The 72,089-nt window shown below is 43.5% G+C and overlaps 1 protein-coding gene across 1 annotated transcript; it reads left to right on the top strand.

Moving 5' to 3' along the window:
* The first annotated feature begins 53,411 nt into the window (after window positions 1–53,411).
* Window positions 53,412–64,088, top strand: CXCL14 (C-X-C motif chemokine ligand 14). The gene is made up of 4 exons (XM_075009542.1): window positions 53,412–53,639; window positions 54,529–54,634; window positions 59,088–59,198; window positions 63,381–64,088. Exons 1-4 carry the CDS (start codon window positions 53,576–53,578, stop codon window positions 63,394–63,396), a joined length of 297 nt encoding a protein of 98 aa, XP_074865643.1. The 5' UTR covers window positions 53,412–53,575; the 3' UTR covers window positions 63,397–64,088.
* The last annotated feature ends 8,001 nt before the right edge of the window (window positions 64,089–72,089 follow it).

Genomic DNA, 72,089 nt, shown 5'->3' with positions numbered 1-72,089 from the left:
AAATAATTACTTCCCTTGATCTGCTGGCAGAGCTCCTATTAAAGTGGCCAAAACGCCATTAGCCTTGGCAAGTTGGTCACACTGTTGTCTCATATCCATCCACTAATCTCCAAGTCCTTTCCACAGAAATGTAACTTAGCCAGTTGGTCTCCAGCCTATAACAGTGCTTGGGATTCTTCCATCTTAAGTGTAGGATGCTGTACTTGTTCTTCTTGACCTCATCAGACTTCTTTCGCCAATTTGTCCAGATCACTCTGGATCCTATCCCTACCCTCCAGCCTATGTAGGTTCCCCCCCAGCTTAGTGTCATCCACCAACTTGCTGAGAGAGCAATCCCACTCATCATACAGTTCATTAATGAAGATGTTGAACGAAACCAGACCCAGGACCAAGCTCTGGGGTACTCCACTTAATTCCAGTTGCCAACTAGACATCAAACCATTCTGTGAGTTGAGCCAAGTGCTCTAGCCAGTTTTCTATACACTTTATGTTCACTTCATCTACACCATACATCTTGAACCTGCTGGCAAGAATACTCTGGGAGACCATATCAAAAGCTTTGATAAGTCAAGGTATATCATATCCACTGCTTTCCCCATATCCACAGAACTAGTTATCTCGTCATAGAAGGCAATTAAGTTGGTCAGGCATGACTTAACTCTTGTTGACTCCATGTTGACTGTTCTGATCACCTTCTTCTCTTCCAAGAGCTTCAAAATGAATTTGTTGAGGATCTGTGCCATGATATTTCCAGGGACTGAAGTGAGTTTGACTCGCCTGTAGTTCCCTGGCTTCTCCTTCTTGTCCTTTTTTAAAGATGAGCACTACATCAAGATGTCAGGCTGTAGCACTTGACAATTACTGGGTCACCACAGGATCTTGTCCAACTCCAACCTTTGCATTTACTGGAAATACCAATCACTGGACCTAACCAGGTTACTCACAGAATCACGGGCACTTTCTCATGCTCCTCTACTAACATCATATATGCCATCATGTGTCAACAATACCCAGATGCTTTGTATATTGGACAGAATTCTAACTCCCTTAGACAAAGGGTCAACGGGCACAAAACAGACATTAACACGCTCCAGATCCACAAATCAGTTAGTCAACATTTTAATGGAATGGGCCATTCTGTCAATGACCTCAAGGTGTGTGTGTTACTGAAAAGAAATTATCGCTCCTTTGTAGAAAGGGAAACGGACGAATTGACATTTATATTCAAATTCGGAACATTAACACATGGTTCAAATCGGGATGTGAACTTTCTGAGTCACTATAGGGGCTCGTCTGCATACTTAACTCAATCTAATTCTTGATCTTCCCCCCCACCCCTCCACTCTCTGATTTGCTCACCTTGATTATCTTTTTCTGATTTGTCCTCCTTGCTTACTGTTTTTGGTTCTCTGTACCTTAAATATTGAGTCTGTTCCGGTCTGGCTATGGTCTGAAGAAATGGGTCTGTCCCACGAAAGCTCACCTAATAAACTATTTTGCTAGTCTTTAAAGTGCTACTTGACTGCTTTTTGTTTTGACTTTGTATTTACTGTTTGTCACATTCTGACTGCACTGTGTCTAAAATGAGATTAAGGCCTTTATGACATGAACCTTATCCTTTTAACATGCCTAGGACAACTTTGGGGTCTGTAAAAATATTCCATATAATAAATAGTTATTAAATACTTTTTGAGAATATCGACAGAGAATGCCAAAGAAACGCAGACTCAGCAAGCACCTTGGCTGATTTCCTTTACTCATCTGCACTGTCCTCTTTTGAGTTCTACTGACTGCCTGTGTGATATCCAATTGGTCTCAAATTGACCAAAGCTGAAAGAGTGTTGTTTTCATTGACTTTGGATCAAGCCCTAAGGATGTAGCAGTCCTTTTGGCCATACTCCCATTTGTTCACATGGGAAACAAGAGATCTCCTTTCCCTACTCGCTTTCTTAAGCAAGGAGCTCTGGAGCTGCAGAGGCCACTGCAGGTGAATAGTGATTCTCAGGCTCTTAAGCCACCCTATGGTCTCTCACAGATGGTCTCCTCCATTGCATAATCACACAAAGGGTTTCCACCTCTACACCCCATGATTCAACTTCAGTAAACGAATTTAACATCAATTCTTTGTAATGGGGTAAACATGTAGGTGGCAGGGGTTTTAGTTCTTAGAATAAAGGTATATTCATGTGCATGGGCTTTGTTAGTTGTTCTTCCTTCTTATCTGGAAGTTGACAGGATGTACAAAAACTTCACAAAGTCTTCCTTTTGAAGTACACAAGGAGCAATAAGACAGAGGCAGAAATGAGCAGCTTATGAGTCAAAAAAGTAAGTATGTATCTTGGCAGAATGGGTTTTAAATCAACTCCACTGCTGTTTAAGTGCTTCCAGTACCACACATTTCCCCTTTTATCGCTAGGATGTTTTCCACAGATAGACTGCATTTTGCATCCCAGATGTACTTTCCCATCTGATATATATGGGAACATGGCAAAGAGAGTGGATTTGTATAATAGTATGTACTGATCATGTCTTCCTGATAACTTCAATAGCTGGCATTTCTAATGTGGGGAGTAAAGTAATGGAAGAGTCTTAATAAAACTATTCACACTCTCAGCTATTTGTATCAAGTTTGCAGAAGGCACAAGACTTGATCATTTTACACATAACAGTTTGCTGTTTTTTTCCAACAAGTAAGTAAAAAAACTGCAAAACAATTCTCTTTCTTGTAAAATGCAAAAGAATAGAATTTCCCTGCAAAAATAGCAAGGCAGAATTTTTAATCATTTCCTCCTTTTCCTTTTTGATAGAGGTAGTTGGCCATCTTTGCCTCAGAAACCAAAGACAGACAGACAATAGCAGCCAAGACACCTCCACTTACTCTGCTGATCTCTAGTGACCCCATCTAAGGGTGAGGAAGGATGTTAGACATTGTGGACACCTAATCCATGGTCTTTTTTTTTGGTGGGATTCTTAACGGTAGAGGTAGAAAGAATGGCCCATCATGGCTTCCGTGGCAGTTGCAGACACCTCTTCAACGTGATAAACTGAGATCACCAACTTAATTCATAGGAGACACTAAACCACCATTCACTAATGACACTGTTTTTCCCAATGGGCAGAATCTGGACCAGCAAGCCTTCCCAGGAAAGAATGACTCCAAATGCAGTCCTAGGAATTTGTTCCCTACCACTGCTGCCATTCTGCCCTACCCAGATAGATGCTGTAATTCAAAAACTGGAAGGGAGGGTGAGGAGAATGAGGGATGGAGAGTGAGGACAGTCAGTTTCAGAAGATTACTGATCACGCTCAGTCATGTGAGTATGCTCAGTACAATCCAAACAGCAAATCACATGAACCCACATACCCCACCAGGCATGGCCTCATAGATGTCAGTGGGACTGTGCCACAGTTCTCAGAAGCACCTCCTCTTGAGTGTCACTTGCCTCAACTAACCAAAGGTTTTGTAACCTGACATGAAAAGGCACATAAATTTCAATTCCGACAGGCAGAGGCCAAAGGAATCAAAAAGCGCCAAGCAATGGACTAGATTTAAGGTAAGTATTTTAAACACTGGGGTCTCAGATTAAGCAGCAGAAGATGAAACCTGAAATGTTTCAAGTACAGTATTAGCAGACTTAAAGGTTAAATCCTTTATCAAATTATCTACTATCCTTCTCCTATTAACCTAATTTTATATATATATTATTAGGCTTTTGTAATCTTCAATCTTCCATTTCAAATAAGAAGTTATGGTCATGCAGATAAAAATCATGAGAGGGATCTTTCGTGCATTGCCTAATAACCTTGGGAATTTGAGTTACTAGTTAATTCTTTTCTACTTTTATTTCAGCGGCACATGGAATTCTGTAGAGAGAAACCACTTCTAATCTTATTTTTTTTTAAGTCACAGTAACATAATAAGACTTGGCATTATTCATTCTTTGTTAGAACCTCTACAGACTAACTCTGTGGTTTGTAATAATGATACCAGCATTAATTTTCAGTTCTGGTGCGATGTGGATTGACATTTTAACTCTTGCTTCCTGCTGACAGAGACCAGGGACTGTATTGCTGGTTAGCAAAACAATGAATTTACTACATCCTACATTTACTACAATTTCACTACTGCAGTTCTATCTATAAATATTGCGTGTGCAGACACCACTGTGAGGTGGTGTAGCAAAGAGTTAAAAAGCAGACTGGCTGATTCTTGAATATCTTTTAAGGATGTTTTCTTCGTCATTGACTTTCACTCTCGTATCATACATTCTCAAGCTATACGAAGACAACCACACCAAAAATTCTTTTGGTTAGGGCTTGTTTTAAAACTTCCTACATAGTAATCTCCCTAATTCAACTGCTGCAGGCATACAGATGTTTTTCAGAAGGGGACTAAGGACTGCAAATAGGAATTTTTCCTTTATGCCTAAATGCAAGCCCTCGAGAGTTAAGTTCATTATTTGGAAGAGTCAAGGAGCCTCACTTGTGCTTCAGGGTTGACCTTAGTTTTATTATTTCCCCCATGTGCTATTCATTACTATATTGATACACAACTGTTGTCATAAATCTGTGCTCTCTTATTAAATAATTCTATTAGTTAAAGTATTGCATACATTGCCCATGGGATGGAGGTCCTGTCTACACTGGGCTTTTAGCAGTTTTAGCCGGAACTGTCTTTCAGCTGTATTCAAGCTAACATGGTTTCCGATACATTTTGGCCAGTCAAGGAGGTTGGAGCCAAGCTGTGATGAAATTATAACACTGCTGAGAAATGCTGTTTTAACTCCTGCATTGCAGAGTTGCACTGATAGCTGTGCTAGCACATCCCAGAGTAAGATGGGGCATCCACTTGACTCCCTCCTCACTGGGTAGCAAAGATATACTATTAATTTCATGAATGGACCAGAACCTATATTTAATAAACTTGCAGTGTAAGGTTTTAACTGTCTGTTAGTGAGCCAGCATATGGTCTACTAGTTATAAGCTGAGAATAAGAACCCTGATTTCTGCTCCTTTCTTACCACTGAATTGTTGTGAGGTCTTGAGACAATTTGTTTACCTGCAAGATAACGATCATTTCCTTCCTGAGATGTGGTCAGCCTTCACTCAAGTGTTTGGTAAAGCTCTTTGCATTAAAGGATCATATAAATGCAAACTTATTAGCTACAGAACCTACTCGTTTCATTTCTTATATTTGCATCCCCAATATGGTTAAAAATTATGCTGATTTAATACCCTTGCCAAAAAAAACTTGATAGGGCTCAAATGAACAGTATTCTGAATAGCTAGCTCATCCACATAGTATCTGTGAATCATCAACTCCACAGGACAGTGAACAGAAGGTGAGTAATACACACAAAAAAAAAGTATGTGGGGCAGCAATAATATGCTACTTCATAGCAAACATGGTTAGTTTAAATCACAAAATCCTAGCTCCCTGAATATGCTTCTGCAGCTAAGCTAAGCTCTAGGCTCTTTTTGAACAGTGCCTAGCCCAATGACAGTCCCATTCTTGGCTCTCTCTCAGGCATGACTATCATAAATATGATTAATAACCCTAACTAAATTCCCAGCCTGCAGCTAAGCTTTAAAGATAAATCAAGATTCTAAGGCAAAGTGAACATTTAGCTATGCCATACACCCCAGCTGAACTGAGCTCCTAAGCTACATTTAACAGCCATACAAAATGAACTCCCCCATCTTTTTAAAAAAAAAAAAAAAAAAAAGGAGAGGGGGGTTGTTACTAAACTGAATTAGAAAAAGAGTCTCATCCCATACAGACCAGCTTTATAACCCTTAGCCCACCCTCTAGCCAATCACACCTCTCCAGATGACCCCAAAATGGATCTTCACAGCCAACAGCAAACACCTGTGGCCTCTTTCAAAACTCCATCACCACATTTCCCTAAGGTAGAAACACCTGAAGCTCTGTTCTGTCTAACGCTCCTCACTCTACTCATCACCTGTCCTGTTTGCTCTGAACAGGCATTAAATCCCTAAGTGCTCAGGTGTGCTGAGTCTGCATGCAACACTTAACAGTTTGGGAACGAAGCAAGTACTGAATCCAGAAGCTCCTCAGGCCGTAGGAAAAGCCCCTTTTCACATGGTGATTTAACTGGCCAATGCACAACACAACCCCAAATCATGGACTGTCTAGCATTATCTTGGATCAGACCTGCCTTTTCAGAGGCACTGGGCACCCAGATTGATGTTAATGGAGATACAGGTGCTCAGCAATGCTAAAATGCAGGCCTTCAATGATGAGTGTGAGTTTGTAAATGCTTTCTTCCTTCTCTTCAGTCCTCTGTTTTCCTTTACTGTCATCCACACTGTGGTTTACAGACCAAGTGGTGTCTTGTGGGGAAGAGAAATAATCAACTGACCTTGTATTGATTCTGTCCCCTGTAAATTAGCCGTAACAGAATTTGAGCAAAGGGAAAATGTTTGCTGACTTCTTCAAAGCACAATCACAATTCCTGAGTAACTCAGTAACTCCCAGCCTAATCTGTGCTACATGGGATCTAATCTTTGCTCTACAGTGGCATCAAGATGTTAATGAAAGAATTATATCAACAACTCTAGAGCGGTCTGCTTTATTTACGCTTAAATCCTGTGATAGACACAATTATGGTAGATTAACCTTGGCCTCACTCCAGTATTCAAACAATATAACAAGCTAAGTTTTGTTCTAAATATAACAGATCTATTACTGTTCCTGGGTTTATATTTATTACAGCTGGGGTGATAAAGTGTAATTAATTGACAGAACATAATTACTGTAAAGTATGCCAACTCGGTTTCTCAAGATAATGTTATCATTTAGGAGGAGAGTAACTTTAAACATGAAAAGCAAGCAGTCCTGAAGCGCCTTAAAAACTAACAATTTCATTTGAAAGCTCATTACCTAATAAATAAAATTGCTAGTCTATAAGGTGCTACAGGACTGCTCGCTTTTTTGTGAAGCTACAGCCCAACACGACTATCCCCAAGACTTTAAATATGAAAGTTAACTTCTTTATCTAAAGAGGTTTGATCTCTTCTGACAGCAGCTTCTCTCCACAGATCACACTAGTGTAGATATAGCCTCTGTGAGCATCGCAATGGTGCAACCCAACCAATGTACAATAAGGTGGACGCTGTGCAGGGCTCAGCAGAAGCACCTCTCAAGTCTCACTTAGGTCTGCAGGGAGGTTCTGCGCCTCTGTAACTCTTTGGGATCCTTTTGCCAAATTAGTTGAACCAGTACAACCCCTCGGGTAGCTAGAGTTCCACTGGCCCAAAAATGCCATATGCTGGTGTAGCCCAGGCCCCCTTGGCATAGATTGAACACACCCCAAAACTACGGAAGCTCATTCTGAGTTCTAGAAACTTACCCTAGTCACTTCCACTACTCAACCACTATGTGGCCAAGCCACTCCCAGGGGGACAAAGTGCCCCACTAACCTGGCATAATAATAGCTCAGTCCCCTCCCCATGCAGAAATATGTTAAACCAGCATAAGCAGAGGTGTGCATCCAACTACATCCACACTAGCGGAAAAAGCAATAAAGAGTCCCTTGGCACCTTAAAGACTGACACAATAATTTGAGCATAAGCTTTCATGGGCAGGGGCCCGCTTTGTCAGATGCATGAAGTGGAAGCTTCAGTTTGTCAGGGATACATATGCATGCAAACATGGTGGGAGTGTTGTATTACTATGTGGCAGAGCAGTGCTAAGGAGGCCAAGTCAATCAGGGTAGATGTAGCCCACTCCCAACTGTTGATGAGGGGTCTGCATGGAGAATGGGTATGGGTCACTCACAACAAAAAAATAATTTCCTCCTGTTGGTACTCACAACTTGTCTCAACTGTTGGGGATAGGCCACATCTCCCCGAGCTGAATTGGTCTCCTTAGCACTGGTCCTCTGCTTAGTCATGTAACACTCCCATCATTGCATGTGTTTATATTCCTGCTGAACTGAAGTTTCCACTTCATGCATCCGACGAAGTGGGCTCCAGTCTACAAAAGCTTATGTCCAGACAAACTTAGTCTTTAAGTTTAGTCTTTAAGTTAGTCTTTAAGGCACCACAGGACTCCTGGTTGGTTTTGCTGAAACAACCTACCACAGGTACTCCTCTGACACATGTCACACTAGGGGAGTTGCCAGTGTAGACACGAAGGATATGACAGTACTGTGTTTGCAGGGGCCCAGTCCATACTAGTTTTGCCAATATAGCTATGTCAGCTAGGAGTCTGAAAAATCACACACCCAATGTATGTTGGTAGACATAGCTATGCAAGTAGACCTCTGCTGAAACACACCTGTACTGACAGATGAGTTCTGTCAACATCGTGAATATCTGGGGAGCTGGTATAGTTAAACTGACAGAAGAACTCCTTCAATCAGCTTATGTTCCCTCTATGCTAGGGGACTCTGCTGAATAGTTATGCCAATATAACTGTGCTGGCTGAGGCGCTGTAATGTAGACATGGTTTCTGTCTCTCAAAGCAGGACCCAAATGAGACTTAATAGATGCATCAGTCTCAAGCAGTTTCATCCCCAGTTAACACAGCTCACAGAGTCATCATCCTATACGCTGGTCTTTAGACCCTTCCCAGACACCGAAACAGAGAGACTGCCAAGGGCCTTTTATTTTCGAAAGAGGAATCATAAAGGAAAATAGAGCCATCCAGAACAAATGGAGAGTGACAGCCCAGTGATCTAAACTCTTACAGAGCTCAGGAAATGTATAACTGTTGTCCAGGACTCTGAGCAAAGCTGAAGTGAAAACCTCTCTTTGGACGCCAAAGACGCATTGCATCAGAGCAAAAAAAAAGTATGTCAGAAGTTAAGCATCCATTTACAGTGTTGCCACGTATTAGTAACAAGGTTATAAATCATCCCTAATGATCACCTAGCCAGGAGAGCATACGTAGCGAGAGGAAAGCTAACCTGGCAAACTCACTTGGTAGCTATTCTCGAAACACTTCAAAACTGTGTGTACAAACAGTTCTTTCACACGTCTTAACAGATGTTAGTCATTTTCTCTTCATCTGTGTTTAATATTCCACTGCATATTTCTTCTCTGCTCACAAAGTGCATCCGTCATTCCAAAAACCTGGCTTTGCTTGTTCATATTAATAGGATACCTTTGGATCTTTTATAAATGGGAGATGTGCATCTGTAAGCATTCCAAGTATCTGATTTCCCATCGTGTTAATATTAAATGACTTATTTTCACCATGATGCACTCTGTACATTGGTGCAATTCTACCGCTTTACCAGAGATTCTTTTTATTCGTTTCTCTACTAAAATAAAAGGTGCCTAATCCTTTCTGCATCTTGCAAATGCTTTTAAATATTTCAGAATATGAGCAAAGACTTGGCATGGTGGGTTAGCTATAGCAAACAGGGCACAGATGTTCAGTGGAAAGAGGAAGGGCGTTTGATGGCTGAACAATTTTGGAGGTTCAAACCTGAACTGTGAGAAGAATAAAAAGGCATCTGCTGCTGGGAATCTAGATTAAAAGGGAAGTCACCATGGCTGTCAGTTAAATCCATCATTTTCACAGACATAGCCTACCCATAAGTTTCATTGGCTTTGGCTTAATATGTGTCCTTCTCGCTAGGGTTATATTGGCATAGCTAGGAGCCGTGATTCCCATTCTGGGTTGCATACACACACTAGCCCTGCTTGAGCTAGCATGCTAAAAATAGCTGTGTGGTCACAGCATCCGAGGTAGTGGTCAAGTTAGAAGCCCAGGTCCACTCACCAGTTACATATGGAGGTGGCTGGCCCAAACAACTACTGGTGTCACTTGGGCTATTGGCCAGGGCTACCTGGAGTAGGGCTGAGGCATTTCCAGCTGATATGTAGACATCCTGGGACAGCCTGATCCAAATCCCACTGGTGTCTAAGTAAAGATTTCCAGTGACTTCAGTGGGCTTTGGAGCAGGCTCCTAACCAAAGCAACTGACCTTCAACAGAATTATTGCATACATCATTTTGACTCATAAGCATCCACTTATGTATCTCTGAAAGCAAATAATTTAAATCAGAGAAGATGGGTTTTCTGAAATAGTGCATTGCTTCACTTTTTTAAGGAAGAGCCAGCAACCCCACCTCTTTCTACTATAGTTCTTCAGTTTGCTGCCTAGGATAGACAGAAGTTTGACATCAACCATATTCCTGCTAGGTCAAGTTACTGGAAAGCTCTGTAGACTGTAAGAGACCTACCAAAGCAATTTCTGACTGATGTCATAGCTTGTCCCCCAACCACTCAAGCAACAGAGGGAGAAATCAGGCAGCCAAGGGAAAGACTTCTAACAAAGCCCACTGTCTATGAAATACACCCAGGACAATATCACAGAAGAGTCAATCCATCAATATCAATCTAAATGGATTTTTAATTTGTTAGAGATTTATTTCATTATTTGAATGCGCATTCTTAGAACAATATTATGGTATGTAAAACACAGTCTGGGAGAACCGTTCAAGCATTAATGTTTTCTGTTCCAAGCTTAGCTTTATGTGTAGAGAACATAAAGTCATGAAAGTCAACACGTTTCAGTGTAGCCTCTTTGGAAATGCTATAACTTAAGTAAATTAAGCATGCAGATAACATTTGTATTGTTGTTCCCTGATCACTTTTAGCAACCTCTGACCTTCAGTTTTGTAGTTTAGATATTTTTTTAAAATCCCTTTAATTTTAAACAAAATGTCTGTGCCCACTGTGCACTTTAATCATAAAGTAAACCAAGGGTGAGCAAACTTTTTAGGTCAGGCCCCACTTTTTGTCTCTGCAATTGGCAGCCCTCGCCCAGCCTGTCTAATGCAATTCAAAGTGATGGAAATTTCAGTTATGTTCATATTAAAAAAAATTGGCATTTTTAAGAACATAAGTCTGTAGAATTAAAAATCTGTATTAATTGGTATACAAATGTGGCTACACAGACATAAAAACAGTAACAGATTTCAGATTTCAACACTTTTAATGAGATGGATGAGCCTGAGACCCATTGTGCTGCAACCCCTTACAAAATTTCAGGCCCTCCCACAAAGGATTCTGCCCCCTCCCCAATTTGTGCACCCATGAATTAAATTGATGTCTTGGCAGATCATTACAGAAGAGTATCCTGAATTTAAGACTCATATCTTTCTCCCACTGGAGGGAACTGAAGCTTTACCATATTTTCCCCATATTAGGAACAGAAGTGGACTCCAAGAGAGAAAATGTATTAACTTTTCATTGACTAAATAATATTCTCAGATGCAATAATGTTTTAGGTATTTTCTGCCTTTATTTTTAGGACACCAAGAAGCAGATGTAGTATTCTAGACCCAGGGATAAGTCCCTGCAAAATATTGATTTTAAAATATCAGCTACAATTGGTCAAATGTTAGAAACTAGATATTGGTTTAAAACTGGAATTTAATAAATATTCATTCACCTCTCACTTGAAAACTGACAAATAGCCTTTTCTTCTTTGCACATATAAAAATGAATGCATGCTGAGCATGGACCTGGTCTTTCAAGTTTCAAGTCAAAAGGAATCTTAAGAAATATAAATTTATAATGGAAAACATAACTAGACTTCTAAAAGGATGTTGCTAAAGGAAACAATGTAACAAGCTGCATGCACAAAACATTTTAATTTAACTGATTCAGAACAATGAAGTCTGAGACCAGACCCGAATTGCATAAATCCCAACACTTGGAGTTCTTTTTACCATGGCCTGAGGCACCTGATGGCAGAAAGAACTGTTCCTCAACACTTCTGAAAGTCAGGGTTACATATTTAAACAACTAGTAACAAAGAGGAAGCCGTGCTAGTCTATACACTATCAAAACAAAAAGCAGTCAAGTAGCACTTTAAAGACTAGCAAAATGGTTTATTAGGTGAGCTTTCGTGGGACAGACCCACTGCTTCAGACCATAGCCAGACCAGAACAGACTCAATATTTAAGGCACAGAGAACCAAAAACAGTAAGCAAGGAGGACAAATCAGAAAAAGATAATCAAGGTGAGCAAATCAGAGAGTGGAGGGATGGGGGGGAAGGTCAAGAATTAGACTGAGTCAAGTATGCAGACGAGCCCCTATAGTGACTCAGAAAGTTCCCATCACGATTTAAACCATGTGTTAATGTGCCAAATTTGAATATAAAAGCCAGCTCAGATGTTTCTCTTTCCAAAACGGTGCAATAATTCCTTTTCAGTAACACACATACCTTTAGGTCATTGACAGAATGCCCCATTCCATTAAAATGTTGACTAACTGGTTTTTGGATCTGTAGTGTTTTGATGTCTGTTTTGTGCCCATTGACCCTTTGTCTAAGGGAGTTGGAAGTCTGTCCAATATACAAAACATCTGGGCATTGTTGGCACATGATGGCATATATGATGTTAGTAGAGGAGCATGAGAAAGTGCCCGTGATTCTGTGAGTAACCTGGTTAGGTCCAGTGATGGTATTTCCAGAGAAGATATGTGGACAAAGCTGGCAGCGGGCTTTGTGGCAGGGAAGGGGTCCAGGACTGGTATTCCTGGGGTATAGACTGTGGCTGTTAGTGAGGATCCCCATGAGGTTGGGAGGTTGTCTGTAGGAGAGAACAGGCATGTCACCCAGGGCCTTCTGGAGTGTGGCATCCTGATTAAGGATAGGTTGTAGGTCTTTAATAATTCGTTGTAGTGGTCTGAGTTGGGGGCTGTAGGTGATGACCAGTGGTGTTCTGTTCTTGGCTTTTTTGGGCCGATCTTGGAGTAGCTGGTCTCTGGGTATTCGTCTGGCCCTGTCGATTGGTTTTTTTACTTCTCCTGGTGGGTAATTCAGGTTTATGAATATTTGGTAAAGTTCTTGTAGTTTTTGGTCTCTGTCAGTTGGATCAGAGCAAATGCGATTGTACCTAAGAGCTTGACTGTAAACAATGGATCTAGTCACGTGTGCAGGATGGAAGCTAGAAGGGTGTAGATAAGTATAGCGATCAGTAGGTTTTTGGTACAGTGTGGTACTGATCAGGCCATCCTTGATTAGTACTGTAGTGTCCAGGAAATGTATCTCTTGCATGTTGTAATCGAGGCATAAGTTGATGGTGGGGTGTAGAGCCCACAGTACGAGGCTTTACCAGTGCCAGACAAGATATTTATAAAACACACTTCCTCTCTCTACAAAAAAGAAAAGAGAATAAATTTTCTTCATTACTTCATTCCTCAGGATACTTCAACCACAATAACAGTAGCTCGACCAACAACATTGTTAACCTTTCAAACTACCAACTCAGCCCAGCAGAGGAGTCTCTCTTATCCCGGGGTCTTTCCTTCTGCCCTACCTCCTCCATGAACTTAATACAATTCTGTGGTGACCTTGAAGCCTTCTTTTGCCGCCTCCGTCTAAAGGAATTTTTCCAGCACACCTATGAACAACAGTCTGACTCTCTCGACCCCCCCCTACCAACAACAAAAGAAGAACTCTACATGGACTCCCCCGAGGGTCGTAGTGAAAGTCTGGACTTCTACGTACAGTGCTTCCGCAACCGTGCTCAGGCTGACATTATACACAAACAATGCCAAATGAGACATGATCTGAACTATGCTGAATGCCATGCTGTCCAGAGTCTCAAAAATAACCCAGACATCATAATCAAACCAGCTGACAAAGGGGGTGCTGTTGTCATCCTGAATAGGTCAGACTATGAACAGGAGGCAGCCAGACAACTCTCCAACACCACATTTTACAGACCTCTCTCCGCGGATCCCACTTTGGAATTCCAAAGGAGATTACAACAACTACTGAAGGAACTCCCTGCTGCTACTCGGGACCTCATTAACTCAGACACACCATCTGAGCCGCAGCCTGGATTATTCTATTTACTTCCCAAAATCCACAAACCTGGAAACCCTGGACGCCCTATCATTTCAGGTATTGGCACCCTTACCACCGGACTATCCAGTTACGTGGACTCCCTCCTCAAACCCTATGCCACCAACGCTCCCAGCTACATCCGAGATACCACCGACTTCCTGAGGAAATTACAAAACATTGGAAAAGTTCCTGATAACGCCATCCTTGCCACAATGGATGCAGAGGTTCTGTACACTAATATTCCACATAAAGACGGATTACAAGCAATCAGGAATACCATCCCTGATGCCACCACAGCCAATCTGGTGTCTGACCTCTGTAACTTTGTTCTCACCCCCAATTATTTCCGATTTGGGGACAATTTATACATCCAGATTAGTGGAACTGCTATGGGCACCCGCACGGCCCCACAATATGCTAATATATTTATGGCTGACCTGGAACAACGATTCCTCAGCTCTCGTCCCCTATTACCACTCCTCTACTTAAGATACATTGATGACATCTTTATGATTTGGATGGATGGTACAGAGGCTCCAGAGGAATTACACAGAGACTTTAACAATCTACACCCCACCATCAATTTATGCCTCGATTACAACATGCAACAGATACATGTCCTGGACACTACAGTACTAATCAAGGATGGCCTGATCAGTACCACGCTGTACCGAAAACCTACTGATCGCTATACTTATCTACACCCTTCTAGTTTCCATCCTGCACACGTGACTAGATCCATTGTTTACAGTCAAGCTCTTAGGTACAATCGCATTTGCTCTGATCCAACTGACAGAGACCAAAAACTACAAGAACTTTACCAAATATTCATAAACCTGAATTACCCACCAGGAGAAGTAAAAAAACAAATTGACAGGGCCAGACAAATACCTAGAGACCAGCTACTCCAAGATCGGCCCAAAAAAGCCAAGAACAGAACACCACTGGTCATCGCCTACAGCCCTCAACTCAGACCACTGCAACGAATTATTAAAGACCTACAACCTATCCTTAATCAGGATGCCACACTCCAGAAGGCCCTGGGTGACATGCACGTTCTCTCCTACAGACAACCTCCCAGCCTCATGAGGATCCTCACTAACAGCCACAGTCTATACCCCAGGAATACCAGTCCTGGACCCTTTCCCTGCAACAAAGCCCGCTGCCAGCTTTGTCCACATATCTTCTCCAGAAATACCATCACTGGACCTAACCAGGTTACTCACAGAATCACGGGCACTTTCTCATGCTCCTCTACTAACATCATATATGCCATCATGTGCCAACAATGCCCAGATGTTTTGTATATTGGACAGACTTCTAACTCCCTTAGACAAAGGGTCAATGGGCACAAAACAGACATCAAAACACTACAGATCCACAAACCAGTTAGTCAACACTTTAATGGAATGGGGCATTCTGTCAATGACCTCAAGGTATGTGTGTTACTGAAAAGGAATTATTGCACCGTTTTGGAAAGAGAAACATCTGAGCTGGCTTTTATATTCAAATTCGGCACATTAACACATGGTTTAAATCGTGATGGGAACTTTCTGAGTCACTATAGGGGCTTGTCTGCATACTTGGCTCAATCTAATTCTTGATCTTCCCCCCCATCCCTCCACTCTCTGATTTGCTCACCTTGATTATCTTTTTCTGATTTGTCCTCCTTGCTTACTGTTTTTGGCTCTCTGTGCCTTAAATATTGAGTCTGTTCCGGTCTGGCTATGGTCTGAAGAAGTGGGTCTGTACCACGAAAGCTCACCTATTTAAACAACTAGTTATGGCCAGCAGGTCTGACAGTGAGGCCCATAATTTTTCAATAGGGCACACAAAAGTTGAGGCACCCAAACCTCAGGGATGCTGTTGATAATTTTCATCATTGCTTTTTTTCAGCTTTGGCCCAGAGCCTCAAACATATGTACAGTTTGAACATCTCTTGTCCAGCACACTCATCCGTGGTCCAGCATGAATATCATTAGCCAGATATCTACTTATCATGGGTATAGCCGAGTTTCCCACAGTCCCATAAAGTTTGTTTAAAGCTCATCAGTCCTGGCTCTCAGTGTTCTTTGCTATTATTTAGCTGTAATTAGGGTGACCATATCTCCCTAGCCCAATTATGGGACATGAGGGGGAGGGTGGGGGGGGGCAGCTCCCCAGCAGCTCCCTGACTGCCCCATGCATCGGGACACTGGGAGCAGGGCTGCCACCCTGGGGGAACCTCACCTTATGTATTCCTCCAAATTAAAAATGAGGAAAAAAATCAACAGATTGCAATAAAAGATGTATGGGTTGAAGCGCTCTAATCTGGCACTCTCTTGTACGACAACAGCTGTAACCCAGTGTAATTTTGGTTGGACGAACAACCACTTATCATGCATGTGACCAAGTTTCCCGCAGTCCCATAAAGTTTGTTTACAGCCATGCGTCCTACCTCTCAGTGTTCTGGGCTGTTATTTAGCTATACTTTACCCCTAAATGTCTTCTAAGAGCTCAGTGAGCAGTGGAAGTTTTGGTAATATTACTAGATGATACTGACCTTTCGTGGTTTGGCAAATTCTCTGGTTTGGCACCAGTCAGATCCTGAGGGTGCCAGGCAGAGAGGTTCAACGTCTACATAGATCATGGGCTTCTCCCAAGGGCATGGGAATGGCTTACAATCCTTTAAGTGCCAATCTACATAACCATTAACATTTTTAGGTGTGACGCATCTATCAACACTTTTCTGAAGGACTGCTGCTTGACTAGAAGGCCTCCAGGCTTCTGGGACTATTGAAAAGCCTGTTTTAAAGAGTAGTACACTAGTAGACAGAACCTGCTTCTGTTCCCAATTGTTGATTGCTTCTTATCCCAATGCTGTATGAAAACTCAGTATTCCTCTGTACACGTCTAACTAGATTTGAGCTGTTTGCTATTTTTACTGAATGTTCGTTCATACATATGTAAGCATTTGGTACATGTACCAGAGAGGTGGCCATGTTTAGTCAGTAGCTTCGAGAACAACAAGAAGTCTTGTGGCACCTTATAGACTAACAGATATTTTGGAGCATAAGCTTTCGTGGGCAAAGACCTGCTTCATGAGATGCATCAGTTGCATCTGATGAAGCAGGTCTTTGCCCACGAAAGCTTATGCTCCAAAATATCTGTTAATCTATAAGGTGCCACAAGACTTCTTGTTGTTCTCATTTGGTACATCTGATTATTTCGTATAAAATATCTCATGTTCTAACTTATTCCAAGCCAGTAGCCACACATTTTAGCAATCCCACTAGTATGCTGACCATAGGAGGAAATGGCAAAGAGTCTCATTTAGTGCTCTTTTTGCAGTACCAATATTTTGAGCTAAGGTACTGGCTGCAGGGGCAAAAATAAGACCAGATTCTAAGGACCAGACTACAAAGAGAATCCTTTTAAGTCACACTCAAGTCTATGTCCCAGTACGTCACAAGGCATTAAAAAAACAGCAACGGATAGATACAACAAAAATAGCACACCCTTTCAGATCCTATCAAAACAAAAAGCAGTCAAGTAGCACTTTAAAGACTAGCAAAATAGTTTATTAGTTGAGCTTTCGTGGGACAGACCCACTTCTTCAGACCATATCCAGACCAGAACAGACTCAATATTTAAGACACAGAGGACCAAAAACAGTAAGCAAGGAAGACAAATCAGAAAAAGATAATCAAGGTGAGCAAATCAGAGAGTGGAGGAGTGGGGGGGAAGGTCAAGAATTAGATTGAGCCAAGTATGCAGACAAACCCCTATAGTGACTCAGAAAGTTCCCATCACGATTTCAGATCCTGTTTATTACCTTAAGCTTACGAGTCACTCAGAGTCAATTAACCTGTCCCAAAAGGAATAAAATGAAAGTTATTCATCACCAGCAGCTAAAAATGATCAGGAGTCATGTTTCATTAATTCAGATCATGTAAAAAGGCACAACTCTGAATGTAAGAAAAAGTAAGCCTGTTTATATTAACAAAACAAAAAGCAGTCAAGTAGCACTTTAAAGACTAGCAAAATAATTTATTAGATCAGCTTTCATGGGACAGACCCACGAGGAGGACCTTGCTTACTTTTTTTGGTTCTCTGTGCCTTAAATATTGAGTCTGGTTTGGTCTGGCTATGGTCTGAAGCAGTAGGTCTGTCCCACGAAAGCTCACCTAATAAATTATTTTGCTAGTCTTTAAAGTGCTACTTGACTGCTTTTTGTTTTGATAGTGTATAGACTAGCATGGCTCCCTCTCTGTTTCTGTTTATACTAAGTTTGACTTTGAACTTCTGCCTCAACCATCCACCCATAGCAAGCAAGATAAAGAATTTGCATGCTTATGGAAGTCAGATTCCAGACCCACCCTCACCTACACACCTGTGTCAGGTGCCATAATATTTATAAGTTTCACAGAAAAGTAATTAAATCAGGCATTAAACTTCAGTGCATTGGGGAAATTGCCAAGTCTCTTCCAAAAGTGCAAGAATGTGAGTATGACTGTTCTCTTCCAGCCTTATAGTTACTACATAAGTAGGAGAGGCTGTGAGTGATGAACAGGCAGGGCTGTCCTGAAATTTGCAGGGCCCTACACAGTACTATTAAACTGGTTCCCATATGTTTCATGGCAGCTGAGGGGATGCCAATGATTTTTTTAGAGACGTGATTTTATAATCTTCAGCAACACACTCATGAAATATTTTAACTCAAATTTTAAAGTTTTAAACTAAGGTATTGTTAACTAGCACAGTAAATTCAGAAAGTGATGTTGCAACTCACAAAAGCTTCTGCCATAATAAAATTGTTAGTCATTAAAACAAACTAAGGCGGCTACTTCTGGGGTTGGCAAATGCCTGTGAAAATTTCATTACCACTTGACTGACTCTTTCACAGGCTGTGTGTGCTGCCAATAGGTTTGGCAGCCTTTTTCACTTTTGAGTTAACTAGATCATCTCTGGAGAAGCAGAGACATGGAACAGGGATAGGAAGGGGCAGATGGGTGACCCAGTGGTGTCCCAGATTTTCAGGTGCTCTACGCAGGTGTGTATTCTGTATGCAACTGAGGCTTAGGCAGCCTATAGCTGATTTTATTTGATTCCCAGCTCTGCCTCTGACCTTGCCTATGTGAATTTGGGCCTCATTTTGCCCATTCATTTTACCTCTCTGTGTTTCTTCTGCTCCCACTCTTTTATGTCAGTATTGTCTAGTCTCACTGCAAACACCACAGGGTAGGCACTTTCTCTCACTGTTAGAGCTGCCAGGGAAGGGTCTGACAGGCTGTCTGTTTACGAGCAAGAGTTAGTTTCATCCACGTTTTGGTTGAGGTTTCTTGGATCCAGGTGAGAGAGGAAACAAAACAGTGCCCCTGGAATACCCAAGTGTTTGGGCACACACTAGAGAAATGGGATACCTAGCTTTGAATTCCTTTGATTATCAAGCAAATTTGGAACTTGAACCCAGCTCTCCTACATCCCAGGTGAGTACCCTAAGCCTTTGACAAGTCTGGGGTGGTGGTGGGGGGTCACCTGCTCCCAGAGCAGTTTCTAAAAGCGTGTGGGGCCTGGGGTGAAAGTGATGAATATGTCACTTCTGGGACTGATCCATCACTTTCAGGGATGACTGTGCTGGCCAGTTGTGATGACTGGCAGGGCCTGGAGTGGTTGTCCCAATAGGGTTGTCCCCTAAGGGTAGTTCTGCCTGTTCCTTCCCTAATTTTTGCCAACAAAAACAACAACAACAAAATTATCCATTTCATTCTGGTGTAGAATGGGCAAATCTTTTGAACACCTGAAAAGCATTGTAGGGCAGTACTGCCACGTCCCCCACCTCCCTCCATGCATGTCTACTTACTGGCTACTAGGTGGGGAGAAAATGACAGGGCCCAAATTTTGGTTTGGGTTTCAAAGCACTGTTGTACTACAAATTTAATTGTGAACCAGACTCAGCCACTCCTACTCATTTTGAATGAACCCTTGCTCAGCTACAGACTCCCTTTGTGACCTTGAGCAAAGGCCAAAACAGCTTTCCAACTTCGCTACCTCCAGCTGGACACTGACATAAGGGGCCTCAGTTTTGGAGGGTCTGAACGAGAGAGTTTTCTGTCTACAGAGGCCCCACCCAGCATAAACTGAAACCCATTTGCACAGATTCGTAGGAATAACCCCTGAGATGAGACTGCACCCTAACTCTGAATCAATTTAATGAAAATGGTAAAGTAACTAATTTCTGCATTACGCTACTAATGGCAATGTCTACACTGGAGAGTTTTGTCGACAAAACTGACTGAGCATCCACACCAAAAATGCGTTCTGGTGACATATTGTCGACAGAACATGGCGCTTTTGTTGACAGCCTCCTGCCTCTCTCCCACGAGGCAGAACACCTTTCTTGAGAGAATCTTTTGACAAAAAAGCCCATCTATCAAAAGACAGAGCTTCTGGGTCACCAGGCAGCCCTGTCTGCCATGCTTCCAGTTGGCTGCTGTGTTGAGAGAATGGCTGGGCAGTCCTGCCACTCTCTGTCGACAGAGCGCTCTGCTTTCGTGTCTGGACACAACCTGTTGACAGAAGTTTTGTCAGCAGATATCTTCTGACAGTAACTTCTGTTGACAGATCACTGTAGTGTAGACATAGCCTATGTGTGCAGTAAGGAAGGCACAGAGTCTGATTCTGCCATTGAAATCAATTGCAGCTGATTACCTAACTATCCCTGAGGAGCAGGCTGACATACTCAACTTAAGAAGCGGGGCATAAACCAGCCCTGTATATTTCTGTGGTGGTTAAAACTGCCAAATTCCCACCCACTGTTGCTATGGCAGACAAGCCTTACCTGCTCTTCATTCTTCTCTTTTAAGAAGCTTTGCAATGACCTGTGGCATCCAGAAACAAAAGCCTCTGTGACTCAGACACTTGCGCTTGTGCCTTGTCATATTTCATCAGTGAAAACATTAAGTAATAAACTGCAATAATCCTTTGCAGAAAACCATTAACTATTGTGCAACAGATGTAGCAATTGTTCAAGTAGCCAGCACAATGTTCGTCATGTCACTGAAAACGCCAGGGTAAGGTTACCACATTGAGAGGGAATGTATCTGTATCAGTATCTAACAGCTCAATAGTATATATAACATTAATACAAGTTGAGTTGGTAGATACTGATACAGATACACTCCCTCTAAGGAGTGTCCTCTTTTTTGAAAGGTCAAATATGGTAACCCAATGCCAGTGGAAAGAGCTCAGATGCTATGGCTATGAGGTCATGAGAACCTATCTACAAGAGAGAAGATACTGAAAAATCCCCATTCATAAAACTACCTTACATTATGAGGGAAGACTGAAAGAATTGGGCTTGTTTAGTTTAGAAAAGAGAAGGTTTGGAAGGGACATGATAGCTGTTTTCAAGTACCCAAAAAAAAGTATCTATCAGCTGAATAGTATATATAACATTAATACAAGTTGAGTTGGTAGATACCGATACAGATACACTCCCTCTAAGGAGTGTCCTCTTTTTTGAAAGGTCAAATATGGTAACCTAATGCCAGTGGAAAGAGCTCAGATGCTATGGCTATGAGGTCATGAGAACCTATCTACAAGAGAGAAGATACTGAAAAATCCCCATTCATAAAACTACCTTACATTATGAGGGAAGACTGAAAGAATTGGGCTTGTTTAGTTTAGAAAAGAGAAGGTTTGGAAGGGACATGATAGCTGTTTTCAAGTACCCAAAAAAAAGTATCTATCAGCTGAATAGTATATATAACATTAATACAAGTTGAGTTGGTAGATACCGATACAGATACACTCCCTCTAAGGAGTGTCCTCTTTTTTGAAAGGTCAAATATGGTAACCCAATGCCAGTGGAAAGAGCTCAGATGCTATGGCTATGAGGTCATGAGAACCTATCTACAAGAGAGAAGATACTGAAAAATCCCCATTCATAAAACTACCTTACATTATGAGGGAAGACTGAAAGAATTGGGCTTGTTTAGTTTAGAAAAGAGAAGGTTTGGAAGGGACATGATAGCTGTTTTCAAGTACCCAAAAAAAAGTATCTATCAGCTGAATAGTATATATAACATTAATACAAGTTGAGTTGGTAGATACCGATACAGATACACTCCCTCTAAGGAGTGTCCTCTTTTTTGAAAGGTCAAATATGGTAACCCAATGCCAGTGGAAAGAGCTCAGATGCTATGGCTATGAGGTCATGAGAACCTATCTACAAGAGAGAAGATACTGAAAAATCCCCATTCATAAAACTACCTTACATTATGAGGGAAGACTGAAAGAACTGGCTTGTTTAGTTTAGAAAAGAGAAGGTTTCGAAGGGACACGATAGCTGTTTTCAAGTACCCAAAAGAGGAAGGAGAAAAATTGTTCTCCTGGGCTTCTGAGGATAGGACAAGAAGCAATGGGCTCCAACTGTAACAAGGGAGGTTTAAGTTAGACATCAGGAAAAATGTCAGAGTGGTTAAACACTGGAATATGTGCCTAAGGAAGTTGTGGAATCTCCATCACTGGACATATTTAGGAGCAGGTTAGATAGATATCTATCGGCGATGGTCTAGCCAGTGCTTGGTCCTGCAGGAGACTGGATGTGATGGCCTCTCAAGGTTCCTTCCAGTTCCAGTGTTCTATGATTCTATTATTAGTATTGTTTTGATTATGTGTATTGCAGTATCACTAGTAGACCCAGTCATGAACCAGAGCCCATTATACTAGGTGTGGTACAAACATGGTACAGACAATCCTCGTCTCAGTGAGTTCACAGTCCAAGGGTTTGTTTGATGGTCTTTAGTCCACACCACAGGGGTGTAACTTTCGTCCACACTTGTCTGTCAGGACTAACAAGCCTATGCAGACCTTGGAGGGCATAAAAAATACACCAGGGCAAGTGGTTTCACACAGCACTACACTGAGGTGCATTAAAAAACTTTGTGTATGCTTGGACCAGTTAAAGTACACCAGGCTGAAGCAGATTAAAATTTACACCCCTGTAACATGGATTAATGCACCTTGTAGACAAGCCTTAAATATTACCTGGTGGCGTTGGACAATGTAGTGGGATTCTTTTTCGGTTACGACTTTACATGAGAAATGACTAGGCAATGACAGATCTATAGAGTCCACATTATATGTATGCAATTCAGTTGACTAATTTTTACAGCAAGAGAAAGAGAGAGAGCACACAAGAAATTCTGGTCACAGAACACCAGACATTGCCAAGACATCTGCAGCCAGAAAGTTAAAGGAAAGACTCACTGTTGGCAGAATGGGACTCCAAAAGAAATGAATGGAAACTCAAAGAGTTTCCCAAATGGCGATTGGATAGACCCATCAGAAACAAATTAAAATCAAAACAACATTCTGCAAGAAACAATGGAACAGATGTAATAATATTTATTATTGGAACCAGTGGAACAGGCCAATTAATTTTAAAGAGACTTAAAGGGATCATACCATTTTAAGCTGGAAAGTATAAATGAGTCATGAATCATAACAATACCTTTAGTAATATATATGCCTTTCCTGGAAGGTCAATGTATAAATAAATTTTTTAAACCCCATAAATGTCAAGAGGTGGGCAACAGCCAGTCATTGTTGTATTCAGTGTATTCATGCCAGAATTTCTAAATCCCTAAAATACTATGCTTTCATAGCTTTGAGAAGTCTGACATCAGTTGCCAGAGTGCAACATCACCTGTCATCCTCATAGCATCACCAGATCATTGAAAATTAGCTATGAAGCAGAGGAAGTTGAACTACCACCAGCTTGGGCAGCCTCTTGTTGCATTTGTTTGACTAACACAGCAGAAATATGATAGGATCCTAAATACTTATTTAGAGTGTCCTCATGTCTTGCAACAATTACATCTCCATTAAAATCCATGAGGACAACATGTTAGAAAATCACATTTATTTTCCATCATTCTTGCTGTCTGGGCCTAAGTTCAAGTCCCTTTTCTAAATTAGGCACAGAAACAGTTTGAGTTGAATCACCTATATCACATGAGAGGTCTCTAGACTCTGGTTGGTTCTCTCTCTCTCTCTATTTCTCTCTCACTGGCCAGCTCTACACTAGACATTAAATATCAGAGAGGTAGCCATGTTAGTCTGTACCTTTGAAAACAACAAGAAGTCCTCTGCCTCCAAAATATCTGTTAATCTATAAGGTGTCACAGGACTTCTTGTTCCACCAGACATTAAAGTCGACTGTAGAGATGCAATTCTAGCTGCAACAATTGTCTAGCTAGAATCAATATCTCTACAATTGACTCACTTGGCCTTCCTCGCAAAAGGAGGTAAACAGAAGAAACTCTCCCATTGACCTCCTTGACTCCTCATGATATTGAGGAGTACAGGGGTCAACTGCCAGCCCCAGACAGTTTGATTTCATGTGTCCCTACCAGGCATGCAAAATTGAACCCCAGAAGATTGACCCTCACCATGCTGATCTTCTGTGTAATGTAAACATACCCCCTCTGTCTCTCTTTGACCAGAAATTCCTTCCATCCTGGACATAATTTGATGAATCAGCATTTTGCAACAACAACAAGACACTTCTTCTGAAAAATTCCTAACCAGCTCTACTCATTTTTGCTCCTTTGATCCTCCCTCTTCTTTTCCTCCTGTTTGTCACAGTTAGCTTTATACTTTTTCTCATATTAGATTGCAATTTTCCTTTCAAAACAAGTTCTTGACTTCCTATGTTTTTACACAGTGCCTAACACACCAGTGTCCTGAATGTGACTGGAATCTTGGGATGTTATTGTGACAGAAATTAGGAATAATATTAATAAACTTTGATTTTAACAAAAAGTTTGGAAGCAGGCGAGGAGAAGACTAAAAGATAAAGGGGTGGCATTTGCAGGATTCTACTTATTTAAATATGCCAGGTAAATCCTGGACATATCTCTGGCTAAATGAAAAGCAATGATGTGGGGGTGTATTGATAAAGACAAAGCTAAATGCAGAATCCAAAAGGCAGATTTTGAATTACAAATGCAGGTAGCAGAGGAAAACGTAAATAAAACTAATTCAAATTTAATGTGTAATTTAGCAGAGACTTATTGTTGATTTAGGATTAGTCAGTGCAAAAGACAAATTGTTACATGATTGCATGCCTTTGCTTAATGTGTCTTACGACACTGTTATGATCTCAGCAAGAAAGATTCATTTTATTTCCTTCCTAGTGGCTTACACTTAATAAACTGTATTTAGTTTGGCAGATTCATACTGACTGTGAAAATGTTTTTGTCTGTGAATTTGGTATGTTTTTCTTACCAGAAAATTACTAATAAGTCCAGGCCTTGCTCATACTGATAAGCACCCTACCCTCCAAGTGACTTGTAAGGGAGTCTTAGATTTGCAAAAACAATGAGAAGTCCCGTGGCACCTTTTAGGCTGACAGATTTTTTGGAGCATAAGCGAAGTGCCCATGAAAGTTTATGCTCCAAAAAGATCTGTTAGTCTATAAGGTGTCACAGGACTTCTCATTATTTTTGCAGATACAGCCTAACATGGCTACCTCTCTGATACTTAGATTTGCAAGAAATGCAAGATCAGACCCTTGGTACAGAGACACAGTAAACTCTTTCATATCCAGCAGCCCTGGGACTGGAAAGTTGCCAGAGATTCCAATATTCTGGATAATAGAGAGGTATACTTAGCAATGCATAGCGCTGAAGAAAAGCAAGATTAGACATTCAGAAACAAACAAAAATATATGCAGAGTACTTTATTTACCAACAATGTTAGTATTGTACACTGTAAACTTATACTGTGGCGCGAGTGTTGAATCAGCACAATATCCAACAGTCCACTAAACTGAAAGTGTACAAGGCTGTAGTCCTGGCCAGTCTCCTGTATGGCTGTGAAACCTGGACCTTGTACAGAAAACATATAAAACTGCTGGAGCGCATCCACAAACGCAGCCTGAGGTCAGTACTGCACATTTGAAGGCAGGACAGAGTTACAAACCTGGAAGTCCTGGACAGAGCAGGAACCACGAGCATCGAAGCCATGATTCTGAACCAGCTTCACTGGACAGGGCATGTCATACAAATGGAGGAGTCAAGAATTCCTAATCAACTCCTCTACAGTGAGGAGTGAGAAGAATTCCTAATCAACTCCTCTCCTCTACTCTTCCAGGGCAAAAGGAATCAAGGTAGGCCTCGCAAGAGATATAAAGACTGCGTGAAGGCCAACATTGCTCATGCTGGTTTAAAACCAGATCAGCTAGAGCAGCATGCAAAAGACCAAACAGGCTGGCGTGCTCTCGTACGACATGCATATGACAACTATGAAGAGCAGAGACGCGTACGCCTCATTGATGCTCGTGAGAGGAAGAAAGCAACAGCAGCAGCCACACCAACAGACCCAGGACAATTCCCTAGCCCACACTGTGAACACCCATGCCGTTCAAAGCTTGGACTCCTCAGCCACATGCGAGTACACAACCGATGAGCCTGTGCAGGCTCAAGACGTCATCGTTGGACACGACGGACTACCTACAAAACTTATACTGTATTGGCTGTATTTATCTGTATTTACTTTCACTATACTGTACTTAGGGAAAATGTAACTGAAAGTTCTGGAAAACAAAATACCAAATATGAAAGTTTTTACTATGTAAGTGTTTTAGCTCATGAATTAATCCTAAGAAACTTAAAGAAAATGGTAGCCGAGGTGCAAAAAGAGTTTTCAAATAACACCATGAGTTCCATTCTCCGCTGCCCTGTGCCTTTGGTAATCATTCACATTACAGCACAGTCAGGAATACAAAACCTCCTGTTTGCATTAGGCACACAATCATTGTTCACTGTAAGCTGAGTGCTTGTATGGCCGCCTAGGAGAAACTCAGGTGACACCCGGCTGCTTAGCAAAACAACAGTTACCCACAGCCAGCAGTATGTGTTTCTATGATGGTGCACCTCCACACATGCCTAGGTGCACATAACACGATTTATTCTGCCCATGGCTGGAAAAAATTAGGTGGAATGTTGCCCACAATATTTATTTTTTATTCTGCTGTTTCAGACACCATGATCACAGGAAAAACAACTAACCAACAACTATTGCTTGAGCAGACTTTCTGGGTCACACTAGTTTGCCAGTAAGTAGGTAAAACAAGGAGAAGCCAATTTGGACTGTGTTTTATAGAGGACAAATCAATATTTCTAAAAAGAAAAAAAATAAGAAAATTGCAGTTATAGTTCAGCTTCCAAACAATGGAGAATACAGTTTTTAAAAGCAATTGCTCACTTTGTCCTGCTTGCCTGGTCCTTCCATTCATCTAAAATATTCACACCATCATGGGCGGCAAAAACAAGAGGCGAAGGGAGGCAAAGCCTCCCCGCTTCCTATCCCTAGTGTGACCATTCCTAAAGGCTCCCACAGCAGACCATTGCAGCTTGCAGACTGGTGACTTTTCCCCAAAGTGGCTCATTTAATTTAAAAGTGAAAAGTCTTCCAGCTTGCCAGACATATTACCATACCATGGAAGCTATGAAAGAGCTGTTTCAGTAGTGATGAAACAATTAAACATGCATGTGCCAACCCTATTTACTGACAGAAACAGTTGTGCATTACTATGTCCACAGAACCTTATTCTAAAATTTGTTTTAAATATTTTGTAAGTTTGCAGCTGAAGGTTATAAATACTTGTCTCTAAACCAGTTGTTCCCAAACTTTTCAGTAACACAGCACACTTCAATGAGACAAAGAATTTCACGGCACACCCACTCTTTTCAGCTGAGTTGATTGCTCATAAATGGCATATTTACCTATATTTACTCTGGTTACAGTCTTACTAGAGAGGTTTGCAACATAGTAGTACATATAACAAGCTAAACAAGGATCAAATAATTTAATGTTTCAAATCCACCACAGAATACACCATCTTAGAAAAGGAACACAGATACATTTTCAAAATCTGCTCAATGCCCTGCTAGGGATGTTGAGCAAACAAGTAACCACTGAAAGCAGCTCCTCTCCTGGCCAGCCTATTGGAGCCAGGACGTGGCATTTAAACCAAGTTCCAGCCTCAACAGACTCCCAACCTCCCTCCGTTTCTCCCCCTTGTCACAGCAGAGAATGGGGGGCAGGCTCCCCAACAGCTTGTTTGGGACAGGAAGCAGCATCTCAGCTGCCTCCTGGCCTGATTGGGACCCTGTGGGGTGGGAATTTTTTCTCACAGTGGCCTTGCTGCTGGAGCCCCAGCTGGCATGGGATCATCAATTCCCCCCCCCAACACACACACACACACACACACACACACTCCCATGGTGGCTCTGGAAAGAGCCACAGTGAGGGGAAATAAACAAAATTCCATGGCACACTTGGACAGTTTTCACTGCACATCAATCAGCCAATGCACACTTGTTGACAACCACTGCTCTTACCAATCCTTGCATGGATATTTAGACGCACAATCTGAGAATGCAGCGTCAGCCTTAAATGCTTGGATCTTCAGACATATAGTTTTTAAACGAATTCTTCAAAGACCACCCTTATCTAAATACACATTTTAATTTTAATCACTATAGTACAAAAACTTATTTCCAGAGTCTTCCTGTCCCATCTATGCCTCCCTACTCTCTTTTCACCCCCCTTAAAAGGACAACATGGCTTGTCTTTAGAAAGCTGGACAAATGAGTTTCCCTTTTACTTCCGAGTATTTGACGAACTACTTTTAAGAGAACCTACCACCAAAATCAGTCAGTACCTTACTAAGACATAAAAACCTCTGAAGTGCCTGAAATCTCTGTAAACATATTTTGACATAAAGTTACATTTCATAAACAAGTCTTGTTATGAAAATCACACAAAATAAATTAGTGTTGCCTTTTTCAAAAAAGAACTAACTTTGTTGTGAACACACTTAATTGCTCTGGTTGGTTAGTTTAAAATTATGTCTTTGTTTCAGTGAGTTTAAATATGTAGGAATCTGGAATTATTACTTTTATGAAGGCTTAGCAGCATATTTAAAACATAAAATCAGCTTAAAAATGCTGATGAAGAAAATGTAAAACAGAGACAGGCTGCACCATGTATTCCATAATATTTAATGTTGTGTTCAGCAGGACAATTGATTGCTCTTACTGTAACGTTTTTGCATATAAATCTCTGACAAACTCCAGGGCACATCAAAAAACCTGTGACTGACATTTTTATTCCCAAATTTAGTGCTTTTAATTAAGTACCTCCTGCATATCCAGTCTTCACCGTCTGGCATTCAATGGAAAACATGCTCCATTTTCTTTAGAAAGAAATCTTAGAAGAGAGTTTTTATTCCCAAATGTCATTTGCTACATTTGAGTTCAGTGAGTTGGCTAGAATGGGTGAGCAGAAAGAAGAGGGAAATTGGGGGTAGTGTGGGGCAGTGGGGAAGGGGCAGGACCTGGGAAGAGCAAGGATGGAGTATGGGCATGGCCGCAGACTGAACAGCTTGGCTCCACAGGCAGCAGCTTCACCTACCTCCCATGCATGCCACGCTTCCTCTGCCACTTGGTACAGTCCAAGGAATATCCCATCCAGCAAAGGTTGCAACCACAGTCATCATGGAAAGGGTTAAACAAATAATGGGAAGCAAATTGTCCAAGGATATTTTAGCTGCTGAAGTGCAGGTGTCAGCTATAGAGGCTTCCTCCTTCCCCCCACAAAAAAAAAAAAAACAAAAAAACCCACTATTTTCCCTACCACCAGCATAAAGCCTACAAGGAATTAAATTCACACAACCAGATGCCACAGTCACTTTCTGTTGGGAGAAAAAGGACCCACCACATTTCCTATACTGATTTTCCTGAGGTATAAGACGTATCCAACCAAACTGCACTCACAGTGACTGGTGTGAAACAGGAGTTTACTAACAACAAAGTTATTCTGGATATATATGAATGATCCCAAGAATAGAATTTGGCCCATTGTCCACAGCAAGCAGAAGGCTTTCTGAACATTTTGCTTTTATTTATAGGCTTCTCGGAAGAAGACAGCTCAGGCCCTTCAGTTGTAATCTTCCCTTGCTTTTTAAATACTTGATTATTAACTCCACATTCCAAAGCTGTGAGGACATCTTTTTTAAAAGATACAGCTCAGAAACAGAAACCGTATGTCATTGTTCAACGTAGCCATCACTTATGTGGATTATTTGATGACCCTGTGCTCTGAGCAAGTCATTCCCCACCTCTCCTCTGCTGCATGTGGCATATGGAGTGTCTAATATGCAATGAAAGTAGCTTCTATAACAGACAGCTTTAAAAAAATAATAAGGGGTCTCATCAGCCATTGCATTGTTCTAGTCAGACGCTGGTGCGGTTGGGTTGATTTCAACAGAACTGAGCGGTTGCAGTGTTGACTCAAGCCCTACACCCGTAATTATGCTCTCTATGCCATTTCCCATAAACCATGAGCCAACTGTGTTTCTCAGAGAGGATGGTTTTCATTGGATGACTGTCATGTCTTCACAAGAAACAAGGTGGAGTGTGTCGTTGACTCTCTAAGATCTTCCCTCTTAAATCTCCCAATGTCCCTGTCTCCAGCAGGAAGGCAAACAGCTTCCTTGGACCCAATTCTCCATTCATGTCTGCCAGTGTAAATCTGGAGTCACTGCATGAACATCAATAGCTTAATTTTCTGCTATGTTCTATGTTTTATGTTGATGTAGTAGGCTGTGGGTGTCATTAGGAGCTGGCGGTGACACTTGATTCAGCAAGTTGAGACCTCGGGTAAGCTGCAGCAGGAGGATCCTGTTTTAACTAGCAGTGCTGGACAAAGTCTCTGTCACTGGCCAGCTGGGACCACTAAATGAAGTTGGTCCCATTCTCCTGTACCAGAGCAAGTGCTCCTATTTGGGCAATTAACAGAACGGAGCAGCACACGTGGATTATAAAGGCTCAGAGGGAGACCCAGCCAGAGAGGCAGAACAAGTTTGGGAAGGACAGGTGAGATGAACCAGAGAATGTACATCTGTGACCTGGGGTTGAGGATGGACAGTGAGGATGCAGTGGCACAGGCTTTGGCTGCTTGGCCCCCTGAGTACCTGCTCATTGGCTCAGTCCACACTGCTGCTTCCTTATTGCTGGTTTTGGTGACGTAGCTACATGAAAGCGGGCATGGATACATCTGCATGAGCTGCTATTCATTCCCTTGGCAGGAGTGTAGATATATCAGTAGTATAGCTCAGCTCTGACATACCCCATCCCACTCTTCCACCCCCTTTAAGCCCATATGCAGAGGGGTTGGAAAGGGTGTGAACACAACTCCCTCCCCCCGATGTCTAGTTTCTCTCCCGTCCTCCCTGCTGCACTGTGCCAGGAGAGACTGTAGGGCATGATGGGGGAACCCAAGGCACACTGGGAGCTGTAGTTCCCCTGTCCCATGAAAGCTCATCACCTAATAAATTATTTTGTTAGTCTTTAAAGTGCTACTGGACTGCTTTTTTGTTTAGATAACCAAAATTGCCATCAGTTTGGATTGCTTTAGACAGGTCTGGGGGGCTGCTGATTGCAGGGATGAAAAGTGGGGCCCAATGTAAAAAGGTTGCTGACCCCTGTACCAAGCAGCACAATTTTGGGATACCTGTAAAGAGGTGTCGTGTTTCTCTCCTGATAACAAAGGCTTCTTGTAGCCTCAAATCACTACGTTACACAAGAAGGCAGCCACAACCTGGCATCAAAATGAAGCTTTTCCCTCATGAATCTCTTACTGCAGCATATATTTCCCACTGAGAAAAAACAAAGCATTAATGAAATATTAAAGCCACAAAATCAAGACTTGCAAAATTCAGGAAATGCAACAAAGTTATGACTGACTATTCTCAGTCCTAGGTTTTCCTCCTTGTATTGGTACCTCACAGGGAAAGCCCAGGGGCCTCACTTCTTAAATCTGGACTGTGAAACATTTTGAAAAAGTTAATCAGCCTGTGTGACTGCCAGCCTGGTGGGAGGGCACAGAGATGGAGGAGAAGGGGTGGCACACAGGGATTCACCCACACACATGGCTCCCAGCAGTACCCAGGCCCCCCAGTGTCCCCTTGTCCCAGCTGGGAAGCCAGGCTGTCTGCCCCTGCTTCGATTCAAACCGCGCTGGCCAGGAGATGCCTGAACTGATGCACCTCTACAGCCAGTGGGGTGGGGCTGGTGGGTTTTGCTTTTGGTTAGGCAGGGCCTGGGTAGGGATCCCAATGTGAGGGCATGGATGTTAGTGGGTGGGAGAGGTAGGATCCCAGTGCGAGGACATGGGCATGTCAGGGTGAAGACTCAGTTTCACATCTCCTGTGGGATTCTGACCTCTGTCTAGGCTCCTGGGTTCAGAGGGAGACTATCAACATGCATGTGCTGTATTACTAACCCCAAGAGTTCAAAACCCATGAATCAGCCCCCACCACCCACCCCCCCAAAAAAAAAAGAAAACAGCTTCTTGAAATCACAGACAAAAATACCAAGGGGGATCTTTTCATTTGGCACCTGAGGTCTTTGGGTGAACTTGGGGCACATTTTCCAGCTTTTTGCCACACACCATGAGAACTTAAGTCTTCCTTAAAGAAAAAGATAAAGAAATCAAAGGAGGGCTGGGATTCTCTTCTACCACCATGCACCAACAAACACGCAAAAGTTACTAAGTCAGAACCATCACTATTGATAGCGACATGTAAGGCATCAGGCAGTGAACTTCCCAGTCCTGGCTTAACTCTAATCACGCTTTCCAGAAAAGAAAAGAAAAGCAGTTCTCAGGAGGCTTGTGATCAGATCAGGGGAGTTGGCCTCACTGATATCTAACCAGCTACACAAAATGAGTTAAGAGTTTCACAGCTTACACCTCTGGATGGGAAGGCTCTGCACATACCTCTCTGCGGCACAGGGATGTGCCTGCAGCAACGTAGAGCTAGCAGTCAGAAACCTCTCTAGCAATGCTGGCAGTGGTTGCAGGGGGTGGACTTCAGAGCCCTGCTAGAGGAGCATGCCCACTGGCCTGCTAGAAGTTTTGAGGACTGGCTCTAGCTCTGCATTAAATTGAATTTGAGACCCCCACTTTTAGTACTTCTCTCTCTGGGCTGAATCTTCAAGTTCTTTCTCAAGCAAAATGCCCACTGAAATCAACTGCAGTTTTATGTATTTTAGGCCTTCAAGATTTGTCCTGATAATCACTAAATGTTATTTGTCAAATAATATTTAATTCTGCACACGACGGAGCATCTAATGCAAAATTAGCTGATTTTGAAGATGAGATTTCAAATCAAGTCATATTCCAAGATAATGGTCCATTGTTGTAATACTGAAAGAGAAAAGAACAAGTACAGGTTGAAAGTTTCTAGTCCAGCCCTCGCTTGTGGGGCAACATATGCAATCTAGCATGGTTTCAGTTAGTCAGATGACCATTTATCATGGGTGTGGCCAAGTTTCCCATGGTTCCAGAAAGTTTGTTTACAGCCCACCAGTCCTAGCCCTCAGTGTTCTGTGCTGTTATTTAACTGTAATTTACCCCAAATGTCTTCTAAGAGTCCAGTAAGCAGTGGCAGTGCTGGCAATGTGCTAGAAAATATTGACCTCAGATGGTCCAGCAAATTCTCACGTCCAGCACCAGTCCAGTTCTGAATGTGCTGCATGAGAGAGGTTCAGCCTGCAGTAATAATCCTGGTTAGGAAGTTGTAACGATGGAGATTACTAGACCTGATATTCATAGAATGATAGAATCATAGGGCTGGAAGGGACTCCAGGAGGTCATCTAGTCCAGCCCCCTGCTTCAAGCAAGATCAGCCCCAACTAAGTCATCCCAGCCAGGACCTTGTCAAGCCGGGACTTAAAAACCTCTAGGGATGTAGAATCTACCACCTCTCTAGTCAACGCATTCCAGTGCTTCACCACCCTCCTGGTGAAGAAGTTTTTCCTAACAGCCAACTTACACCTCTCCCTCTGTAACTTCAGACCATTTCTCCTTGTTTTGCTGTCTGACACCACTGACAGTTTCTCACCATCCTCTTTAGAGCTCCCCTTCAGGAAGTTGAAGGATGCTATTAAATCACTCCTCAGTCTTCTCTGTAAACTAAATGAGACCAAATCCCTCAGCCTCTCTTCATAGGTCATGTGCTCCAGCCCCTTAATCATTTTTGTTGCCCTCCGCTGAACCTGCTCCAGCACATCCACATCCTTTTTATACTGGGGTGATGGGGGCCAAAACTGGACAGACGTGGCCTCACTGGTGCCAAATAAAGGGGAACAATCACTTCTCTAGATCTACTTGAAATGTTCCTCCTAATGCACGATAATATGCCGTTAGCCTTCTTGGCTACAAGGGCACCCTGTTTACTCATATCCAGCCTTTCATCCATCATAACCCCTAGGTCTCTTTCCACTGTACTGCTGCTCAGGCAGTCGGTCCCCAGCCTATAACAATTCTTGGGATTCTTCCATCCCAAGTGCAGGACTCTACACTTCTCCTTGTTGAACTGCATCAGATTTCTTTTGGCCCATTCTGGATGCTAACTCTACCCTCCAAAGTATATATTTCTCCCCCTTGCTGTGTCATCCACAGACTTGCTGAGGGTGCAATCCAGTCCTTCATCCAGGTCATTAATAAAGTTGTTGAACAACACCGGCCCCAGAATCGAGCCTTGAGGCACTCCGCTTGAAACTGACCACCATCTAGATATTAAGCCATTGACCACTACCTGTTGGGCCCGACCATCAAGACAGCTTTCTATCCACCTTATAGTCCATGGATCCAATCCATACTTCCTTCACTTATGGACAAGCATGTTGTGGGAGACTGTATCAAAAGCTTTGCTGAAGTCAAGGTATATCACATTCACTGACTTCCCCATGTCCACAGAGCCTGTTACTTCATCATAGAAACTAGACAGAATTGGTCAGGCAGGACTTGCCCTTGGTGTATCTATGTTGGCTACTTTTGATCACTTTCTCCTCTTCCAAGTGCTCCAGAATGGATTCCTTGAGGACCCCTCCATTATTTCCCAGGGAATGAAGTAAGACTGACCGGTCTATAGCTCCCTGGATTGTCCTTCTTTCCTTTTTTTAAAGATGGGCATTATGTTTGCCTTTTTCCAGTCATTCGGGATCTCTCCCGAGCTCCAAGAGTCTTCAGAGATAATGGCCAAAGGCTGGGTAATGGCATCTGCCAATTCCCTCAATCTCATTGGGTGCATTAAATCCAGACCCATAGATTTGTGTACATTTAGTTTTTCTAGATAGCTCGTAACTCATTCCTTCCTCACAGATGGCTGCCTTCTACCTTCCTATACTGCATTGTCTTGCACCGTAGTGTGGGAGCTGTCTTTGTCCGTGAAGATGGAGGCAAAAAAATAGTGTTGAGTACTTCAGCTTTTCTTACATCAACTGTCACTAGGTTACCTCTCTCATCCAGTAATGGCCCCACACCTTCTCTGATCACCCACTTATTGCAGCTAATTTGAGATTTATTGGCTGATAAGCCAGTAATAGTTAGATTATACCTATACAGAAGCACAGTGAAGACCAGGAAAAAATGTTCGTGATGAACAGGGATAAAACACTAAAGCAATTTGCATAGTCTTTGGCAGGAAGACAAAATGTAAATACAAGTTGAGCGTGTGCTATAAACATGAAATTAGAGGTGCATCTCACTCCAATGCAAATTATTTCCTGGTGTGCCAGCCAGGTCCCTGCATCAGTGTCTCTGCTGATCACCTTGTTCCTACCCTTTTCCTGGTTAGAATCAGCACCACCCACTTTTCGAGGCACTATTATAGAACCCTGGCACCCAAGAGGTTATAGTATCTTTGTCTCTGAGACTCCCCCATAGCTGACTTTCCACCACCAATAGCTTTTGCCACCACAGACTCTGTAATGAATTTAATTCTAGCACTAGCTAAAGAATTTAAAGTCTTGCAGAGGGGCACAGGTTCATCTTTGCAGAGGTAACAGGGATGTGCATCAGAGGTTGTGTCACACATGGAGTGGGCGGGGGTGGGCTTATGATTCCCAGCTGGAGGATATATATCCAGGCTAGCTCTTATTGAGCTAGTACATTAAAACTAGAATGTAGCCAGAGCAGCTAGGGGCATGAGGCATGGACCCAGGGCAGCTGGTCCTTATGTCAGTTGTGCTCCTTTGTATACATTCTATTTTTAGTGCACTGGTTCAGTTAGAGCAATTGCAGGTATTTCTCCTTGAGCCAGGAGTAATGCTGCCAACTGAAGGGTTATGTCTACATTAGAGAATTTTTGTCAACAAAAACCCAGTTTTGTCAACAAAACTCACAGACCATCCACACTAAAACTGCATTCTGTCAACATACTTTTGATAGAACTCAGCACTTTGTTGACAGCCCCTCTCCCCCTTGAGGCAGATCACCTTTCTTCCAGATCACCCAACAGCCCTGTCTGTTGGTTGGCTGTTGTGTCAAGAGAGTGGATTGACAGAGTGATCCACTTTCAGATGTGGCCACAATCTGTCAAAAGAAGTTTTGTCAGAAGATATGTTCCAACAGTAATTTTTGTAGACAGATCACTGTCGTATAGACATAGCCAAAGGACTTCTCTACACTTGCCCCCAGCTTCAAAGGGGGCACAGTAATCAGGGTGACAGGAGATTACTTATGATGTTCTGCGGTGAATATGCAGCACTTCATTAGGCTAACTCCTCCCTGCGGCAACTTCGAAGTGCTGGCATGCATGTAGCCTCAGGCACTACTTCGAGTGCTTTTACTCCCTGGTTCCAGTCTCCCTGCAGCTTGCAGGACTGCAACACTGACCAGCTCATGGCTGGTCAACTTCCCTGTCCCACAAGTGGTGGGGAGCTGGGAACCAAGCAGCATGAGCTGAGGAGAGGGGAAACAAGCAGCAGCAGCCTCATCTGCGGCTGCTACTGGGGGCTGGGCCAGGAGCCCAGATGCAGGGCTGTGGGTCTCCCTGGCTCCCCCAATGGCTCTGACCCCCCACCCACAGAAACGCCAGATACACACATTTTGAATGCGCGGATCTCGAGGAATTACTATGTAGGCAATTTAACTTCAGACATATAAAGTAATACACAACAGTTATATAACTTTAAAACTTTGTTAATCATTAGTTGATTAACTTTCACCCACTGCTTTTGGGGCAGGTAAATATTGATACTAATTTAAGAGATGGAGAATGTGAGGTTAAAGGGAAGTTAACTGATTTCCCCTCTGAGTCACAGTGAGAGTCAAGATTAACAGTCAGGATTAAGACTCAGGAGCTGAAAGGCACTCCGGCCTACGTATAATTATGCTTGTTCTCATTCCCATGACGTACCACTGCCTGAAGTTCGAGCTGCTCAGTGTCCTTTTACTGTTCCTCTAACTGACCAGACATAGTTTAGCAGCTGCAAAAACTCACCTACTCTGCACAAAAATCTCAGAGGCTTTTATATTCTATGATTGAACAGGAACAGAAGCGCAGAGAGGCTTATGGACTCTATGTAAGTTGTCGTAGAGCAGAAGACCAATGCAATGGTGGTTTCTGTGGAGAAGCAGTAACTCATGCATGAAAAGAGGAGAAAAGGGCCTGAAAGCATCACCCTAGTCCTTTGCACAGAGAGTAGATGCTGAGGGAATGTGACAGAGCTGTCCAGAATGTTCTCCTGACAATTTAGTGAGTGACAATATGTGGTGTGGACATAAACCAAACCAAAGCAAGCAGTCCTGTAGCACTTTAAAGACTAACCAATTTATTTACTAGGCAGTGAGCTTTTGTGGGAAAGACCCTTTTCTTCAGATTCTGGAGAAAAACTGCTCTGTAGTCAGAAGCTGAACCATATACAGTAAACTCTTTCACATATCACAGAATCACAGAATCATAGGGCTGGAAGGGACCTCAGGAGGTCATCTAGTCCAGCCCCTGCTTCAAGTAGGATCAACCCCTATTAAGTCATCCTAGCCAGGACCTTATCCAGCCGGGACTTAAAAACCTCAATGGATGGAGAATCCACCACCTCTTTAGGCAACGCATTCCAATGCTTCACCACCCACCTGGTGAAGTAGTTTTTCCTCATATGTAACCTACACCTTTCCCTCTTCAACTTCTGACTATTACTCCTTGTTCTGCCATCTGACACCTCTGAGAACAGTTTCTCACCCTCCTTTTTAGAGCACCCCTTCAGGAAGTCGAAAGCTGCTATTAAATCACCTCTAAGTCTTCTCTTCTGTAAACTAAACAAGCCCAAATCCCTCAGCCTATCCTCATAGGTCTTGTGCTCCAGACCCTTAATCATTTTTGTTGCCCTTTGCTGAACCTGCTCCAGCAAAACCCCCTTCCTTTTTATACTGGGGGGCCCAAAACTGGACACAATATTCCAGATGTGGCCTCACCAGTGCCAAATAAAGAGGAATAACTACTTCTCTAGATCTGCTCGAAATGCTCCTCCTAATGCACCCCAGTATGCCGTTAGCTTTCTTGGCTACAAGGGCACACTGTTTACTCATATCCAGCCTTTCATCCACCATAACCCCTAGGTCCCTTTCCATCATACTGCTGCTGAGCCAGTCGGTCCCCAGCCTGTAACAGTGTTTGGGATTCTTCCGCCCCAGCTGCAGGACTCTACACTTCTACTTATTGAACCGCATCAGATTTCTTTTGGCCCAGTCCTCCAATTTATCCAGGTCCCTCTGGATTCTCTGTCTACCCTCCAACGTATCTACCTCTTCCCCTAGTTTTGGCAGCCCTGGGACATCTGGCAGCCCTGGGACAGGGAAGTTGCTGGATGGTCAAATATTCTGGATACTAGAGAGCTTTACCTAGAAATACATAACACTAAAAAAAAACAAGATTAGATATTAAGCCTGCTGCCACACTACTGCAGAAGATTGACCTGCTCAGGGTCGATCTTCCAGGGTTTCATTTGGCACATACAGGAAACAATGCTTTCAGGGGTCAAAGTCAACCCTGGAACTCCTCATGAGAGGGGAGGAATAAGGAAGGTTGATGGGAGAAACGCTTCATGTAGACAGACATCATAGTTGTAGTCGACCGCTCATAAGTTGATTTTAGCTATGGAATTGGCCTGGCTAAAATTACGTATCAGTAGTCAACTTCTATGTCTAGTGTAGACATAGCCTAAGAAAAACACTAAAATGTATGCAGAGCACTTTACCAACAACAGTAGTATTGTATACTGTAAACACACTGTATGTGCTCTATTTATTTGTATTTACTTTCACTATACTGTACTTATGGAAAACGTAACTAAAATTTACTGATTGTTAAAATGCCAGCTATTGGAGAGTTCCAGATGGTAGACTGCCGGACATGAAAGCATTTACTCTAACTTGTAACCAGCTAAGCTGCCGATACTCCCAACTGACTACAAGTCATACAACTCAGCTACCAGTCATGTTCCTGCCTTCCAAGCGTCAGCTCAGAGAAATACTATTTTGCACAAAGCTCACAAAGAGCAGGGAATCAGCCATTGAGTGAATAATGAATAATAGATACTTAAGGATGCCTCCTGGGTTGTTCTATGTGATCTATGCTGTTTGACTCAAGGACTCTCTTCAGAAGTCTGGTAGGTTTATCCTGGAGTTCAGGTAGAAAAGAAAGGGTACAGCTACAAAATTACGCAGAAGCTGGCTACTCTGATTGCATCATGATCAAGGATTTTTCTCATCAACATCAAGGCAACAGGGCTCTTCTCTTAATGGACAGAACAATGCAAGGGAGAAAAATAAGGAGACAGATAGGACTGACTGGCAGATTTCCTATAGAAAAATCCCACTACTATGACATGCATCGCATACTAACATAATTAAACCGTTTATATTATCAGGTTACTCTAACATTTCCGTGATGTTTGATACCTTCAAAATACCTCAAATAATTTCATGTCTGATCTGTTCAAGAGATACAAAATTTATGGAGGCATCTGTCTTATTATTTTATAACACAATTTTAATAAATCAAGTAACTCCACCCTAAAACACAAGCCTTAACGTGAAAAACTGAGCAGAACAAGCATCCCCAAGGATTTAAACAGAACATATATTAAGCCCTAGAGGTCCTGGTGAGATGGTAGCCAGAAGTATTAGCAATTCAACCATTTTCAAAAGCAGCATTTTGATAAGAATCAGTTGCAAAAGAAACATATTTTTTAATCAAGTTACCATTTGGCACCACCTTACAATCTGTTCAGCCCTACTGAATTTAACAGATTTGCACAGGACGGAAATCAGCATGGAATTTGTAGAGCTCAAAAAAGTGACACATAGAAAAGACCCAGACAAATCATGGGTCATTCATGACCTCAGCTGCTGAAGATAATCTTATGTGCACCAGCTCAGGATATGACACTTTCTCTAAGAGTATTTTAGGAATCCAGAATATACACACAATTATCTCAGCAATGCACATGTTGCATGACACAAGTAAATCCCATAGTCCAAAAGGTCAGATTGGTTGAATTGAAGTGGATTTGGCTTTGCTTGTACTCCCACCTCATTTCCATCAAGATTCTAACAAACATTTCCCCTAACAGGAATATTCATGGTGTAGTGGACATTAGCCAGAAAGTACAGTTTGAATTAGTGAACACTTGCGTATATACTGTTAAGACGATTCTTGGAATTATTCTTATCAAAGCCAGGAAACGAAACCATATCATGTGATCTAGAGACCCAATTATAACTATCCAGCACAGCTGAAATTTTGGATATTGAAATTGCCATGAACAATCCATGAATCAAGAATTGGTGATTCACAATATTTGGCACATAATTCTGAACAACAAATATATTTGAGAATACCTTAAATTTCTCTCAAAAGGAAAGTAGTGGTTAGAGTCATCACATAAACAATATTGTATGAATTTTCCCATCTGGGTCCCAGTTCTCATTCTGACCCTCCTTCCACTGAAGTGGGACCTCTCTCAACATATGTCTGTACTGAAGAACGGCTACAAAATATTTACAGTTGAGTAGTGTTACAAATAATGTAGAATATTTAATGGATACTGATTTGCACTGTTGTAAACATAAAACATCTGCTATTCCCCCTCTTATGAGACCACTGGGACACAGCAATAAGTATCACTAAGAACGGGTAAGCAGAAGGTTGGTACAAACCCTTACAAATCTTTTGCTCTATTTTCTCACTCAAATAGCCGGCAAAAGCAAACACCATAAAAGCAGCCTTTAGAATTGTACCCCAGAAAGCTACACTGATTGCAGACTGCATTAGGGAAGAGAGAAGTACGTGCAAATAACTGCTGCCTCACCCTCAAAATTGTCTCCAAGCAGCAGAAAATAGAACATAAAGAATGTTAAAGAACTACTTGTCTTATCTTGCTTCAGTTCCTGATGGGTTTGTGCAGACAACGGCTTAAATTTTACCTGAAAGTAATGACATCTGAGAAAACAGATTATGGCATCTTCCTTCCCATCTGCTCTGTGGGGGCAGATTCCTGTCTCTGTGACACCTGTCTGAAACTCTAGGTGATATGTAAGCACCAGCGAGGGAGAATATTTTCCCCTGTAGCTAAGAATATTCACATCGAGTTTCTCTTCATGAGCTAGAGAGAAAGGCAGAAGAAAGATTCTTCATTTATGCTCTGTATTACCGCACTGACTGACGGCAGTCTTCATCATGGAAAACTGAGGCAGTTCCCATTGAAGTCCCTCCGTGCTGTTTCCTCAGACAGCTAGCTGGTGTGGTAACTGGGTGAGGAGAGATGGACCACTACCATCTTGGCTGAAGGCACATTCTCTAGGGCAGTGGTGTCTAATAGGAGTACCAAGACTGCCACACTTGGGGTTGTCATCTTTCCCTATTCACCACATACGCCCCCACCCCAAATAAATGCCCTGCCCCTCCCTCAGAGTCAGGCAACCTAGCCCAGGGGTCAGCAACCTTTCTGAGGCAGACTGCCTGCCTAGGCCTCCCCACCCCTCTGCCCTGTATTCCCCGTTACTGTGGGGGATCCACTGCAGGGGGCCCCATCGCAGGAGGTAGGACTCTGAGCCCAGCACCGTGCTTTGGCAGGGGCCCCATGGCAGGAGCTTGGTTCTGACCCCACATTCAGGGGGGACCCATGGCGGTGGGTCCCGGCACTACACTCCAAGAGCCCCATTCGCCACAGTGCAGTCTCCTATTCGCCATATGTGGTGAATGGAGCCCATATATGACACCACAGCTCTCAGGGAGTCCTAGCTGACTGTGGAATTCAGATCCTGAAGCTGGATCTTTCATGGGTTAACAGGGTTTTGCTGCCTTTTTAGGTCCTTGTCAGTCCACACTATTTTTCCTGTTTGTGTGGTGATTATTCACATTTCATCTAGGGAAGTATACAGCACACCAAGTATGGTCATGCCATGAGCCCAATTTTCAGATATGTCAGTCCCCATAGCCATTGTAGTTGATGGAGCCTGACCCTAATCAGGTGACAGGCTATGACGCCCTGGTCCATGTCACGCTGTTAGGGGCAGGAATCAAAGGCAATTACTTTCCCACATTCCTGGGTGTCCCATCTAGAATAATACCATTTGATCTGCTGAAATCATTCGAGACAGAATTCTGGAGTGAGACACTGATCCTTTTCAAGTCAGTGACAACTTCCATTGCCTTCCATGAGGCCAGCATTTCACCGTAAGTATCTAAATGTTTAGTAAAAATAAGTGTCAGAGGCCATCATGAACAATGTTCTACCATAAATACCTGGTTATGATTCGTTTGACCTGTGTTAGCAGAAAGTGACCTTACTAATCTGTATTCCCAAGAAGCTGTCCAGGGCCTTGATGATACTCAGATATTTGTGACTTGGTGAAATGTTTCACATTTATTTTCCCCCTCTTATGGGCCTGATCCAAAGCCCTATTAAGTCAAAGAAAAGGCTCTCCATGATTTGAGTGGGCTGGGAACCATGTTCTCCAGCCCAAATCCATGGAGGAATTCTTAGCCATTTCAGAATGAGTAGTGCTGTACTCTATTTGGGCCATAAATTGCTATTACTCTCCTCCCCCAAGACAGTGGAGCCTGACGGTGATGGTCGGCTGCCCCAACCAAGGCTAACGTTTGTGAATTTGCCCTGGTCCAAGGCCTCTTGATTCTTTACTGATTTACTGTGCTAATCCAATGTGGATGACCTCTTGGTCAGTAGGTAGCAGTGAGGCAGAGTGGACTTCCTCCAACATCGATGGGTAGAGTTTTGCATGGATACAAAACTGGTATCTTCAGCCGCATCCGCAGCTGTAAAACGATCTGTGGGCATCCGCATCAGCATCCACACATGTGGATATGCAGGGAAATAAAGTGATACCTGCAAATTCTCAGGATTCTAGATACAAAATTTGTATGCATCCATAAAAATGAGTCATGGATATCCACATCCAAATCCACAACTGTGGACATCCACAGGTATGAAGTGGATAACCGTGGATTTGCAGGGCTCTCCTAACAGAAAGGAACCACTCCAACCCACCACAATCAGTCATATATGTAATTCTTTAACATATTCAGCCCTTGTACACAAACAATGGAAAAAAGTTGGGTGAGTCTGGTCTGCCAGAATGATTTTTGAAAAATGTTAATTAAACAAATAAGGAAGCAAAGGGTCAGAATGAGGATGCCTTGTTTTGCCAGCTGGATGGTTGTCTACATTTTATACAAAGTAATTAATTAAGTGCTTGTTTTAGGAGCAATGCTAATGTATCAGATCAATAGCAGCCTGCTTCTACTGTGTCAGGAGTTCCAAAAAGAATCAAGGAGGATGTGTGTGAGAAATTAAATCCAACTGACAGTGTAATTAAGAATGATCATAGAAAAACTATTGTTTGGATTAAGTCTGCTTATAATAAGAGTTTCCTTAGCTAATTGTCTGATTGGGCATCTAGGCTGGTGCACTACTTACTATTTAAACCCTTGTACTCCGACTGGAGCATAGGTCATCTACAAGTCTCCTCCACTTCACTCTGTCTCAGGACAAAACTTACAGGTGACTTCTGAAATGCCCCAGTTGTAGTCCTTCAATCTCAGTAGATCTTCTGCACATTGTCTGAGGTCTTCCTTTTTTGGATTTTCCTAGCAGGTTCCATTTGAGAGCTTGAAGAACTATGCTGGATGATGATTTTCTGAGAGTGTGCCCTAGCTATCCTCACTTTCTTCTCTTGATCTGCACATCATGAGGTTCTTCTCCTGCTCTGTTCCAAAGTGACAAAGTCTTACCATTTGCTGTGAAGGATGTATCTCAGGCATTCTGTTTATAAATGTCTGTAGCTTGTGATTTGAAGACTTTTTATTATGCCAACTCTCACATCCATACAAGAGCACATTCTTCACGTTTGTATTGAAGATCCGCAGTTTCATCCTCACAGATATTATTTGTGAACTCCATATAAGATGGAGAGTCTTGAATGCAGCTGTTGATTTCCCTATCCTTGCATTGACATCCTTATTTGTTCCTCTGTCTCTGCCATTTATACTCCCCAAGTAGGGGAATGCTCCAGAATCATTTTCTTTCATCCATAAGAGGAACACTCCACACATGCCTGGGTGCACATAACAACATTTATCCCACCTGTGGATGAAAAAAAATTAGAGGGAGCCCTGGGCACAATAAATATGGAACCTCTACAATGCCATTTTTAGCATACTCATTATTCAAGACACAACCACACTTTACAATTGCTGGCTTCAAACAACAACCATATTCGTTGTCCATTTCATTGATGTAAATGGAGCGTGGTTAAAAAAAGGCTTAAATATGCTTTTCTTTCTAAAGAGAAAATAATGAATGGGTGAAACTTTGCCTTTATTAGTAACCAACAGTGCAATAACAGAACAGCAGGTATGTGAGCCACCTATAAGTCAAGGGGTAAGAGAATTTTGTTAGCAAATTTCCAAAGGGGTCACAGAAACAGCATGTCATAAATAATGGAAAATCCCAACTGTATTCATTTAAACCTCTACAAATGTTGTTCACAAACAGTGGAATTCATGCTGTGCATGGAGCTGCCTAGCACAAGCTTGGCTTAAATGGGACTTGAATGACCTTGTCTGCATGATAGCAAATTTCATCTCGTGTGTGTGTGTGTGTGTGTGTTTGCTTGCATGTGCACATACACGTATGTTAAGCACACAATGTAAACATTTAAAATTAATGCTTTTGCTCCTCTCAGCTGCCTAACATCATGTGAGATGAAGTGCCATGATTTATCTCTGTACTTAACCACTCTAAATTACAGTAATTGTACCTAATCGCTTTAATTCTTTCTTCTGTGGGTGTTTCATTGCCATGGTTACTTGTCATGTGTAAACACTTATCAGTTATCTCTCAAAGAGCATATGCTTTAAAAATCCCTTGAAAGGCTATAAAGGAGGGACCCAGATGTGCACTGTGTTTGCACAAAAAGTTGTATTTTGTAATGTGCGACCACAAATCTGAAAAAACAGCAGAATCAACAGATTGAGAGTGCGTATATAAAATATGGACACTGGGACCAATTCTGCCACTCAGTCTTATGTTGAATAGTGTCTTTCTCTCTTCAGAATCAACGGCTGCGTCTACACGTGCACGCTACTTCGAAGTAGCGGCAGTAACTTCGAAATAGCGCCCGTCACGTCTACACGTGTTGGGCGCTATTTCGAAGTTGAAATCGACGTTAGGCGGCGAGACGTCGAAGTCGCTAACCCCATGAGCGGATGGGAATAGCGCCCTACTTCGACGTTCAACATCGAAGTAGGGACGTGTAGACGATCCGCGTCCCGCAACATCGAAATAGCGGGGTCCTCCATGGCGGCCATCAGCTGGGGGGTTGAGAGATACTCTCTCTCCAGCCCTTGCGGGGTTCTGTGGTCACCGTGGGCAGCAGCCCTTAGCCCAGGGCTTCTGGCTGCTGCTGCTGCAGCTGGGGGTCCGTGCTGCATATACAGGGTCTGCAACTAGTTGTTGGCTCTGTGTATCTTGCACTGTTTAATGAAAGTGTGTCTGGGAGGGGCCCTTTAAGGGAGCGACTTGCTGTTGAGTCCGCCCCGTGACCCTGTCTGCAGCTGTGCCTGGCTCCCTTATTTCGATGTGTGCTACTTTGCCGTGTAGATGTTCCCTCGCTGTGCCTATTTCGATGTTGGGCTGAGCAACGTCGAAGTTGAACATCGACGTTGCCAGCACTGGAGGACGTGTAGACGTTATTCATCGAAATAGCCTATTTCGATGTCGCAACATCGAAATAAGCTATTTCGAAGTTGGGTGCATGTGTAGACGTAGCCAACAAGACTACTCTAGTAAGGTATAACTATGTCATGAAGGCCAGAATAATTGAACTGGACTTTGGAATAATATAGAAAGTTTGTACAAGGAGTCCAATTCTTAGATAAATTCATGTGAAAGTACTGTGACTGTATGCATAGTCGTGAAATTGCATGTGCAAACAACCAGCAGACCATCCAACTGAGACTACGCATCAACAAATGTTTTCTAGACCACAATTCATCCAGTATATATGTCCGCCTGGCTTGAATCATTTTAACTGACTCCTGCAGCTGATTGACAGTGGGAAATGGCAAATATGAGTTATAAGGAAACCTACAAGAGCCTCCTCTGAGTTTTATTTCAAGTTTAGGTTTGCTATTCAGGAATAAATTTGTGGAGTAAATAAGAGATATGTATTTTAAAGGGAACTTGAAATACAGGAAGATTTCACATTCAAAATTAGCCTTTCAATACCAATCCAACTTGGTTCAGGATGAAATACAAAATAAAAATCTATGTCCATTTCCAAAACTAGACCTTATTTCTAGGACAATCTTGTGAGCTACAGACTAAATATCCAGGTGCAATGCAAGAAAAAATATTATAGAATGAAGACGTTTATCAAAAGAAAGTTAGGCACAAGTGAAAAGATATGTATTTTTCCAGATCAGCAGCTGTTAGCAGAATTTACTCCTAATCCTGATATGTATATCATAAGATGTTTCTCAGATCAATTGCAGAGTGCATGTTATTACTAATCTTATTTAATCATTCATGAAGAACAGCTTCAAAGAGAGGACATAGATACCTTTCAATGCTCTGATTTGGGAGCTACTCATTCCGCGTGTAACAGAAAATCCTGGCTGCTGAATAATTTAGGATTATAAGGAGAGTTGTCTTAAACCAAGCCAAGGGAAGAGAACAGCGTCTGGATTTTAAACTAATGATGGGAAAAAATCAGATGACATTAGTGGCTGCAAATTTCTGTATTGCAAAATTCATCCATTGTGAAATGCTAACTGAATGAGACACAGACGTTTTCTTTTAAATATGTTTCTTGTTTCCAGACTTTAGATCCACAGCTCAGACCTCCAACCAACAAGTGTCAAACATCAGAAAAAATCTTTCAGAACAGCAAAAATAAAGACATTCAAAGCTAACGTTGAAAAGATGGACTTCACTCTGTCTTGACACACCCAACCACCATTAGCCATCACAATGTACGTCAACTTCCTGTACTGAACTAATGCAATTCCCTCAACACGCAGAGCGCAGGATGGAGTTTCCTAGCATTCGTTTTCTCAGCTACCTCCAGCCAGTATTTCAGTCCAATGGCTTTTGTACATGAAAACAACGAAACACAAAGGAATGAAAGTATATTGCGAGAAAGTATGTTACTTGTCTCCTTTGATGCAGGTGGTATCTGCAGCCACACACAAAATGGCCACACACAAAATGGCAGTTCTGCAAACGTGGATGAATTTAAAGGCCATATCCAGAAAAATAATCATAACCATGCATCTGAATCTCTCCAGCTACATCCACACTAGCCCCCTCCTTTCAGAAGGGGCATGGCAATGAGGGAGTTTGGAAGATGCTAATAAGGAACTGACATGAATATGCAGCACCTCGTTAGCATAATGGCAGCTGCACACGATTCGGAAGTGCCGCTTTCGGAATGCACTCTGTGTGTAGACAGGGACCTTTCAAAAGGACTCTCCGGACTTCAAAAGCCCCTTCTTCCTATTTGGTTTTAGGAAGAACGGGCTTCTGAAGACTGAGGGGCCTTTCAAAAGGCCCCTGTCTACACAGGCAGCCTGGCCAAAGTGGGCTGAGGGCTCCTCTAACCTTCTTCCTAATCCTAGACCCAAACCCTACTGCGAGGTCACTGCCACCCCTCAGAATTCAGAATGACTCAGCTCCCCTGGTCCAGGTCACTGCCTCACCCTCTCACTCTGTATCCTGAGAGGATGGCCGCGCCTGCCAACAGTGAGGGACAAAGGGGCCATTGCACAGGGGCCCAGCATTTCAAAGGAGCCCAGAGTTCCTGCCTGCCATTGCTGCTACTGTGGCAGTGGCTGGAGTCCTGGGCCTCTTTGAACCTGAGCACCTGAGCACCACTCCACTTGGCTCTAAAGGCTGGGAGAGAGGGCACAGGGCCACACACCAGGTGGCACTAAGGGCCAACCCTAAGCCCCAGCCCTTCAACCTGAGGCTCAGCCCCTTCCAGAGGTGTGAAGCTGCATCCCCCCTCCACCCCTCGCCACACACAGACACACCTTACCCTCGGGTCCACAGTGCCTGTCCACCCCTCTCGGGATGGCTACACTGCAAAGACAGCTGCAGGTGACTGGGCACCCAAGGCCGGGCTGTGGGGCTGTTTAACTGCAGTGTAGGCTTCTGAGCTCAGGCAGTGGTGTGGGCTCCAGGACTTTCCCACTCAGCAGGTTCCTACAGTCCAGGCTCCAGCCCCATCTCGGGAGGCTACCCTGCAATGAAGCAGCCCCGCATCCTGACCCCCACGAACCCGAGTCTGCTGACACAGCAGGATTTTACTTGCAGTGTGGGTGTACCCTCAGCGACCAAACAGTGATTTCCACGTCCATCAGGTTTTCCTGGTTTCCACCTAAATCAATCGGTATTGGCCGCCTGGTGTCTAGAACATTCCCTGATGTTTTGCAATTCCTTGGTCGCAGGTTCCAGAAGTTTCTATGTTCTAGAGGGACCAAGAGAGAAACAGGCTGAGTGTAGGGTCTGGCTTTGTTCCACCACCTACCCTGACTTATATGAATTCAGCTTCACTGGCCTGAGGGAAGCTTGACCCAGCATGCAGGGAAGAGAGGGTATTTACCATAGTGAAGATGAAAATGCTTAGAGGAGGGGCTGCTGGGTCGTGTTTTCTCACCTAAGGATATTTTTATAGCGCTGGTACCAGCTAGTCAGGGCTTTCTCTAGCAGTTTTGGTGCTCTATGCAGCCCAAGCACCTGCACAAGGCTGTGGGTGCAGGAGCTGTGGGAAGTAGGTCCCAAGCTGCAGGAGCAGAGCATGGAGGCATTGGGGCGTCGGGCCTGCCCCCTCATCCACCAGCAGCAGTGGAAAGCAGAGTGACCCAGCCCCGACCCACTGCACTCCCTCCATTCCCAGCTGCATCGCTCAGGGGAGGGAACATGGGGGATGTGGTGGGGCCACCCCCACACTCACCGGTAATGGGGAGCAGAGTAACATGGCTGGGAACTGGTGGAGTGGAGCAGACTGGATGGGTCACTCCACTTCCTGCCACCACTGGTGAGTTCAGGGCAGGGGCAGCCCCAGCTGCTGGTACCAAGTTCCCCTGCTATTGTCCAAGGCCACATCACCCAGGGAGGAGACTTTGGGAAAGGGGTGGAATGGAGGCAGAGCAGGGGTGGGAAGAAATGGGGTGGGAACAGAGCAGGGGGATTGTCATGGCCCCACACTCCCTTAGGGACAGCCTTGCTGACCATTGCCTGTGAGAGGGGCTGGCCTGGGATGGAGCTGGCCACCAGAGCTGGCATCAGTACACAGCTGCCTAGGGCATCGTGAAACTGGGCAATTTGGTGCCCCAGCCTTCCCTATGCCCTACAGGGCTGAATATGTCACGTGTTGGTAGGGAGGGCCCTGCAGCCAGTTTACTCCCTTAAATGGTGTGTTCTCCTCTCTCTGTGGATTTTGTACTCCATGCCAATGCGCCTGCTTTGGGAGTGGAGCAAAGCAGTCCTCCAGCCAGTCTGATGAGCAACTGCTGCTGTGAGATCCTAATGGACAGCAGTTCACCCAGCCTCACTGGTAAGCTGTGGTCGGCCTACGCTGTGGCTCAGTTTTCACCAGCAGGCCCTCCCTCCAGGTGGCAGGGAGCTTTATGCTGAGTGAGGGCACTGGGAAGAATAATTGAAAAGAATAGTTAATTAGATTAAATGTCAGGCCTGTCATCAGTGACAATGTCCATCTGATTAGCTAGTCGGAGACTGTAATATGCTACCAGTAAAGATACTGCCACGCTCCCTTGGGGACATGTTCTGCTCTCTAAACACGTCTCACAGATCTTAAGAGAAGTCGCATATGTGGTATTGCGGGCAGTAAACAGCCCTTGTTAATCATGATGCCAGTTATTATGTGATATTCCCCCACTTAGGCGCCAGCCACAAACTGCAAAACTACTAACCAATGTTTGTTCTTGATCAGGCTGTTCTGTGATGGTCGGGGGTATTGACCCTGCCTTGGCCTCCAGGGGAGCAGAAATCAGGGAAGAAGGCTCTCAAGATGGCTGGAGGATTCTCTGCAGGTTTGTAGTTTTGGGACATGCACTGTTTGTGCTCTGACCTCAGACAACTCCCCTGTTTCTCCTTACTGCGGCTACCAAAGAATTCTAGGAAACACATCTTGTTACACAGCAGGGGATCCCCTGTGTCCAGTGACTGTTTCCGGCTCCATCAGGACAGCCCCGTTCCCTGATGGTGTAGTTTGTTAAAAGTTACCATAACAACCCACAGAACAAAATATTTGTCACCGTCTGTACATTAAAGTATGTACATATACACACTGAGTCTTACCAGCTCTTTCAGAGGCACAATCTGCAGATATAGTAAAACTCAATCAACACGTTTTCATCATGAGGTAGGAATTTGCTTGCACAAAACCACCAAATCAAAAGGAATGTTTCTAGAGCCTTCTACCCACTTTATTAAGCTGATGATCAGCCACACACCACCACCATTACATCTTTTCTTTCCCCACCCCACACTGCCTGGCAAAGTCTGATAAAAAATGAGTTGCCCTTCCCAAGATACTTTTTCCTGAGCCTCTCTGACATCACAGACTTCCCCCAGGCAATCAAGGTCAGAGTCCAACAGAAGAGGGGGAAAAAAACAATCTTCCCTTCCCTGTGTGCTAATTGCCAAGGGCCTCTGAGATCACACATTCTCCACAGAGATTTGTGACGTCTTGGGAAAATCCAAGTTTTCTGTTTCCCCTGGGGAAACTCTTCTCCTCACAATTTCTTCCTGTTAGAAGAAAGAGAAGCTGTGTCAGCCTACAGCTCCCAGGTTAGAGGCATCTCCTCTCCCGAACTGAAAAGAGAAGGGAGCTTTGGCCTGCCTTGCACTCTGACACTCTGATTTTGAACTCTGAAGAGAGGCAACAATTTAGGTTCACTTCCCAAACTTGCTTGCCAAGACATCTTCCTCCTCAGTGCCTGCCTTTAGCAAGAACATCCAGAAGAGGTTCTGCCCTCGTGCCTTCCCTCCTCAGCAGAAAAAATGGCCAGGCCACTGCATTACACAAGGCAAGAGGCTCCCCAGAACAATCGCAGACACATATTAGCAAAGCTGGCCTTACCCACATTGATACAGCAGCGCTTGGCTAGTGGCAATCACCTCAACAACAAGCAGCCCAATTCCAGAGCAGGAGCAGGGCAGGGCGGTGCCTTACTTGATAGGGACCCACAGCTGTCTTGACAGGAACCCCACCAGAAGTCACACAAGATCAGGAGAGCCCTTAATTTGGAGGTGAACTCAAAAATTTCCCTCAAATTGTGTCTCCTGCAGAAGATGCCTTGTTTGAAAAGCCCTGTTTAGTGAAGTTGAAGCAAAACATTTTACTAGTTGTGGGAGCCACAGGGAACAAGCCCACCAATACTTGGGTATATCCTCTGGCAAGTTCATTGCCATTGCCATGCTCCTTCCCGTGTGCTTCCTGTAAAACAAACAAACACACACACACACACACACGCTGTCCCTTGTACATGAGCAGCACGTCTCTCAGAAAGCAAATATAACCACACGCATTTGCATTAGCAAGCCGGCAGGAGACTCGGAATGTGCCAGGCATGTCAGCACATCTCACACGAAAGGCAACACGCAGAACAAAACAACCCCGGCGTTGTCAGCTTGTGCTCAGCATGTGGGGTGCGTGTGGTATGCATGTACTTCTCCTCCTGCCAACGCCAGGGCACAGAACAGAGGGCAGGAGGGAGGCCCCGAAGGAGCGACACAGGAATAACAATGCTGTAGAAAACTTGGAGTGGCAAGGCATCAGATTCAGCAATATGGGGGTCTGAATTCAGAGCTGTTATTCACAGATGACTCCTGGGATAGGGATTTCAGTGGATTTGGGTTGGTTCTACTTATAACGGGCATAGGTGACTTGTGGTAGCACTTGTGGTCTGCTGCCCTTCACCCCTGTGATCCCCCCCAAAAATTAATTGCTAAATGGGGTGACCCTGCCTGCCCCCTTCCCTGTTCCTCTGGATGGTCCCCCCCTGCACCTCTCTCACCCCATAGTCACCTATGATAATGGTAATGATTACAGACTATGGTTAATATTAAAGCATTGTCTTTTATTGTACAACATTTAGTCACCTGGGCATAGGTGCCCTGTGAATAGGCAAATAAGCAAAGATAAGGTGTGCCTGGTTTGAGCTGAGTGAAAAGCAGTTGAGCATGAATGACCAAGAGGAAGAGGGGAAGCATTCATTGCAACTCCCAGTACCAGTCATTTAACATACAGTGCCAACAGAGAGAGCGTGGGCCTGACTGATGTTTCTACAGCTCCTCTAGTTACACCGGCATAAATCCGGAGTTCTCCCGTTGAACTGAAAGGGGTTGATCCAGGTTTAGAGAGGTGGAAGTGAGATCAGACGCTGGTCCTGAAACAAAACCAGGAGGCAGGGGGAAGACAGAAGCAGGGAAAGAGAGAGCACCAATTGTTCAAATACACCTTAAACGCAATGCATCGTCCTCCAATAAACCTTTGCCCCGGTCACCTTCTCTGGGCTAACCCCCGCAGGGCTCATTTCGTCCATTTAACTCACAGCACTTCACGTAAACCTGGCAGCCTAAGAAAGCTGAAGAACTTTCCATAATCATTTAAAAAAGCCCCGCAAGATTTCTGCCCGTGTCACAGAACCCTTCCCCTCTCCCCAGCAGCTCCAGGGCCAGGGGGAATTGCCGAGGAAAGCTGGCTTGTCTCTAGCTCCTTCACTGCTCTGTAAGAGGCTTAAAACACAGCCGCTCCCTCCGGGCACACGCGCCCCGGGCGCACAGAAAGCGGGCAGCCTCACCGTGCTTGAGAACCCGCACGTGCGTGCTCGTGCCACCTGCACCGTGAGACCCAAACACCGTGCAACTGTGCAAACGACCTGATTTCCGCCTCTTCCTCCCCTCCGCCTCCGGAGAGTCAATGAAGTATTCTCCCCTCTCCCTCGACTCTTCCCCAGAATAAACGCTCCTCTCCCTGGCCAGGCTCCCTTCCATCCCCACCCTCCCTCGCGCTGAGGAATTGCTGGGAGTTCAGCCGCTCTGCATATTAATGAGTTCGCAGCAAGGGCAGCAGGAGCTCTTTTAAAAGAGGACAAGAGGAGGCAGAGCTGAAACCGACGAGGAAGCAGCAGCTGCAAGGGACAGGAATCCAGACGTTCTCCAAGTTACTCCTCTGGCACCATCAAGTCAGTGAATCCGCTCACAGACCCGAAGCACGAAGAGAAATCTGATTCTATAAGCGAGCATTCCCACACATCTATTCAGCACCAACCTGAGGTCTGACCATGAAGCCCCTGACGGCAGCTTTACTTCTGCTAGTCATTGCAATGTGCTTGGCCACTGCAGAAGGTATGTTGGTTTCTTGTTCCTATCACCCATTTAAAATTGTTTCCCGAGCTTTTTTGCCTCTCAGTATGCTGTGTTTGCTTCTTGATTCATTGTTGTCCTCAGCCTGTACAGGGTAGACTTGATATGATCAGTCTGAGTCCCAAGCTGTTGTTTTTTAAGATGTAAGGAACGGTAAAGTTCTCAGCTATTGTTTTATTGCCCATCTGCACTTAACCCAGTGGGCCAAATTCTGGTGCTATTTATTCTGATATACAGTTTATCTGGAGTAAATCCTCTGAAATGAATTGAATTAGTCTACATTTGTGTGGTTGAATGCATGCAGAATTTAGTTTAATGTGTTAAAATTGGTTTAACTGAGGGTAAAATTTGGACCAAGGTGTCTTCTAGTTTTCCATTAAAAGAACAGTTACAAAACTGATTTTGTCAGGCTCGGAGTGTACCTTTAGAATTTGTGCAACAAATTCAAACCCAGGGCTTACAGGCTGCCCAAATTCTATTTGCAAAAGTAGAGTGGAGACAAAGACAGGGAGCTGTCTAAGTTTATTCAACTTTACAATATACTTTGGGTGTTTCCTTGTGCATTAGTTAAAGTTTAATTATAGCAGGTGCACTTTAAAGAATCAAAACATCGAGCATACAGCATATATGTATCACAACTTTGCCAGTACGTTAATATATATTTCTCAGGGAGTTATTAATCCTTTCTTCTGTAAATCAGGAGGAACACATTGCCTTTTTTGGCTAAACTACCCCCAAAAGTGTATACTGGTGTGTTCTTTAAAAAACGACCAGCCTATATATTTACATAACCTAATGAGGACGGGAAACATTAACTACAATTTGTATATGGTCACTTTCCACAGAAGTGAATAAATACTTTCTCTTGTAGGATCAAAGTGCAAATGCTCAAGAAAAGGTCCTAAGATAAGATTCTCTGCTGTTCAAAAGCTGGAAATCAAACCAAAGTATCCACATTGTAAGGAAAAAATGATCATGTAAGTGTTCATGTATGGTTTAGACTATGCTTCAGCATACTAACAGAATTGCATCTCCTTGTATTGCATTCTTCTTCTTCGTCAGTTGCTTTTTATAATTTCCAACATGTTAGTCATAATAAAATGCATAGGTACATAAACAAATCCTATCTGTAATATTTCAATATACTAGAATCTACTAAATACTATAAATAACTAAAACATTGTGTATGAGAATAATTATTAGTTTAACAAATGGTGAGTGTCAAATTCTATTCTCAGCTGCCCAGATGCAAATCCAGAATGCTAAACTCATGTTACTGTGGATTTACACGAAGAATAATAAATGAGAACAGAATTTGGTCCACAGAAGTTTCACGTAACCAGGAATCATTCAAACTCAATGGTGGGCAGATTTTTCTTCTCAGTTACACTCACATAATTCCCTTGATTTCAGTGGCATTGAAACCAAAAGTAGAATTTGCTAAGAAAATTGCCACTGTTTGTATAAGTGAATTGACTGATGCTGCAAAGAAATCTCAACTTAAACTATGAACTGATAAGTCAAAGGGAGTGCTGACGATTAATCAGTGGGGTTATTGCTGTTTCAAACAGTGGCATAATATATCTTATATTTTATACTGTAAAAGTTTCTGAAATGCTTTGCATAAAACACATACCAGGCTATGTACCTGTATAAGAACCGTAAGACCAAAAAAGACTCATTCTGTTATTGACTTTATTGCTCTGCAAGGACAGAAGAATGTCCTTCAAGAGATGTCATACTAAGTGCTTGCCAGATCATCACCACTGAATGTTATTAGCATTTCCTCCTACCTTAATGTTCCTAAATTTATTTAAACTTAGAAAGATGCTTTAATAAATCACAGGACAATTTGTACCTCTTTATACCACAGATTGCTGTCAGTTACTTAAGGTAAACTCTGGGTCAAATTCTTTATTTAGTGACTTGCATTGGGCGCAATCCTGCCTGATTTGAAGTGAATGGCCAAACTCTCCTCCCAGGGAGGGAAAAAATGAATCACCTAATACTAGTACTGGAAGGGTCCTCCAGTCAGGAACGCACTGACTTCAAAACAGCCACCACAGCTTTATAAGCAATGCAACCAAGAGCAGCAAGTGGAAGTTGCACACATCTATCTAAAGGCAGGATTTAGCTTATGCAGTCCAAAATATAAACAATACATTTAGATGATCCCTGGTGGAGTGATTCTCTTAATACTGTTTAACTTGTAAAAGTGAGACATGCTGCCCAAGGCAATATCATCTCCCTGGTTCCAAATTAGTCATCTGAAATAAACATGTTGAGCTAATGTGTTGAATACACCACCCTTTGAACTCTCACAGGGGATTCAATAAACAACACTTTGAATTATCATAGAGAAAGGCATCCCTGGCAAAGTAGCCATCAGATTTTTAATCAAGATGTCCTTGCTGTGCTGGGGCGGGGGCCCTCTTTCCCAGTCGATGGGTGCACACGGTCATTTCTATTTGATGTCAGTCACCCCAGGGCTAAGAAAAGGAGTTAAAACATGCAGCAGCAGAGTAGCAATGGGAGAATTTGCTACATGACTCTGTGGAGCTAGAGATTTCAGTCTGTGCCTTGGTGTTTGATTGGCAACTGGGACAGCATGCCGTAATCTGCTCTGCCCAAGCAAGATGCCAGTAGAAACTGCATTGTGAGGCACTGTCAAGAAAACAATAACCAGCTTTTCTGGGATAAGTCTGTGAGAGACAACTGCTCCAAAGCACTAGAAGCAAGGCCAGACTTGGCAGCTAAGGGGAGAAGGAAAAATTGTGAAGATGAATCTCATTAGTGTAATTTCTCACTTGCCATGAGAATGTCAGGAAAACATACAAAATACTTTAGCTTTTGCTAAAACACCTTGGCAAAAGAACTGGCTTTCAGACTGGGCTCTGATCCTACGTACAGCTGTGCAAATTGGCCTTACTCTGGTTTTGCACCCAGGTACTGTAATGAACTGGCCAGGCCTGTTCTTTGGTGAGAGAATTTAAGACTCTATAGTATTCCTCCTGATTTACACCAGTGTGACAGGAGCAGAAGGCCCAGATGTTGTAATTAGTGCTTTTGCACTAATTAGTGAATGGCTCTTATCCACCACAGGGAAACCTGAAATCAGGACTAGAGAGAAGTGAGGAATGTTGGACCAATTGGTGGGAACTGTGACCAGAAGCAATGGATGCTGTAGTTTCATTACCAGGCACAGAAAAGCCAGGCTCCTGTAATGGATTTTTTGTGGCTTTTGTTGTGGGAATAAAGTCAGTTGATAAGTTTGATTCTCCTCCAATTCTCCTCATGAGCCTGATCGTTCTCTGGTCTGTTACATGGGAAAAAACAGACAATAGGAGGAGAGAGATTTTGCTGGGCACAGGGACAGAGAGCAAAGCTCTCCCCTCCCCCATTTGCCACCCATCTCCCTCTCTGCCACATGGAGCTGTTTCTTGATGTTCACACCTCCACATTAGCTACTGACAATGGGCCCCATCCTCCCTGACTGAACTGACCTGATTTCTCCTCTCTCGATGTTCACAACTCCACATTAACTGCTGACATCCTCTGTGACTGAACAGACCTTGTCAACTCTTGTCCTCCCCTTGACTGAGACTCTTTCTTTAAACCCTCCTCTGAAACCCCCCACTCATGCATCTGATGAAGCAGGTCTTTGCCGATGAAAGCTTGTGCTCCAAAATATTGGTTAGTCTATGAAGTGCCACAGGTCTTCTTATTACACATGGAGTGGTGTTGCTCCATGCCACAGGGGTGGGCAGGCCACAGGCAAGACTAAAAGGGTTGGCACGCCAGATCCAGCCCACAGGCCATATCTAGCCCATCTCTGATCTAATGACATCACCTACATCAGCAGAACTGGAAAAGTTTATGAAAAGAGCAAATCCCTGATCTTTCAGTGTTGTCTAGGTCTGCTCTGGTCTAAACTGCTGCTTTCACCATTGCTGCTAACAGGGGTGTTGCAGGAGCAAAAGTCTAGCGAAATATTTATGAGAAGAGAGTTTAATTCATTGATAGAATGGCAAAACTCTCCTTTAGTTTCATGGCAGCCGGATTAGCCTACTAGTAAAACATAATGGACAAGATTCTACACCGATTTATATTTCGTTCAATTCCTGTCACTCACGGCCGTTTGCGTATACATGCACATGTGCTGCAGACAGACTACATATCGCTCAGAGACTTTGGTGGAACGCTTATGGGTGTTAATGGTTTGTTGACATGTACAGGGAGCTTTATAACTGAATATAGAAAAGATGAACTAAGCTTCCCCATAGCTACTTGGGACAATTTGTAGATGATTTTATGCAAACAATAGACCTCCTAGCCCTGAGTCTTAAATACGTTATCCAGCTGAGTCACATGGTGATGGGGTGGCTGGGGTCTTCTTCCCTTGTGCCCAGTTTGTAGCTGGGCAAAGCAGTCAAGACCCTGATAGATCCAGCAGCTGAGATTTCTCCTTGAGTAAGGAGCTGAGCCATCAGAGCAGCACTATGCCACTTGGTTACTTTCCCCAGCATAGACTGAATAGCCCAGGGCAAGAAACATAGCCTGAATTATTTTTAGCTGTCAGGTGAAGCCACAATCATATGTGCATAAATTAGGGAGTGGACCAATTCACATCCAGCCTCTTAATTCTAGGGGCCAGCAAAGATACTACACAGCTACCTGTGGTCCCTAGGTTACCCACCCCCTCATCCCAGGGCAAGGCAAATATGCAGGACCCCACACAGTCTGATTTGTCACAAACAGTCTTTGAAGTGGATGGTGTAAACTGTGCAGAACGCCTTCCGGCTGAGCTGAACCCTGCTCTCTGAGTCCTGCCTCCTCCCCAAGGTAACTCTCGTTTGGCTCACCTAGGGGAGCTGCAGCCTTTGCAACACCAGTCCTCACTGCTGGGACAACATGCAGGAATCACGTGCACACAGAGAACAATGATGGTCACAGCAGGGGAATTCTGTCAAATGGCAAAGCCCCCTCTACCGTCCAGCCTCAAACTGGCAGTCATAAGAGGTGCCACCTGGGTTGCACATGGGCCTGCTGATGGGAGAAGCAAAGAGGACAGTTCTTCTGGGGCCCAAAGCAATTCAAAAGGTTCTGGGGCTCCTGGCTGCCAGTCTCATTAGATGGCTACCAAAGAAGCAGCAGTGGCCAGACACCCCCAAGCCCTTTAAATTGCCTCAGGCATGCCCCACCCTTTCCACCTGATGCCTCACCCCTTCTGGGAGCACAGAGCCAGAGCCCTCCCACCTTGCCCAGGGGCTGGCCAAAAATACCCATGACCCCTATATTGGATAATACCCCAACGACAAACCAGTGCATCAGCCATTTATGATTTAGCAATAGGAACGCAGATCAGTTGGATTGTCACCAATGTGCATTATTCGTGATCTTTCTGCAGTAATCATTCCTCTTCCATTTCAGTATCACTACGCAGTCCCGGTTCAGAGGAGGACAGCAGTACTGCTTGCATCCCAAACTGCAGAGCACAAAGAGATTAGTTAAGTGGTACACAATATGGAAGGAGAAACGCAGGTGAGCACTGAGTTCACTTGACAAAAGATATTCCTGTTTGGTGTGGGATAAAAAGTGATGTCATTATAGGTAACCAAATTGGATGCTTTTGACAAGTAATGCGCCTTTCTTGAGACACAGCAGCACTGTACTCGTCCAAATGACTCTCTCGCTCTCAAATATGGTTCAAGTACAAATGAAATGGCAAAAATCTTCTTAAGTAAAAATGCTACACCTAGCACATTCATTGAGCTGCTTCTGGGTTTATTTCTTTTAAGCATCACAGCTTGAAGGTGAAAAATGCGGTCCAAGGTTAGATGCTACTAACAGAGTCTTGAGATTCCTATCTAAATGCCTCCAGAAAAATTCTCATAGTATAAGCAATCAATTCACTGGGATCAATTTATTTGAAAAAACCTACAAATTACAATAAATAGTACAAATGGCTATGACTGCAGTTTATTCCTAGTTTAGGGGTAGGGTGCTCTGAGAATAAATATTAATACTTTGCACTGACACAGTACTTTTTATCTAATGTTTTCACAGTCTTTTAGACATTACCACTTCCAAATTAGAGATGACGGGAAGCCAAGGCAAATAAAGGCTAAGTTACTTGCCTACAGTCAAAGACAAAGTCAGTGGCGCATCTAGGAACAGAATGCTCCAAGCACTAGGAAATACCTATATTTGATTATCCAGATTTAGCACATTTTTACCATGCTATGAGAACAACAAAAAGTTTTGTGGCACCTTATAGACTAACATATTTTGGAACACTAGCTTTCGTGGGCAAAGACCGCTTCATCAGATGCATCCGCTGGGGTCAGTTATGGAGCCCCTGATGCATCTGATGAAGTGGGTCTTTGCCCGCAAAAGCTTATGCTGCAAATATCTGTTAGTCTATCAGGTGCCACAGGATTTTTCATCGTTCTCGAAGCTACAGACTAACACGGCTACGTTACCACGCTGTAATTTCATGGCTTGCTTGCTGGACGCAATGCTGCCTTTCCCCCTCCAACCTGCCCTTTGCACAAGCTGAACCATCAGTGATAAACAGAAAGGAAACCGGGACATAAATTAACATCAGATATACAAATGGATTGTGTTGGATTGTGTTGTCTGTGTAGATAATTGACAGGAAATCCACAGGAACAAGAGGGAGAAGCTTTGCATGGCCATGTCCAGTAAGTTCTTGGAGCTTGCTATTAGTTTTACCAGTTTTAAAGGCTACCATTAATAAACAGCAAAGAAAATGAAGCCACAGAAGCTTGGATTCAAGTAACATTGCAGATCTACATTATGCTGATAAAAAAAGATGCATCAGATTTAAGCTTGACAAGGCTACGGTTCCACTATCACCTGGCCTCTCTCGTGCTGTGATGCTTGGGTATTGCCTGTGGCCTTAGCCTTATCTTGGAATTTCCTTGCGTCTGTGGGTTACTCTAACTTTTAATTCACCCATTCACCAGCATTTAGGAAATTCCAGGCACTAGATGTTTTATTGCAATTTCAGCTCTTTAATTTTATTGTTCCACAAGCATTAAGCCTGCCAGACTCTGAGCTGATACATAGCCTAAAGTTGATCTAAGCCTCCAGCCTCACAACACATTCCTGTTAACTTTCTCTTCCGGCTTATTCCCTGCTTGAAGTCTCAATTTCCCTTTTGCAACAGCGAATGGTTGGTTTTGAAATCATAATGTCACACACATGAAGTAGGAATTTGGGGGGTGCTGCAGCATGCCCCAAATGGTGTGCCCCATGCCAATGTCCCAGCCTCCAGTATGCATCTAAGAGGCCAGTTGCCACCTGAGGGCCTGGCCACCTGCTCCCTGGGCGTTCCAGCTGTCAGCCTTGTGGCACTGTTGGCCCCACATCAGGGGCTCCATAACTGACCCCAGCAGTGGCCCTAGCCTGAAGAAGTAGGGGCTTGGATGGGAAAAGACATGGGGAAGGGGCTCATAGCTCATCAGCCCCACCCTAAAACTGGTGGAGCATCATTGTCGCAAGCAGGGGCTAGGCTTAGTCCTGGGATACCCTGTCAGGTCACATAACCTCACTGGCTACAGATCCATGAGGAAAGGAGACTGGGATGGCTAAAGGGTCCAGCTACTCCATATGCCAGGGCTGCCCGCTTCCAGGGTCGTGCACTTGGCTGTGTCTACACTTGCAGTCCTCTTTCAAAAGAGGAATGCAAAGGAGGGAAATCAAAAATGCAAATGAGATAGTGATTTATATATTTAATGCTTCATTTGCACAATCTGTTTTTGAAAGCAAGTCTTTTGAAATTAAACAGCAGTGTAGACGAGGCTCTTTGGAAAATAAATCCTTCTTCCCAAAACCAAATAGGAAGAAGGGTTCTTTCGAAGACGGGGTTTATTTTCCAAAGAGCCCCATCTACACTGCTTTATTTCTTTTGCAAGAATTTCTTCCAAAAAGAGATTATGCAAATGAACTACAGGATATGTAAATCAGTGTCTCATGTGCATTTTCGATTTCCCTCATTTGCATTCCTCTTTCAAAAGAGGAATGCAATGTAGACGCAGCCCAAGAGGGCAGCTGTGGCATATGGAGGGGAGTATGGTTAGGCAGGAGACTGTGTGTCCTGAAACTCACAAATTATAGGTGCCCTCTAGGAGAATCTCCAGAGAGTCGTGGTGTTTAGTGTGGCTCTGAATCTCCACCAGAAAGTTTCAAAAAATGAAAAACTTTTCCTTTTGAATATAATTTTCCATGGAATTTTTTCATGTTTTCAGCCAAAAAAAATCAAAAACCGGAAGATTTTGATCCCAAACCAAAAGACTGAGCTGAAACAGTCTGAAAAAAATGTGGACTTTTCATTGAAAGCTGACACTTTTTACAAAAAATGTAATTGTGAGGAAGATTTACGATTTCATTCAAAAACAGTTTTGATGGAAAAAATTCCACCAGGTCTGGTGGTCTGCCAAGCTTGCCTGCAGATAATCTGTCTCTGACGTAAATGTAAATTACATTCCAAGTGATAGCAGGATTAAGTGAGACCAACTGCAGGGGTCTTAGGTTATGTCTACACTAGAAAATTTTGTCAACAAAACTGGCATTTTATCAACGAACCCCGTGGAGCATCCACATTCCCAAGGCGTTCTGTCACCAGTAAATCAACAGAATACAGCAATTTTGTCGACAATGTTCTTCCGCACCCCCAAGAGACAAAACACCTCTGTCAACAGAGACCTGTCAACAGAACACTGGTCTGGACACTCCACATGGCCCCGTCGACAGACAGGGCTTCCAGAACACTGGGCGGCCCTGTCTGCTGTGTTTCCAGTTGGCCATTTTGTTGAGAGTGCGGCTGGGCAGTCCAACCACTCTCTGTCATCAGAGCGGATCTCTCTTTCAATCTGCTTGGCAGTCTGCTCGTGATCTGTTGACAGAAATTTTGCTGGAAGATATCTTCCACCAGAAACTTCTGACGACAGATTGCTCTAGTGTAGACATAGCCATACAGGGAAGCAGCAGGAGCTGATGAACTTCTCAGCAAGCAAGACCCTGATTTAATTCAATCCTTTCTTTATGGAAGAGACAAAATCTGTGATGCTGGGAACCCAATCCCATTACCATCGAAGTCAGAGAGAGGGTTTTGCTAGTGACTTCCATAGGAACTGGACTAAGTCCTGTGAATTTTTTCATGAGGTGTCCCTGGTTTTTAAAATCAAACGTAATGTAAAAATTAATTTCTGCTTTCCCAAAATATCTCTGGGGCCAATTTTAATTATGCCACTGTAGATTTTTTTTAATCTGCGGAGACTGCATACCTAGAATGTTTCAGTAACAATACAGAGGGAAACTTAAGTAATTATTTTAAACATTTAAATTAGCAACCCATTTTCACATATGGGCCAGCACTCTTCCCAGGGCAAAAGAAAACATGTTGTTGTTGGAGATGGTGTCTCTAATTTTAAATGTCTTAACAAGCCTTTCAGTGGTAGATTTTACTATGCTCAGTGCATTCCAGGAAGGAAGAGGATGCAAAACTGAGGACCACATTCTGCTTTCAGTTGTACCAGTACAACTGATTCTGCTGAAGTTAGGGCATTCTTCCTGATTTCCACTAGTACAAATGAGTGCAGAATTTGGCTCCTAATGTTTAATCACCATGGGAGTGGGGAAGGTATTAACTGTAATCAAAATTATTTAAATAACTGGCTCTCTCTTTTTATTTTTCAGGGTTTATGAAGAATAAGAGGAAAGCTCTTGTTCAAAGGAATGGACTCACTGGATGACTTAAGGACGGGACTCTGCAAAGAATACTTCTCTCTCACAAACATAAGACACAAATTCTATATTATTATAAAGCACTTTTTACCAAGGGTCAGTTTTTACATTTTATAGCTCTGTGCAGAAGGCTCCCAGATTTGTCTCTTGCACACTTCCGATTTCACACCTCCCTGCTTTATACTGAGATGGTAAAAACTCCTACCTTTTCATTTGAAATAACTGTTTGTTTGTTTTTTTATTCCTTCATACATCACTCTGTTTGCAATCGAGCTTTATAAGCTCATTAGGCAAACAATATTGGTAATGGTATTATATAATCGTGTCCCTTATCCTTTTGTACTGGGAAGGCTTCAGTGGTATACTTAGGGTTTCTAGTAATATTGTCCAACTACGGTAGAAGCTGCACAGTGTAAGAACTGACAAACGGTTTGCTGTGTAACATGCCACCAAAGGGTAGTGGTATGTACATAGCTGCAGAGATGAGGTTCCTTATTGGCTTGTCAAATGGCTACACGCATCACTTTGGATCTGTTCTTTGATGAACTGAGGTCTTGCTGAAAGGCGAAATGGGTTACATACGTTCACTTTATTTTTTTCATACATGACAAAACATTTCTAGGGCAGTTTTATTACTAAGAAAATGTTTAATTTTTTTTTTCACCTAAGATTTTTGTGAAAAGTCTGTAGTTTCATCAGTTTTAGGTATTTTAATTTTCAAGATTATGGCATATGATTTTGTAGATTTATAGCAGAAGTCTTTGAAAGGTACCTTTTTATGAACAAATCTGAGAGGGGAAACCTATAAAATAAATATATCTGTTTTAGTCACAACATATTCATTACTTTGAATGTAATACGTAAATATTAAGCAATGCATTCCTCTTTTTAAGAATAAAATAACAGAACTACCTTTTCATGTGTAAATATACTACAGGGAGTCTCCCTATATTATCTTTCTGTATAACGTATTGTATTGCTAAATTATCATATGCTATTTAAATGTTTGGAATATTTAGAGAGTTGCATGCAGATTTCCTATTTCTTTCTAAGACAAATGGAAAAATAAGTAATAAAATATATTTAAAAATGCCAAAGGCTATTTTTCAGCTTCATTAAGACACTATGAAACTCATTCCACATCTAATTATTTTTATTGTGGTTACATTGATTCTTGAAGAGGCATAAAACATCAGTGAAACAAGCTTAAGGCACATAGAAGCAGTGAATATCCTAAACATGTTGTGTATTACGGACAATGCATTTCTGAGTGACATTAACAGAAGTTATACTGGACCTTAAATCTAGAGATCCTGCCCACGTGAAAATTACTTAAATTCCCAATGCAGTGGATGCTTTTGTGAGAGGTCTGTTTAATACTACTAGGGGTTGCAGGGCAAAGTACCCAAATTCGAGTAACAGCATATACAAAAAAATAAAATACAGTGTTTTTTCTAATGAAAACATAACATAATCATGAAATTCACGTGCTACTGAAGCTGGATGACAGTGAGCAACCATCCACAGTACAGCGTAATGTTTTATTACACAGAGGACCAACTAGTGCTTGATTTTCTCATTTATTTATGTAAATCAATAGGACTCACACATGCAAAGTGAGTAAGATTTAACTCACTAGGCAATCTATAACCTTTGTATTTCCTGGCTTCAGGAATGAAAACCATGCTATTTGAAATAAAGGGACAGGATTTCACCCCAGGTGTTCAAAGTTGTTACCGTTGACATAAATGTTTGCATGTGTCTTCATTCAATACATACATAGGATGTCAATGGTTAACGGGCAAGTCTCATCCTAATGGATGAGAAGTACTATTTACAGTTAACTGGTGGGGGACTGGAGCAGACCCGTGGGGCTTCCTGTGGGTAGGGAGCGCCGGTGTGGCTGGTGCAGCCCTTGTCCATCGTGGACTCATGAGTGCTGCAGACGGTGTGGCTGGTGCAGCCCACCTGGAACAGCCCCCACCCCACTGCTCCCTCCCCTCTTTAATAAGTTAACCAGCTAACGTTTAACTAATTTGATTGGAATTTTATATCCCTACTAGACACAAGCACGTGCAAACAAATGAACAGACTAGTAGAATGGACAATCTAAATACGTTAGAATGACTAAGAATGTCTATGTGATTTGAGGACCTGAATTTTATTATTTTAAAGTAAATTACAGAACTTCGGAAAAATGTTAAATTAGCTGAATTTTGAGCTGGCAACTTCTATTAAAATACCATTTTTGCCTGAGCAAATGCAATGGACATTTACCTTATCACCTTTCTATTTTCAGCAATGCACCCTGCCCACTAAACCGGCTGGCTTGTTGTAAAATGGGTGCAAATGCACACTGCCACCACTACTTTCAATGGGCCTGGGAATTTTTCCACGGTGTTGTGGAAAAGCAGCTGCTCTGCATCTGGCTCAGGCCACATCCCACATGTTGGCAGCCAAGAAGCCAGATCTACAGAGAGTTGCTCTGCATGGTGGTGCCAGAGCAGAACATGGCAGCGGGAGTGCGGGGTGGGGTCTGGTGCACTGCCTGGAATGTTCTCCGCAGCGGATGACAAATCATCGTTGGCGTGTATGTAAAATAAAATGAGCTGTTGACAAGCACTGACAAGCACTGACACTCCATCCATCCACTGTCACTGTAGCGTGTTCAGTAGAGCCGCTACCACTCGTGAGGATTATGAGTAGGTATCTGCTTCACCAGGCCAGGCTGCTGACAGGTAACTTTATTTGTAGACTTAGAGAACATAGGCATGGGAACTCGAGGTGCAGGGGATGCTGCAGCCCCTTCATGTTTTAGGTCATGGCTGTCAGCTTCGCCACCGGAGTCCCAGGTCTCAGATGACACCAGATGGGGGTTCTGCTGCTGGCCCTGCACCTGGGGTCCTGGCTGCCTGCCCTATTCACGAGTCCTGGATGACACCCCATGCCCAGGGCTCTGCCGCTGGTGTGCGTGGCGCCTCTGCTGATCTCAGCTGTGGCCCCAGGTTAGACTCCATTACCCCGTCCTGATTTCCCCCTCCCAGAGACATGGCCTGCTACTGGCCCCATCTCTGAGGAACTAGGGGTAAAGGGACTGACTTTCAGCACCCCTACTATAAGAAATGTTCCTGTGCTATGGTAAGAAAATGTGTACTCTGAATGGCCTCCATTACATGAAACTGGGTAATGACAGAAATCTCACAACAAACATCTGAGGCTCGGTCAACTCTAGAGCTTAGGCTGGCACAATGTACGTCTCTATGGATGTGTGAAAAAAAACCGTCCTCCTGAGCGATAGATGTTATGATGGCACAAGAGTTTGTGTGCACGGTGCTGCTGGAGGGAAAACCAAACTGGAGTCACCAGGCCCTAGACAACAGGAGGGCTCAGCTCTGAGCCCCCTGGAAAGGGAGAAGCCTAAGGTAGGAGGGGTGGGGGCCTCAGACAGACAGCCCTCAGCACTGGCCAGATCACACTGTGCAGGATTCTGGTAGTGATTTAAAGGGATCAGGGCTCTGGCCACTCCTGTTGTGGTAGCAGTGGCCTAAAGCTCCAGATCCTTTTAAATCGCCAAGCCCCATGGTAAACACTCCCTTTGCCCCCCACATCCATGCCATTGGTTCCCTCAGCACTGAGTACCTTCACCAGACATGCTTCAGCGACACCATGCTGTACACGAGGACATACACTTACACCAGGGGTCAGCAACCTTTCTGAGGTGGAGTGCACAAGTTTGACCTTTATGTACATCCAAGAGCCAGTGATACTTTTAAAAGTCGCTAATAGTCCTACTTACAACAGCTTTGTTAATAAATGAAGATGCAGAGCTTTACTGTTTAGGTGGTGATTGGTAGCATTAGCTGGTCTTTTGTTAATACACAGGCAGCATGGCTTTGAGCAAGCTCCTGGCTGCATGGGAAAGGAGGGGTGAGGCTGAGCTGTCTTGCACGCCAATGAAAATCAGTTCACATGCCACTCTTGGCACCTGTGCTGGGGCTTGCTGACCCCGACTTTCCTTTCCCTGGAGCGTCAGCAGCAGCCAAATGGTGCAGCCTTTCAGGGATTCTCTGCACCTCAGTAGAACAGGTGCACCGGTTCCTCACAGAGCATGATGGCTGTCAATAAAGCTTCCCTGTGCTTGAGTTGATTCTCTTTTTAGTACTGTAGCTGTGAAAAAGACAAGTTCCCTAGAACAGGGGCTTAAGGAATGGCAAACTTAACCTCACAGTGCACTGATCAGCAAAAAGAATATGCATAAGCCATACGGTAACCTTATAATAACTGCAAAGTCAGAAGCAGTTTAAATACATCCACATCACCTGGCTTCTTTAAACAGTCTCCCTTGGTAGTCTTTCTTTTCTGTATCTACCGGGACACAAAACAGATGGGGCACAACTCCCTTCCCAAAATGTATCCATATTCAGGATTACCAATGATGGGGATCAAAAGGGACAGCTGCCCTGGAACCCAGCATTTAAAAAGGGGTTCATGGACAGTGACACCATTACCTCGGCAGCAGCAGCCGGACTCCCAGGTTCTTTCAATTGCTGCCAGACCCCATGTGAAGCAGGGTTCTTTCAAAAATGGGGATTACTTTTGAAACAACCGTATCGACACTGCTTTTCTTCTTTTGAAAGAATATGCAAATGAGGCACCCGCTATGTAAATCTGCACCTCATTTGCATTTTTGATTTTCCTCATTTGCATGCCTCTTTCAAAAGAGGAATGCAAGTGTGGAACAGCCTCTATGAGGAATAGCACATATTTCAAAATAGGCATTTTGAAATAGAGGCTGTGTAAATAGGCTATAGAGGCTATTTCAAAATAAGCTGTAGTGCATCTAAGGGTTCTAGTTCAAAATAGGCTCTGTTATGTGTAGACACATTATTTTGGAATAAGGTGTGCTTATTCTGGGGCTTGACTGTAGTGCAGATGCACTATTCTGGAAAATCATATTTTGGAAAAAGACTCTAGAATAAGCTATTCTGAAATAACTTTGCTGTGTAGACATAGCTAATAAATCCTACAACAATCCTGGGGCTTAAAGTCCTCTCTCCATCTACAGAACAGGTTGACATGGTTATATGCAGACTTGTGGTAATGGTGTCAGCCCAGGATATTATAGAGAAAGTGGGGGTGAGATAATGTCTTTTATTGGGACATCTTCTGCCAATGAGAGAGAGAGACACAAGCTTTTGAGACACACAGAGCTCTTTTAGAAACACCCTGGCTACGTCTACACGTGACGCCAACATCGAAATAGCTTATTTCGATGTAGCAACATCGAAATAGGCTATTTCGATGAATAACGTCTACACGTCCTCCAGGGCTGGCAACGTCGATGTTCAACTTCGACGTTGCGCGGCACCACATCGAAATAGGCGCTGCGAGGGTACGTCTACACGCCAAAGTAGCACACATCGAAATAAGGGTGCCAGGCACAGCTGCAGACAGGATCACAGGGCGGACTCAACAGCAAGCCGCTCCCTTAAAGGGCCCCTCCCAGACAGTTGCACTAAACAACACAAGATCCACAGAGCCGACAACTAGTTGCAGACCCTGTGCCTGCAGCATAGATCCCCAGCTGCCGCAGCAGCAGCCAGAAGCCCTGGGCTAAGGGCTGCTGCCCACGGTGACCATAGAGCCCCGCAGGGGCTGGAGAGAGAGCATCTCTCAACCCCCCAGCTGATGGCCGCCATGGAGGACCCGGCAATTTCGACGTTGTGGGACGCGGATTGTCTACACGGTCCCTACTTCGACGTTGAACGTCGAAGTAGGGCGCTATTCCGATCCCCTCATGAGGTTAGCGACTTCGACGTCTCGCCGCCTAAAGTCGAAGTTAACTTCGAAATAGCGCCCGACGCGTGTAACCGCGACGGGCGCTATTTCGAAGTTAGTGCCGCTACTTCGAAGTAGCGTGCACGTGTAGACACAGCTCATGTGTGACATCTTTACTGACAATTCTATAAATGATAGGTTATGTCTACACTACAGTGATCTGTCAACAGAAGTTGATGTCAGAAGATCTCTTCCAACAAAACTTCTGTCGCAGATCGCAGGCATACACGAAAGTGGATCACTATCGACAGAAAGTGGCCAGGCAGCCCAGCCGCTCTCTCAACAGAATGGCCACCAGAAGCTCAGCAGACAGGGTTGCCCAGTGACCCGGAAACCCTGTCTGTCGACAGAGGGGTCCTTTGGAGCATCCACGTGGTTTTTTGTGGACAGATTCTGTTGGGAAAGGCATTATGCCTCATGGGAGAGAGGCAGAGGGATGTCGACAAAAGTGCTGTGTTCTGTCCAGAATGCATTTTAGTGTGGACACTCCATGGGTTTTGTCAACAAAACCCCCTATTGTGGACGTAGCCACTGAGATTTGTGCCGAACTAGCTTATGGGAAAATCCTCTGTCTTCTGAGATCTAGCACAGGGTTGTCTTTTGCTGGGAAAAGGGTTTTTGCTTGTTTGTTTTTCACTAGACGCACCCCTGAGAATATTATTTGTATTATAGGGGAAAATGTTTGTAAGCTTGAACTAGTTTTGCAAGCCCTGAAAATCACATCTGTCATTTGTAAAATTCATAATGTATCCCAGGCCATCTTCAGGTATGAGCCTTCACTCCTAACAAGATATAATGTCTGTTAGGCACTGGAGATGTCAGCTAGTCTTAACAGCTGAAACACTCCTTGTTAAAACTTTAAAACGAATAAAAATAGCCCATTTAGATTGGTTACATCCCCAATTCTACTGGTCTGGTCACCACTGCAGCGTTGGCCTCTCCTGTGTAAGCAAACACACAAACGCAGTCTGAATGTCTTTTAAAAAGCACAGATTAGTAACCAATTTATCATCCATTGCTCCCTGTGGGTAAAATTCTGGCCCCCACTGAATGCATGGTACAAACTGCCACTAGCTACAATGGGACCAAGGTTTCCCCATGGACTTTAATGGGGTTTCAGGAGGTAACTAAAAGCAAGGTGTGATCCACAGTATATTTAGGAAACTGATCATTAACTTTGTGTGAAGTGCATTTGAAAGCCACATCACTCCGTTTTTGGAAGCCATGGAGCACCTGCAGCATAAATCACAGTAGAAAAAATCTTTAAGACCATAAAAGTACGGATGGTTGGAAAGACGGAATGTGCAAACAATTAATTGCCTTTTATCAGAAGGTGGTGCTGCAGCTTCCTTAGCTCCTGCTGTGAATTTTGATGCCAACTGGGGTTATTAGACTTCCACTGACAATAAAGAAGAGTGAATTACTGTTAAAGCAGAAAGGAATTGAGACATCAATTGCCCAATCCAGGATGTATAACGAATGCACATACAGAGCATGCTAAAGATTATGTGCACAGCATAACATACACCATAGATCCCTTATATACGTGTGTGCATCTAACATCTAACATCTACACACATTTTACAGATTTCAGAGTGAAAACCCAACTCACTTGGACACATGGTCCTAACATTAAGGCTACGGTTAAACTGTTCTTTAGAAAGAAGTCACTGTTGGAAGAGATTTTCCAACAAAATTCTGTCAAGAGAGTGCAGCCACACACAAAAGCCAATCAGAAGAGCACTCCGCTCTGTCAACATAGCGGCTGGACTGCCCGGATGCTCTCTCAACAAAACAGGCACCTGGAAGCACAGCAAACAGAGCTTCCCACTGTTCTGGATGTCCTATCTGTCGAGAGAAGGACTACGAGAGCATCCGTTCAGGTTTTCTGTCGACAGAACCTTTACGAGTACTTTATTAGTAATCTTCAAAATGGTCATTTGCATGGCCATTTCAAAGTTTTGGGCTAGTGCAGACATGGCCAAAAACTAGACAGGAAATAGAGGAAAGCTGAGCTGGCTTGGTCAAAGATGATCTTTCTTTTCATAGATACACAGCCTATGGCCTGAAAGGATCATTAGGGTTTTTTGGCCTGTTGGACAAATGGTTAAAGGTTTTAGATTTTCACCAGCACCCACGGGACTTGATGGGTCCTGAATGAGAGGATCTGCTGCATCAGGAGACGTACCCTGCATTAGGCCCCCCAACCTGCTACCCCTCCCTGCCACCAGCTCTGTTTCTGCCCTGGCCAGCCCTTCTGCCGCTGGTCCCTCTACCTCCAGCCCCAGACAGCCACCCTATTATGGACCTGTCTGGCCACCATCACTGACCTCACTGTTGCCAGCCCATCCTGGTCACTGCTTGGCTGCCAGATGCCAGCCCCATGGACGCTGGGTCTGGCTGCAGTTGGGCTACCAGTTGCTGTCCCTACTGACATTAGCCCCAGCCCCAAGAACAGCAGTGGAGAAGGACCACTGGCACCCCTGCCATCCCAGGGCTCTCTGGTCCAAGAACATCCATGGTCCTGCTAGACCTTGGGTGTCACTGGACAAGAGAGTCCTGGTTTTGGGAGGTGCAACCTGTAAGTTACCCCTTTCTGCATGCAATAACACATGTTTAACTAAAGCATATCATCCAGAAGGCATCCAGGCTTTGTTTGAAGACTTCAAGAGCTGAAAAATCTCTTCCCTTGATAATTTGTTCCAGTGGTTAATCACCCCCTTTCTAATCTGAATTCGTCTAGTTTTGACTCCTCAGTCACAGCCAGACTAATTCAGTACTAATGCTACCTGCCGCATTTTTCCCAATATGCTTCCAATGAGC

This window comes from Carettochelys insculpta, chromosome 15 (assembly GCF_033958435.1).
Source record: "Carettochelys insculpta isolate YL-2023 chromosome 15, ASM3395843v1, whole genome shotgun sequence".
Lineage (NCBI taxonomy): Eukaryota > Metazoa > Chordata > Testudines > Carettochelyidae > Carettochelys > Carettochelys insculpta.
This window is presented reverse-complemented; position numbering and strand designations above follow the sequence as displayed.

Bases quoted from the DNA above. Each gene is read 5' to 3' on its own strand.
- CXCL14 (XM_075009542.1), top strand. From the start codon at position 53,576: ATGAAGCCCCTGACGGCAGCTTTACTTCTGCTAGTCATTGCAATGTGC. The intron at 53,640-54,528 runs GTATGTTGGTTT...TTTCTCTTGTAG, and splicing joins GTGCTTGGCCACTGCAGAAG to GATCAAAGTGCAAATGCTCA. The intron at 54,635-59,087 runs GTAAGTGTTCAT...CTTCCATTTCAG, and splicing joins TGTAAGGAAAAAATGATCAT to TATCACTACGCAGTCCCGGT.